The sequence below is a fragment of the Lactuca saligna genome, chromosome 3 (assembly GCF_052625555.1).
Source record: "Lactuca saligna cultivar CGN05327 chromosome 3, ASM5262555v1, whole genome shotgun sequence".
NCBI classification, from domain to species: Eukaryota; Viridiplantae; Streptophyta; class Magnoliopsida; order Asterales; family Asteraceae; genus Lactuca; species Lactuca saligna.
In genome coordinates this window covers 177,260,123-177,332,211 of record NC_136419.1, presented here as the reverse complement: position 1 = coordinate 177,332,211, position 72,089 = coordinate 177,260,123, and the positions used below count along the sequence as shown (strand labels likewise).

General features: G+C 37.2%; 1 protein-coding gene across 1 annotated transcript; it reads right to left on the bottom strand.

Annotated features, from left to right (window-relative positions):
* Positions 1-27,930: 27,930 nt before the first annotated feature.
* Positions 27,931-40,463, bottom strand: LOC145036200 (uncharacterized; the record flags this gene model as incomplete). The annotated part of the gene is made up of 4 exons (XM_078984664.1): positions 27,931-28,556; positions 28,635-29,071; positions 38,084-38,149; positions 39,878-40,463. Coding segments are annotated over 4 exons (1,710 nt in total), but the record flags the coding sequence as incomplete, so codon positions are not given.
* Positions 40,464-72,089: the final 31,626 nt, after the last annotated feature.

Below are 72,089 nucleotides of genomic sequence, written 5' to 3'. Positions count from 1 at the left end.
AGCTGGCCAAGGAGTTTCTTGACATGAGACAAAATACTGAGATGGTGGCGGAGATTACCACCAAGTTCCGAGAGAAGGACTTATTGGTGCCTCAGTACGTAGGGGGTGAGGAGATGCGAAAGACCCGCTACCACGATATATTGAGGGCTATCATTCAGAAATATGTCAGCTACTCGGCATGCCCCAAATTGGAGGACATGACTGCGAGGGCAAGGGAGAGGGAGATTGATATAGAGCACCTCAGGGATCCGACACTAGGTCAAAGGGCCAGCCGTGTCACACCCCAAAACCAGAATGGCGGAAATATTCGGGGGTGGATGACTTCACGTAGTATCACAACGATTGAATATTGTAAAGAAAGTAACACAACCATCATATATATAACAATGAAAACGTGTATTGTTGCGTTATACATGTTATCAAAAGAATATTACAATATGATGAATAAATGTTTAATGATAAAATCATCCTTTGTGTTCCTTCTTCCAAAAGCTGGTAGTTTACCTGTATCACTGATTCCCTGAGAAATACAAGTGGTTTTGAAAAGTGTCAACAATTAAGTTGGTGAGTTCATGAGTGCTCCGAGTTGAAAAGTATATTCCTTTTGGTAGTAATTTAGTAAACGAGGTTTTTAGAAAATCCGATATTTTCTTGTAAGAATGAAAGAGGTTCCAAGACTGGAAATGTATTAGTAACTTTTATAGACAACAATGACAATAATTTAGTATGAAATTATAATGTAAGAAAACTGCGATGCACATATGAATCTCGTAAATCAATCTTGTTTTATACTTTTTATGTGAGCTTTATAACCATACTATTGACACTGACGGCCTGTAACAACATTCTTCAAGTGTTGCAGTGTTATGACATTTGTCACCCCAGACCTGCCGGTCTAACTATAGCTAGTAGTTTAGGTGCGGGATTGTCAATCCCGTATAGATCTATACACAAGTATCACGCTCTCCCTCCAAGAGATTATGGTATATAATACAGGACTTGAAATGCGTACAAAAATGTACGTTGAAGTTTAAATGTCTCACATTTACCTAGTATAAATAGATTTACAATGAAATGACTTTACTCCTTTTTGAAAGTGTTTCGTTTTTCAAATTGTATAAAAATGTAGGATTGACTTGCTAACTATACCCATTATAGTTCTTCAGATAGTATGTTCCATTTCGTAGACATAACTTAGTGATATAATTGCCCTTGTATACATAAGATGTTTGTATCGATATTCGAAGTTAGAAATTGCATTTATGTTTAGAAAACGATACTTTTAACGTGTAATGTACTTGTATTTCCCCCCCTAAAACATGTAAAAGGATTTAAAAGTAGGGGTATGAACTCACTCGTTAAGTTTGAAGAGAGGGGCTAGAGTTGAGCAGAGTTTCGATCGCGGATAGTTGCGTCGTCGGGCTCTTCGGGAGCTTCTGCAACGTAAATCTTTCGTCGGGGCTCGAGTGCGGAAACCGAGGTGAGAAAAGGGTCTCTGGAGCTGGGAGAATGTCTGAGAAATGGTGAAGGTGTGCCAAAACCCGAGCCTTATGCCCTCTATTTATAGGGCTGAAAACCCCCGTACGCGGCGCGTCCTGCCGGAGTACGCGGGGCGTAGTCAGTACGCGGGGCGTACTTCGGTTACGCGGGGCGTAATAAGGCGTCATGGCTTACGACTCCTGGCTAGCTAGGCGTAGCTTGGGCGGGCCGATGGGACTCGACCCTGGGTCTAGTACGCGGGGCGTACTCCCAGATTACGCGGGGCGTAATCCCTGCTTCCAACTTCTAAATTCCGTAACTTTCGCGTACGAGCTCCGTTTTTCGCGTTCTTTATATCCACGCGTAGGTGAGATTATGCTCTACAACTTTCATTTAGACTCCGTCGGCTAGTTTTGACTTTATTTTTAATGATATAATTTTAATAGGCCGGGCCTCCTAAAGTTCGTTAAAATTTCATAGGTTCTTTATTCGATGTCGGCTTTCGTTTGTCTTTTTATTGTTTTATTACCACCGAGGAGATCTTCAACTTCCGTTTAGGTGGCGATAGCTAAATAATACTCGATCTTCAATCCGAGTTTTTAGCCCTTTACTACTGTTACGAAACTTTGAAAATTCGTAACTTCTTCATACGAGGTCCAAATTGGGCGATCTTTTTATGCACGCTCATCTTTCAACGAGATCTACGACTTTTGTTTAGATACTTTAAGGCTAAAATGTATTTTATTGAGATTTCACTTTTTTCATCAAATTATGTTTTAACGTCGTGTCGTAATTATACGAGTGGTTATAATTTCTTCAATATAACTCGGTTTTGAGTGTTCTTTATGTTTTTGGAAACCTGGGCATGATATCTAATATTCGATGTATCCCAACTTAGATACCTGAACACTTTATTTTCGAGGTTAATTTCGTTGTTTTTAGCTTTCGAGTGTTTACAATGCTTTTGGGAAAAATAGGGTTGTCACATCATCCCCCTATTAAGGGAATTTCGTCCCGAAATTTAATCTAAGATCAATATTACAAATTAGGAAAAAGATGCGGGTACTTTTGTTTCATTTGATCCTCTCGTTCCCAGGTGTATTCAGGTCCTCGCTTGGCGTTCCAGCGGACCTTCACGATAGGTATGCGGCTTTGTTTGGTCCTTTTGACTTCCCGATCCATGATCTCTACCGGTTCCTCTACAAATTGGAGGTTTTCGTTTATTGCGATTTCGTCTAGAGGGACGACAAGGGTCTCGTCGGATAAGCATTTCTTTAGGTTTGATACATGAAAGGTAGGGTGTACATTGTGGAGTTCCTGAGGTAGTCTAAGTTTGTAAGCCACTGGACCGATCCTCGCAAGGATCTCGAATGGTCCGATGTATCTGGGGTTCAGTTTCCCACGTTTTCCGAAGCGTATCAATCCTTTCCAAGGCGAGACTTTTAGTAGGACACGGTCTCCAACTTGGAATTCCAAGGGTTTTCGTCTCTTATCTGCATAACTCTTTTGTCTATCCCTTGATGCCTTTAGACGTTCTCGGATTTGAACAATCTTCTCCGTAGTTTCCCGTATGATTTCTGGCCCAGTAAGTGTGTTGTCAGTTGCTTGTCCTTTTGCTAGTTGTGTGTCTCCCACTTCGGCCCAGCATAAAGGTGACCTGCACTTGCGGCCATAGAGGGCTTCGAACGGGGCAGCTTTGATACTGGTGTGGTAGCTATTGTTGTACGAGAACTCGACCAAGGGTAGATGTGTGTCCCATGCTTTGCCGAAATCGATTACGCAGGCTCTCAGCATGTCTTCTAAGGTTTGTATGGTTCTCTCGCTCTGGCCGTCGGTTTGAGGGTGATAGGCGGTACTCATGTCTAGTCTTGTCCCCAAAGCTCTTTGTAGCGACTGCCAGAATCTTGAGGTGAATCTACTATCTCGGTCCGAGATAATGGATACGGGCACACCGTGCAGTCGTACAATTTCCCTGAGGTACGTCCTTGTTAACTTCTCCAATTTATCCGTCTCTTTGATCGGTAGGAAATGCGCTGATTTAGTTAACCTGTCGACAATTACCCAAATGGTGTCGAGTCCGTTTGTCGTTTTGGGTAACTTGGTTATGAAATCCATAGTTATCCGCTCCCACTTCCATTCGGGTATTTCTGGTTGTTGTAATAAACCTGAAGGTTTTTGGTATTCTATTTTGACCTTAGCGCACGTCAGACATTTACTCACGTAGGTAGCAATTTCGGCTTTCATGTTCGGCCACCAGTACAACTTCTTGAGGTCGAGATACATCTTGTCGGAGCCGGGGTGTATGGAGTATCGTGTTTTATGGGCTTCGTTCATGACGATTTCTCTGAATCCACCAAACTTTGGTGTCCATATTCGATCCATGAAATAACGAACTCCGTCGTTCTTGGTTTCAAGATTCTTATCCATTCCCCTTAGGGTTTCTCCTGCCACATTTTCAGCTTTCAAGGCTTCCATTTGGGCTTCCTTGATTTGCGTGGACAGGTGGGAATGGATCGTCATAGTTAGGGACTTCACTCGGCGACCTGAGTATTCCTTCCTACTGAGTGCATCCGCCACTACATTAGCCTTTCCGGGGTGATATCGAATTTCGCATTCGTAATCACTTAGTAGCTCTACCCACCGTCTTTGTCTCATGTTGAGTTCCTTCTGGTTGAGAATATGTTGAAGGCTTTTATGGTCAGTGAATATCGTGCATTTGGTGCCGTAAAGGTAGTGTCTCCATATCTTTAGAGCGAAAACGACTGCTCCTAGCTCAAGATCGTGCGTTGTGTAGTTCACTTCATGCGTCTTGAGTTGTCTTGAGGCATAGGCGATGACCTTCCCTCGTTGCATCAGGACACAACCGAGTCCTTGGTTTGATGCATCACAATAGACCACGAAGTCCTCTGTCCCTTCTGGCAGGGTTAGGATGGGTGCACTACATAATGCTCGTTTTAACGTTTGAAATGCGGCATCTTGTTTTTCTCCCCAGTCGAAGGTCACATTTTTCTGAGTCAGTGTGGTGAGTGGCTTGGCAATCTTGGAAAAATTCTGTATGAACCTTCGGTAATACCCGGCGAGTCCTAAATATTGTCGGATCTCTGTAGGGGTTCTTGGGATCGTCCAATTCTCTATTGCCTTGATCTTCGAGGGATCCACGTGTATTCCTTCCTTGCTTACTACGTGTCCTAGAAAATCCACCTCTCGAATCCAAAATTCGCACTTGGAAAATTTTGTATAAAGTTTCTCTGCCCTTAATGTTTCTAGAACTTGGCGGAGATGTTGGCTGTGTTCTTCCTGGTTTCTAGAATAGATGAGTATATCATCTATGAACACGATCACGAATTTGTCCAGGAAGGGGCGACATACTCGATTCATCAAATCCATGAACACTGCTGGCGCGTTTGTCAATCCGAAGGGCATCACTACAAACTCGTAGTGACCATATCGTGTTCGGAAAGCCGTTTTGGGGATGTCTCCTTCTAGTACTCGTAGCTGGTGATAACCGGATCTTAGGTCGATTTTCGAGAAGTAGCTCGCTCCTTGTAGTTGGTCAAAAAGATCGTCTATACGTGGAAGGGGATATCGGTTTTTGATTGTCAGTTTGTTCAGTTCTCGATAATCGATGCACATGCGAAAAGATCCGTCCTTCTTTTTCACGAACAGGACTGGTGCACCCCATGGTGAGAAACTTGGCCTAATGAATCCCTTGCTCAACAGCTCGTTCAATTGACTGGACAGTTCCTGCATCTCGGCTGGAGCTAAACGGTACGGTGACTTTGCTACTGGGGTGGCTCCGGGAATCAAGTCGATTCTGAATTCGACTTGACGTTCTGGTGGGATTCCTGGGAGATCTTCTGGGAAAATGTCTGGGAAGTTGCAGACTTCTGGAATATCTTTAATGTTCTTTGGTTCTTTCTTCTGGTCTACTACGTGGGCTAGAAAGGCATGGTATTCCTTGCGAAGATATTTTCGTGCTTTAATACAGGAGATGATTTGTAATTTTGCACTAGGTTTGTCTCCATATATGATGAGATTTTCGCCGTTGGGAAGATTGAGACGAACAGCCTTTTCATGGCAAAGAATGTCGGCATGGTGAAGACTCAGCCAGTCCATACCGATGATTATATCAAAACTTCTTATCGAAATGGGCATAAGGTCGATTGGAAATAAATGTTCGTTTAAATTTAATGTGCACCCGACGTACATATCACTTGTGCTTTATGTTTTTCCATTAGCCATTTCTACAGTGAATATTTTATTAAGTGGTTGGGGTCTCTAGTTAAGTAGATGTTTGAATTTATGGCTCACAAAACTTCTCTCCGCACCGCAATCAAATAGTATGCATGCATAAATGTTGTTGAGGAGAAACGTACCCGTAACTACTGTTGGATCAGTTATTGCTTCATTTTGACCTATCGCCAGCACTCTCCCAATACCACCAACACTCCTTGTCTTGGGGCAGTCCCTCTTGAAATGCCCGGTTTCTCCTCATCCATAACAGGCTTGACTTACCCCAGTACTAGGAACTTGAGAGAATGGCCGCGCTGGTGCCTTACAGAAACGGGCTGTGTGCCCTTTCCTGTCACAGTTCTTACAGTACATTTCGCGGCAATTACCGTGGTGATGGTAGTTGCATTTGCTGCACTTTGGCAAGTTCCCTGCATATTGTTTTGTTGGCGTCGTAGTTGTAGGAGTTGTGCTGGGAGTAGTAGCAGCATGAACTGCCACCATTTGTCTCTTTGAAGGTTCTTGCGAGGTTAGTCCCTTCCTCTTGTTCCAATACTTCTTCTTGCTGTTGTTATTGTTGTCATTGTTCCCTTTGGTTGGTTCAGTTGCGATAGTCGTGACTCCTTGGCAGACGCCATGATCCACAAGCGATTTCGCCAGTTCTTTGGCACTGTCGAAGGTCATGGGCTTTGAAGCTAGCACACTTCCTCGCAGTTGGGGTGATAATCCCCAGATGTATCTCTCCACTTTTTGGCTTTCTAGAATTAACATCCCAGGACAAAGCGTTATCAAATCGCTGAACCTATTGGTGTAGCCTGCGATGTCCGATCCTTTCATTGAAAGGTTCCACAATTCTTGTTCCAGCTTCTGAATTTCGCCCCTTGGGCAGTATTCCCGTAGGAGCATTCGCTTCAAATTCTCCCAACCCATGGAGTTTGCCACCACCAGGGTTAGTGTCTTGACGTGGCCGTTCCACCATGTCAAGGCGCGTTCAGAGAATGTACAGGCAGCAAATTTTACTTTGCTTTCTTCCGGGCATGCGCAAATTTCAAATACGGCTTCCGTCTTCTCTATCCATTGGGACAGAGCCAACACTCCTCCAGTTCCATAAAAGGGAATAGGTTTTCCATTAGTGAAGTCTTTGTAAGTGCAGATTCCAGTACGGCCTTGGCTTGGGCCGTTGGTAAAGCTATTTATTCCACCTCCCGACCCATTGTTGCTCATTTGAGCCATCGCCGCGGTTACAGCGGCCGTTACAGCAGTTTGGAACATAGCTGCATCCATAGTTGGAGGAGGTGGTGGAGGTGGTGCTGGAGTTGAGTTTCTGCGTGTTGTTCTACGAGGAGGCATGTTCTGGTAGAGAAAATAAGAATGAATACTATAAGTTTCTAATGTTTTGACAATCGTGTAATTGAGGGTTAGTCGTATCTTGTAATTTGTTTTGTCTTTAGTTTTTGGTTTCAATTTAGATATAACAATTTAATTAATTTCGAGAGGTATATAAAGAGGCACTGCATATATATATATATCACACCTACGGTGTGTTTCATTAGGCTTCTAGGAAAATTTGACCTATTTAAGAGGTCTCCGTTTTATAGATACAAAAGGAAATAAGAGAAAAACTTTATCCGCGGTCCTAGTCTATATCAAAATTTGTTGGAGCTTGAACAAACTCTACTTGTGGCGTTTGGAGCTGGATTCGGCATCTGGCCGTTTGACTCCCATCAGTCGCCTCTCAAATTCCGCTTGTTGTTCTTTCATCTCTCTTATGTCATCTAGTGCTGTTATCATTTGGTTCTGTAGTGTCCCCGTGTAGATTTGGAGATTCTCATGTAGTCCGTCCAAACGGCTGATGTCGGAGGCGTTACCTTGGGTAGCAGCATTGATTTCTCGAATTCTGGTTGCTTGTTGTTCTGCCTGGTAGTTCTGGTTAGCTATAGCGTTCACGACAACGGGAAGTGCCCGATCAGCGGAGCCTCCTCCACTGACGTTGTAAAAATCCCGACACATGCCAAATGGAGGACGCACGCCTTGCTGACGACTCCAGTAGTAAAGGTGGCTTCCCCATATGGGAATGGGTCCCGGTTGATGTGGCCTGATCACTGGAGGATGGGGGATGGGAGGGTCAATTACTTCTGGTTCGGAATCTGTTCCGCTAGAAATTTCCACGATCTCCTCGTCGACTTCGTATTCCTCTCCGACTTCGATTTCGAATTCTTCTTCGACCTCTTCTTCGATTTCTTCTTCGATTTCCTCTGGGTCTTCCTCCGGGTCTTCTTCTATCCAGCCGCCATTACCTTGATTTAGGTAGTAGGGGTCTCCCGGTAAAGGAAATCCGGCCATTTGTCTGTACTGGGATAGAGGTATGAGATTTTTATAAGAAAAGAATTTCTAATTAACGAATTCCTAAGCCTATTTATATCTTTACTGAGCGCAATGTTTTATCGTTTAATAATAGACTTATATTATTTCAATTTAGCGAATTTAGATTTTATAAGTTTTTGGCTTGTTGACTACTACGACCATTCCTCGACGTATATTGGTCAAATCTAGGATAAATATAGTTGATCAGGCTATATTTATTCTTGATTTGATTACATACCCCAAGGCTCAATCGTGGTATTGCAACTTGCCATACTACTTTTTAGAAAAACTTGTCATGACGCGAGACTGATATGTGCGGTAAAAATGTATATATTTAAAAGAAAATATATTTCTATGAAAATGTTGTTATCAGAGGGTTTTTGGTTCCCGTTGTATTTATAGTTTGTATATCTTATGTGGTTAGATATACTTAGTTCACTATAAACAATGCTCTGATACCAATCTGTCACACCCCCAAACCAGAATGGCGGAAACATTCGGGGGTGGATGACTTCACGTAGTATCACAACGATTGAATATTGTAAAGAAAGTAACACAACCATCATATATATAACAATGAAAACGTGTATTGTTGCGTTATACATGTTATCAAAAGAATATTACAATATGATGAATAAATGTTTAATGATAAAATCATCCTTTGTGTTCCTTCTTCCAAAAGCTGGTAGTTTACCTGTATCACTGATTCCCTGAGAAATACAAGTGGTTTTGAAAAGTGTCAACAATTAAGTTGGTGAGTTCATGAGTGCTCCGAGTTGAAAAGTATATTCCTTTTGGTAGTAATTTAGTAAACGAGGTTTTTAGAAAATCCGATATTTTCTTGTAAGAATGAAAGAGGTTCCAAGACTGGAAATGTATTAGTAACTTTTTATAGACAACAATGACAATAATTTAGTATGAAATTAGAATGCAAGAAAACTGCGATGCACATATGAATCTCGTAAATCAATCTTGTTTTATACTTTTTATGTGAGCTTTATAACCATACTATTGACACTGACGGCCTGTAACAACATTCTTCAAGTGTTGCAGTGTTATGACATTTGTCACCCCAGACCTGCCGGTCTAACTATAGCTAGTAGTTTAGGTGCGGGATTGTCAATCCCGTATAGATCTATACACAAGTATCACGCTCTCCCTCCAAGAGATTATGGTATATAATACAGGACTTGAAATGCGTACAAAAATGTACGTTGAAGTTTAAATGTCTCACATTTACCTAGTATAAATAGATTTACAATGAAATGACTTTACTCCTTTTTGAAAGTGTTTCGTTTTTCAAATTGTATAAAAATGTAGGATTGACTTGCTAACTATACCCATTATAGTTCTTCAGATAGTATGTTCCATTTCGTAGACATAACTTAGTGATATAATTGCCCTTGTATACATAAGATGTTTGTATCGATATTCGAAGTTAGAAATTGCATTTATGTTTAGAAAACGATACTTTTAACGTGTAATGTACTTGTATCCCCCCCCCCCTAAAACATGTAAAAGGATTTAAAAGTAGGGGTATGAACTCACTCGTTAAGTTTGAAGAGAGGGGCTAGAGTTGAGCAGAGTTTCGATCGCGGATAGTTGCGTCGTCGGGCTCTTCGGGAGCTTCTGCAACGTAAATCTTTCGTCGGGGCTCGAGTGCGGAAACCGAGGTGAGAAAAGGGTCTCTGGAGCTGGGAGAATGTCTGAGAAATGGTGAAGGTGTGCCAAAACCCGAGCCTTATGCCCTCTATTTATAGGGCTGAAAACCCCCGTACGCGGCGCGTCCTGCCGGAGTACGCGGGGCGTAGTCAGTACGCGGGGCGTACTTCGGTTACGCGGGGCGTAATAAGGCGTCATGGCTTACGACTCCTGGCTAGCTAGGCGTAGCTTGGGCGGGCCGATGGGACTCGACCCTGGGTCTAGTACGCGGGGCGTACTCCCAGATTACGCGGGGCGTAATCCCTGCTTCCAACTTCTAAATTCCGTAACTTTCGCGTACGAGCTCCGTTTTTCGCATTCTTTATATCCACGCGTAGGTGAGATTATGCTCTACAACTTTTATTTAGACTCCGTCGGCTAGTTTTGACTTTATTTTTAATGATATAATTTTAATAGGCCGGGCCTCCTAAAGTTCGTTAAAATTTCATAGGTTCTTTATTCGATGTCGGCTTTCGTTTGTCTTTTTATTGTTTTATTACCACCGAGGAGATCTTCAACTTCCGTTTAGGTGGCGATAGCTAAATAATACTCGATCTTCAATCCGAGTTTTTAGCCCTTTACTACTGTTACGAAACTTTGAAAATTCGTAACTTCTTCATACAAGGTCCAAATTGGGCGATCTTTTTATGCACGCTCATCTTTCAACGAGATCTACGACTTTTGTTTAGATACTTTAAGGCTAAAATGTATTTTATTGAGATTTCACTTTTTTCATCAAATTATGTTTTAACGTCGTGTCGTAATTATACGAGTGGTTATAATTTCTTCAATATAACTCGGTTTTGAGTGTTCTTTATGTTTTTGGAAACCTGGGCATGATATCTAATATTCGATGCATCCCAACTTAGATACCTGAACACTTTATTTTCGAGGTTAATTTCGTTGTTTTTAGCTTTCGAGTGTTTACAATGCTTTTGGGAAAAATAGGGTTGTCACAAGCCGGGCCAGAGCCGCTGTAGGACATGTGGCAAGCCGCGTGAGGCAGTTTGTAGATTGGGTTCATCGGGCTTCTACAAGTGCGGCAAGACTAAGGACTTTAGCAAGGATTGTACCGCCCCTACCCCTACGTTCCAAACATCAGACCTGATTTGATTTCATTGCAATCAGAAGGGCCATAAAAAGGCTGATTGCCTGAGACTAGTATCAATAGTACCAGTGGCAGCGCCAACTCCAACAAGCCTGCGGATTACAGATAGCCGGCAGGGCAAGACAGATGCTCCAGTGGTGAGGAGTCGGGCCTTCCAGTTGACCGCTGAGGAGGCACGTTCCGCACCCGATGTGGTGACGCGTATGTTTTCTTCTCCCTAACTTTTTATTACATGTCAGTTATGATATTTATGTATATGTTTTATGTGTTGTTTAGGATCGTTCCATGTGAACGGTATCCCAGTCCAGTTGTTATTTGATTCGGGGGCTACCCGATCGTTTTTCTCTCTTTTACTTAGCAAGAGGTTCCATGAGTCCTTGGGCATGTTAGATTTCCCTCTAGAGGTCGATATTGCTGACGAATGATCAGTACACGCTGTTGGAGTTTTTATACATTTTGATCTTGGGATGTGTTTTTATGGATTTGATATGTGATACATTGGGATATGAGATGTTTATGAATCAAAATTATAAATTTTAAAAGTGAAAAATTGCTTTGAAATTTACATTGTTACACTTGGGTTCATAACTTAAAAATTAATTAAATAGTTTTAATTTTGAATTTTAATAACCTAGATGCTTTGAATAGTTCAATTACACCTTATGGACTTTATGAAATTAATTAAAGTGCTTAATTAAAAGAGAATATTAATAAATCCATAATCATATGGTTTAAAGTTAATTAGATAAAAATTTTAATTTATTAATAGATTAAACCACCTAGTATTTTAAATGTTTAAAATACACTCTTATGCCATATAAATTAAAAAGTTTAATATATTATATGTATAAGTAAAACGTCAGTCTTACTGTTAGTAGACCTCATTCACGAAAGCGGTCAATAAGGGGGTATAAGGTTATTGCCTATAAAATGGTGGTTTAATTGGTGTCCACTCTCACCCACTGCTTCCTTGACTGGTGGAGGGTCGTTAGCTGAACGTGCAGGATAGGACATTAACTCTCATTAAAAGTATAATGAAATACCAAGTAACTAAACACTTTTATAAATTATGTATCTTAGTTACTTAGGAACAATGTGAATTTGATGTTAACCCATGAAATTGCACATTGCACCCTATTATTCATTACTAGAGCATGTGTGGTTAACCGACACACTAATCTGGGACTAATGAAGGATGTCAATGGGTAGCTCGATGTTAATCATGGATTAATGGAGCATGTGTGGTTAACCGACACATTGATTAGGTGATTTGTAACATTATGTGTACCAAGCTAACTTGCATGGTTATTCACACCTTGTGTTGTGATCCTTGGCATACCAGTCACAAACTTGAAGGGTATAATCGAGATTTAAGCATGCCATTAAAAAGTTCAATGAATCTCAAAGAATCTACGAATTTCAGTTCATTTAAAACCGAATATTCATTTTTGTTTTTCATGGTGGAAATTGGTAAATCGTCATTTACCTACGTTCAAATATTTCACAATTAGATTACGACATCCCTCTTCCGAATTGTAGAATATTGTATTGGGTCATAGCCTTAATATTTCATTTTGGGTGTTATATTAAGGACTTAAATCAACTAACTTGAATTTATCCCATTATAGATGTCTAGGTCAGACAACTATAGTCTTCCCAAATCTTTTGGAAAAATCTTTCCTTATCAATATGTGTCCCACGATTGGATCGTGGAAATGGAAATCATACTTTACTTCCTCCAATTCCTCCAATAATTCTCCCTAACCTACAAGTTTAAAGACTTGAAAAGTTCAAGGTCACTCAAGCCCTATTGGCAAGAAAACACCAAGATGGAAAGTATGTGTGTGCACATGTCTTGGAGATTAAGTCACACATTAAGATGTTGAGAATGTTAGGACTTGTGTCAAGGAAGTTGGCTGTTGACTTGGTTCTTCAGTCACTTCCCAAGTCATATAGTCATTTTGTTAAAGACTACTATAGACAAACAACGACGCGACCCTTATTGATTTTACATATTTGATAATTATTGCTGAATTTGCAATGATTTGGCGCACTGGTAATTTAAATTTGATTGGAAGATCTACTTCCCAAACATCCATGGACATTGACAATGGCGACATTGGAAGTCCAGAAAATATTTCTGCTTCCAAAGGAAAGGGAAAGGCTAAGTCTGTGATTGTCCCTTGTACCATTCAAGGAGAGTCTATTTGTTTCTATTGCCAAGAAAAGGGACATTAGAAGCGAAGTTGTCCTGACTACCTGAGAGATCTAAGAGATGATAGAATCAAATTGTGTTGTTTTACTTCAGGTAAGTTCATTATCTAACTCTATTAAAATCCCATTTATTGATTCTTATTACATGATGTAAAGTTACATTGTCATGTTTTGTAGGATCAAAGGAAGCTTAAAGGAAAAATATGATGAGTCTGATCGCGAGGAAATGGATTTCGATCGCATGGTTCGATGATCGGATTTTTGAGCTGATGTTAGGAGTAATGATAGATTGCTTAGGAATGTTTAGAAACATAGTTTTCATATTTACATGCATTGTAAGAAAATGATTTCCGCATGTTATAAATAAAGATTTAATTTTTGAAATTTATCTTGTTTTATATTTCCTTCAATGGCATTTATGGAAATTGATGTTTGTATGTTTCTATTGTTAGAAATGGTGAGAATGTATTTGATTTTTTTGTTTTTGGTAGTGTCAAAATTTACCAAATAAGGAAAGATTCTCATCACCAAGTTTCAATTAGACAGAAACATGGAATCATGCAATTTGTATTGTGTGATGTATGAGAACCTTCATTTTTGGGAAATTAAGAATAATTCGTTGTTCACATGTATATGTGAGTCAAGTGAAGGACTAGGGGATCAGGTACACTTGATTGTGAGTTGGTCAGGTCCACCACAAAGAACGATAAGACTATTTGTCATGATTTACTAAAGTTTAGTAAATATGGTTATACTTACAAGATTAAGTGTAATTCTGAACATTGAAAGAGTTTCATTGTATAGCGGAACGAATAAGAAAAATCCAATTAGGCAGAAAGATAAAATTTTATCCAATCTGAAGAGAAGGGAGAGTACTTGAGTATCGTGTTTTATGATCATCTTAGTGATTATGGAACCATATCACAATTTATCCTCTAAAGTGCACTTGTATGGCTAAGATGAGGAATCGTGAATTGTTGAAATGGTTAAATCAAAAAGGTGAATCATACTTCATTCCAAACTCAAGTCTTAAAGTCATACTCCAAGATTGTAACTTGAGTGACATAATCTTAAAAAAGATTTATAACACTTATCAAATATAAAGTAAAATGTTTTCTACTCTTGTACATTTGAAATTGGTAAGTTGTGCTATTTTGGATAAAACAAAGATCAACAAAGACCAATTGTTAGAAGTGTTTGTCTTGATCAGAAAGCGCACTAACTATTGAATATTTATATGTCAAGTAATGCTACATGACCAAGAGAGTCTTATATGTCAAAAGGTCAATGGGAGTCTTAAAGATCTTGAAAAGTTTCAAGAACTATTAAAGAATAAACTCTTTATTAATCACTAGCACACGACTTAAGGTTTGTAACCTATCATGTTGGCATATTCTTGTTTTTGTGCCCACTCCAGTTAAAGTTGTCTATGCATGTGAGTTCTATGAGTACTCAATTTTTTGCATAAGGCAAAGCACCTTGATCTGTGAATCTTTATTAATCGGTAAGGGTGAGCTGCTTAACAACTTGGAAGACATGGTAGGCCCTCGTGCTACTAAGTGGCAAGAAATTAAGATTGAACAAGTTCAGTCCATATGAGTTTGAATTTGTCATAGACCTTATCTTATGGTAATGGTTGGAAATGACAAATTCACATGGATAGGAACACATAAAAACACCATAAAAGTATAAGTGTCACAAGGTTTCTATCCAATTCATGAAAATGATTGAGAGGAAATGCTTTCACTAAGTAGATTTTAAAGTATTATCAATTGTCATATTTGCATTCTTAAATTCGATTATGACTATGACATCCGTCTTCATAGTTTAAATTATGAGAAATGGCAAATAGTTTGAACATTCGGAACTTATTGTTGTAAGTTCTGAATAGTTTAGACACACATATGGGCTTTCTAATAAAAGATGTATGAGCTTAAATAAAGGCTTATTGAAGCATCTCGTATCAGAAATCTAAACTTTGGTGAGAAAGTCAAGAAAGTATTGATTTCTAGATGTCCAGCTGATTTCTGGGTACATGTTAAAGCTAGTGGGAGCATAAGTGTTATGCTAGTAAAAAAAATAATTATTATGCTAGTGGGAGCATAATTATAATGGTAAGTGTTGCGAGTTAGCAATGTTAATTATAGAAAACAATGGTTACAATTCACAAAGTCGTAGGGTTTGAAAAGTTGTTATGCTATAATTAAGGGAGAGGAACTTATACTTAACTTCAAATCTAAAAGTTTAGATTGAGATTTTAATCAAATTTGGTAAACGACATATATAAATGTTATGTTGAAAAGATTCGACATTAGGAAATTCTATATGCAGAAATGTTATAGCAAGAGAATGGTGAAGTATCAGGTCTTTAAGTAAGGCATTATGAATCGTGTCCCATATGCTTTAGATATAGGATCGATTGAATATGCTATAATATTCTCTGGTTCTAATTTTCCAAATGCCTAGGGCATTAAGAGGGAAAAAGGAATACAACCAAATATGACTAAAGTTATTAAACAAGTGTCAAGTACGATCTGAGGTTCGCTAAGGATTGGTTACTTAAGGACAATTGGAAGTATAGTAATGAATGGACCATATTGATATGATTTTGACTAGACAGGATTCTATTAAGAATGGACAATCATATGGCAATTATGGAAAACTTTCCATAATGGGAGTTGGATATTAAGAATCTATGAGTAAGTTAGAAACTTTTATGCGAGAAGGATGTTCAAAGGAATGTGCTTTGAATATGAGACTTTGTATCTATGGAATTGTCTTTTAACAATCTCCAATGGAAAGTTTTGTAATTTGAAAAGTCTTTGTGACTTGTGTACATAGTCATTACAAAAGGATCAATACATATAAGCTTAGAATCTAACGGATTACAGTAAGTGGCAAGGACTTGGTATTCTTGTTGGATTAGGTGTCTAAGTCCATAACTATAATTGGTATATACTTGAACTGATAGTAACAATGTCCTTTTGGGTTGCCTTCAAACATGGCAATAGAATAGGATAATTGTTGGAGAGAGAAGAATGATTTATTAATTTATTACTTGGTTAATAAATTAATTTGAAATCAAGATAAATGATTTATTAATGTATTATGGATATAATATACTGATAAGAAATCATATTGTTTAATTAATATTTAATAACAAATTAATTTGGAATTAATTTTAGGATTAAAGGAATTAATTGAAACTGCAGGGACTAAAGGTGACAATGTTCAAAAGTTGAGCATTGAAGCATTCTAGAATATCCCGTAGAGGTGGGGAACGAAATCTAGATTGTCCTAGGGTTTCCTTGGGCTCTAAGGGTGCCTTGGAAGACTTAGGGAGGAAGTTAAGGGATTTGAGTTATCTAAGATACACCTGCCTTATCCTAAACCTTCCTTATCACCTATATAAACCCCTATAGGGTTGGATTTCATCTAAGGCACTCCAAGAGAGGCTTAGAGCCAAATTTTCCACTTCCCTTCTCTCTCCATAGTAATCATTGGTTGCTAGGTTTGTTTGTGAGCCATTACAGGCGTGACACTTGTGGCGCTTGCTACCAAAGTTCAAGATCTTCAAGGATTTGATTGTTATTACAATATAACAATCAAGGTATGTATCCTAACCCTAATTATATGTTAGTTTCGAAAACTACATGTGCCTCCTAGGGTTTCTAGTTTTTGTGTTCAATGCTTGTATGTCTAATAGTGAAAACATAGATCCTCAAATTAGGGTTGCATGCACACATATGATTGTTTGCTATGTATAAAACCCATCAGTGGTATCAAAGTCTTAGGTTTTTGTTTTTAATTAGATTTGATACATATGTATGAATATGACAATTAGGGTTTATGGCTAATAAACCGTGGAGGCTTGATTTTCGAAATTAGGGTTTCTAAACCCTAGATTTCAAAATTTTGGTAGGGTTTCCTAAACCCATTCCAGTGGCCCTAAGATTTCAATTTTAGGGTTGTCTAACCCTATAAATTCGAAATTTGCCTTGTCCCCTAGATAGGATTCCCAGATTTTAGGGATTTGGATAATGTTATATCTTGTAATTATCTTTGATTCCTTAAATAGATAATTAAAGATCTTATTCATTATCCAATTCCATAAATTTTCAAATCTTAGGAGACATGGGATTAGATTAAATTAATTGTTTAATTTAATAGATAATTCTACAAGATTTAATAATTTTAAATTAATTGTTTAATTTTGGATATGTATTAAATCAATATTTTAATAATTAAGACTTTAAAACTAAAAAGTTTTAATTTTCGAAAAAGTTAAATATGATTAAAACCCTAGTATTTTGAAATGTTTAAAATACACCCTTATACTATTATAAGATTAATATATATATATATATATATATATATATATATATATATATATATATATATATATATTAAGATTAAGTCAGACTTACCGTTAGTAGGCCTCATTCATGAAGCTGGTCTATAAGGGGTATTTAAGGAAATTGCCTATAAAATGGCGATCGAATGGGTATCCACTCTTACCCACTGCACTCTTGACTAGTGGAGGGTCGTTAGCCAAACAGGTAGGATAGGACGAAACCTTCCATTATAAGTATAATGAAGTACAAAGTAACTAAATGCTTTTACAAATTCCCAAATTCTAGTTACTTTAGGCAAAATGTGAAATTGTATGCTATTCCATGGAATTACACTTCGTACCCTTGTCAAACGTTAGTGGAGCATGTGTGGTTAACCGACACACTAATTTAGGTTTGACGTTGGTGGTGAAAGGTGGCTCGATGTTTATCATAGCTCAATGGAGCATGTGTGGCTAACCAGCACATTGATTAGGTGATAGTAGCATTGAGTGCACCATGTTGATTCACATGGTTATTCACACCTTGTTTGTGATCCTCGACATCCCAGTCGCAAACTTGAAGGGCATAATCTAGATTAAACATTCCATTGAAAAGTTCAATGAATCTCAAAGGGTCTAGGAGTTTTCAATACATTTAAAACTTAAATTTATTTTTCGTTTTTCATGGTGGAAATTGGTAAATCGTCATTTACCTACCTTTAAATATTCTGCAACTAGATTACGGCATCCCTATTCTAGGTTGTAGAGTATTGTGTTGGATCCTAGCCTTGATGTTTCATTTGGGTTGTTACATCAAGGATTCTTATCACTTGACTTGAATTTCCTCCCGTTTTATAGATGTCTAAATCTAACAATGGTCTTCCGAAATCCCTTGGAACAAGTTTTCCAAATGAAGATGACATTCCACGATACGATCAAGGAAATGAGAGTCATGTTTCACTTCCTCCACCTCCTCCTATTGTTCTCCCTAACCCACATGAACAAAGGCTTGAAAAGTTCAAGCTCAGTGAAGCCCTAATGGCAATGAAACATGAAGATGGAAAACCTGTGTGTACACACATCTTAAAGATGAAGTCACACATTGACAGGTTGAGGATGTTGGGTGTAGATTTCTTAGAGATGTTGGTTGTAGAATGCGTTCTTCAGTCACTTCCTGACTCATATATTGAGTTCGTAAGAGAGTACTATATGATGGAACACGACGTGACCCTCATGGATTTGACCTATTTGCTAATTGCGGCCGAATCAGTGATGATTTGGCGCACTGGTAAAGCAAACTTGATTGGTCAATCGAACTCCCAAACTTCATTGGACATTGGCAACATTAGAAGTCCAGAAAAGGCTGAGATTGTCCCATATGCTAAGCCAAAGGAGTCCATTTGCTTTTATTTCAAAAAGAAGGGGTATTGGAGATGAAGCTGCCCTGACTACCTGAGAGATCTAAGATATGTGAGAGTCAAAACGTATGACTCTAGTTCAGGTAAAATCCATTATCTAACTCTTTTAAGTTCCTATTCTAGATTCTTAATACATTACGTGATAGGATTACATTTTGATGTTTTGTAGGATCAAAGAAAAGAGAGGTAGCTTAAAGGGAGAAGTGAGCTGAGTCTAATCGTGAAGAAATGGATTTCGATCGCATTGCTTGAAGATTAGATTCTTGAGATACTACTTGGAGTTAGAATATATTCCTAAGAAATATGTAATAACATAGTTTTTCAATTGAATTGCATTGTAAGGACAAATTTTTTCCGCAATAAAATAAAATTTGATTTTATCTTATTTATTTATCCTTGCAATGGCGTGTATGAAAAAATTGATGCTTGATGGTTTCTATTATTAGCAATAATGGATTTGATTCTTAATTATGTTATTTGTGGAAATGTCAAGAATTTTCCAAATAGGGAGAGTTTCTCATCGCCCAAGTTTCAATTGGACAGAAACTTGGAATCGTACAACTTGATTTGTGTGATGAATGAGAAACTTTATATTTGAAAATTTAAGACTAATTCATTGATAAAGAGTCAAGTGAAGGACTAAGAGATCAAGTTCGCAATGTTGTGCAATGGTCTACACCACCACAAAGAAAAATAATAGATTCGTCATGATTTGCCAAAAGCTTGGTGAATATGGTTATGCTTACAAGTTTAAGTATAATTTTGCATCATTGGAAAGGTCTCAATGAAAGGCATGATGAATAAGAAGGATCAATAAGGTAGAAAGATAAAAGTTTCTCCATTCTAAGAAGAGGGGAGAGTACCTTTTATCATGTTTTATGATTGAATTAATGATTAAGAACCATAGCTCAATTGATCCTCTAAGTGAGTATTAGTGCATTTGTATGACTAAGAAGAGGAACTGTAATTGTTGAAATGGTTAAAATCGAAAAAGTTGATCATACTTCGTTCCAATATCGAGTCTTAGAGTTAAGATGGCGACATTCAGTGACACACTTTGTATGTTTATAACACTCAACAAATGTGGAATTGGAAAAGGTCTTCTTATTCCTATACATTTGAAATTGGTAAATTGTGTTGTCTTGGATAAGACAAAGACCAACTAGGACCAATTATGTGAAGTGTTTTGTCTTGATAAGAACTACACTAACTCTTGAATATTTGTTTTGTCTATGAAAGTTTCCTGACAAGAGAATCGTATATGTCAAGAGGTCAGTGGGAGTTTTAATGGTCTTGAAAAGGTTTCAAGAACAAATCAAGAATAAACCTTATCGATCATCACTAGCACACGACTTGAGGTTTACAACCTATCATGTTGACATTATGTTGTTTTTGTGCCATTCCAATTGAGTTAATTATGTATGTAAGTTCTATGAGTTCTCATTTGAATGCATAAAAACAAAACACCTTGATCGATGGAAAGTACATTGATATGAAAGGATAAGTTGCTAAACTACTTGGAAGACATGGTGGGCACTCATGTTACCGTAAGGCAAGAAATCAAGATTAAGAAAGTTCAGTCCATATGAGATTGGATTTGTCGCAAACTTTTGGCAAATTCACATGGATAGGAACTCATACACCATAAAATCTAAGTGTCATAAGATTCCCTCCTTCATGAAAATGACTATGAGGAAATGCTTTCATTAAGAGAGATTTAAGAAGATAGCAATTGTGAAAATTGTATTCTCAAATTCGATTATGGTTACGACATCCCTTTCCATAGTTCAAATGGTAAGATTTGGCAATCAGTCTAACATTTGGGACTTATTGATATAAGTTCTGAATTGTTTAGACACACATATGAGCTATCTAAGGCAAATGTGTATAAGTTTAAGAAGCCTAGATAAAGGCTTATCGAAGCATCTGGTATTAGAAATATGAACTTCAGAAATTCAATAGGCATTGTTTTCTGAATACATGTCAAAGCTAGTAGGAGCATTAGTGTTATGCTTATATGATAATAATCATCATGATAATGGGAGCATAAATGTTATGCTTGTATGATTATTATCGTAAGTATTGCAAGTTAGCAATATTAATTATAGAAAACAAAGATTCAGTTTGCAAAGTCGCAAGGGTTGAAAAGTTGTTTTGCTATAATTAAGGGAGAGAATATTATACTTCATTTCAAAATCTACAGCTTAGATTGAGAAATTTTAATAAATATAGTCAAAGGATACATAGTGTGTTCTCAAATTTTGATTATGATTACGACATCCCTCTTCATAGTTCGAATTGTGAGAACGTGACACATAAAATATTATAGCAGAAGATTGATAAAGTATCATGTCTTTATGAGAGACATTATGCATCATGTCCCATACGCTTCTGGTATAGGATCGATTGTATATGCTATAATATTTAACCGTTCTAAAATTTTCCAAATGCCTAGGGAATTAAGAGGGAAAAGGGACTAGAACCGGTTTTGACTAAAATAATTAAACAACTATCAAAGGACGATCCAAAGTTCGCTGAGGATTGGTCGCTTGTGAGTAGTTGGAAGTATAGTATTGGATGAACCATATCGACATTATAGATAAGATTCTATTTCGAATGAGTTATCATATGGCAAATATGGAAATGTTTCCATAATTGGGAGTTGGAAATTAAGAATTTATGTCTAGATTAGAAAATTTTATGCAAAAAGGATGTTCAAAGGAATGTACTTTGAGTGAGAGACATCACATCTAAAGAATTGTTTTGTAACAATTTCTGATAGAATACTTCGTAATTTCATTGGCCAAGTCTTGGTGACTTTGTGTTGTGACATTACGAAAGGATCATTGCATAAAATGTTAGAATTTGATATATTCTAAAAGTGGCAAGAATTTGGTATTCTTACACTAATGAAGAGGATTGGGGATTGCGAAATGAGTTTCATTGGAAAAAAATTCCAATTGATCTATTTCACAAATATGGTCCATAGGAAACCAAAGTGTGCATGCTTGGAGCATGGGACAATTGTGGTTATAATTCAAGTATAAAGTTGATTATCTGAAACATTAAACAATGAATAATGAGTAATAAATATGGTGATTAAATAAAGGTGTTTTATTTATACTCACAAGTTTGGGGTCATATAGGATTAAGTATTATCATTGTGTTTCTCTTTGCATGTTTTGACTTCCAGAATAACCGGGTTATTTGAACCTCCACAGTTGGTCATACGTTGGAAGTAGGTATGCAGGAAGACTGTCATGAATCTATCTGTAGATTGTCTAAAGTGTTTAGGCACATCGCAAGTTTGCTGCAGAGTTCATGAGTGTTTTGATAAGATTAGAGTATTAATTAAACCCACGCTCACTTGAATCACTTCATGGATTTATCACAGGTGATTAGTGAGACGATAACATTGTATATTCTTGAAACCGAGGTGTGTGAGTTGTTATTTGCTGGTCAGTTGCACATTGATAATAAGTAAACGCACCAGTAACTTGATGCTATAAAACTTATTGTTGTGTGTGATTCGATCAGTAGGTGCAAGCGAGCATTTGAGTCAAAGTTTATCCATTACTTTTTACCCAAAGTGGGATAAAAGTGATATATGTGGACCCCTAGATGATTTAGGGATGACACCTTAAAGTGCTTGGCCAAGCCAGGACTGATTTGATTTGTTCAATCAGTCATGGTCGTCATAAATCGGAAATCAGGAAACAGAACATAGACTGAGAGAATGATCAAAATCCATGTCTCATGTGTATACGATATCTAGAATGAAGGAATATATGATCCCTTATCTAAAGTACACGTCACTGATAAGATCAGAGTTCGACAGCGGCTTTTGGTAGCAAAATTTTGCTAGTCAATTTTTGAAGTTATACTTGCAACTATAGTTATTAGACTTATCCAAGTGTGAGACTTTTGGATTAGGTGTCTAAGCCCATAACTATAATTGGTATGTACTTGAATTGATAGTAGCAATGTCCTTTTGGGTTGCCTTCAAACCTGACAATGGAATAGGATAATTGTTGGAGAGAGAAGAATGATTTATTAATTTATTACTTGGTTAATAAATTAATTTGAAATCAAGATAAATGATTTACTAATGTATTATGGATATAATATATTGATTAGAAATCATATTTTTTAATTAATATTTAATAAGAAATTAATTTTAGGATTAAAGGAATTAATTGAAACAGTAGGGACTAAAGGGGACAATGTTTAAAAGTTGAGCATTGAAGTATTCTAGAATCTCCCTTAGAGGTGGGGAACGAAATCTAGATTGTCCTAGGGTTTCCTTGGGCTATAAGGATGCCTTGGAAGACTTAGGGAGGAAGTTAAGGGATTTGAGTTATCTAAGATACACCTGCCTTATCCTAAACCTTCCTTATCACCTATATAAACCCCTATAGGGTTGGATTTCGTCTAAGGCACTCCAAGAGAGGCTTAGAGCCGAATTTTCCACTTCCCTTCTGTCTCCATAGTAATCATTGGTTGCTAGGTTTGTTTGTGAGACATTATAGGCTCGAGACTTGTGGCGCTTGCTACCAAAGTTCAAGATCTTCAAGGATTTGATTGTTATTACAATATAAAAATCAAGGTATGTATCCTAACACTAATTATATGTTAATTTCGAAAATTACATGTGCCTCCTATGGTTTCTAGTTTTTGTGTTCAATGCTTGTATGTCTAATAATAGATCCTCAAATTAGGGTTGCATGCACACATATGATTGTTTGCTATGTATAAAACCCATCAATTCTTACACTTACGATAAGGATTTGGAATTGTGAAATGAGTGATAGTGGAAATGTTTACAATTGATCTATTTCGCAAAGTAAGAACCATAGGTAAACATAGTGTGCATGCTTGGAGCATGGGATAACTATTGTTTTTGATTTAAGTATTAAGTTGATAAATCAAAACATTATACAATGAATAATGTGTAATCAATATGGTGATTAAATAAAAGGTGTTTTATTTATATTCAAAAGTTTTGAGACCATATTGGATTCGATTATTCTTATGTTTCACTTTGCATGTTTTGACTTCACGAATAATAAGATTATTCAAACCATGCACAGTCTATCATAATTTGGAAGTAGGTAATTAGGCAAGACTGTCACGAATCCGTCTGTAGATTGTCTAAGCGTTAGACATAGCACAAGTTTGCTACATTATTCATGAGTACTCCTGTAATAAGATTTGAGTATTGGACTAAACCCACTCTCATCTGAATCACTTCATGGATTTTATCACGAGTGTTTGTGAGACGATAATATCTTATATTCTTGAAACCAAGACATGTGAGTTGTAGTTTACAAGTTGGTTGCACGTTAACATATGTAAACACACCAGTAACTTGGTGTTATAAAACATATTGTTGTGTGTGATTTGATGAGTAAGTGCTATCAAGCATTTGAGTCGAAGTTTCTCCGTTCCTTTTATCCTAAGAGGGATAAAAGCGATATATGTGGGCCCCTCAATGATTTAGTGATGAAAACCCTAAATTCTTGGCCAAGCCTGGACTGATTTGATTTGTTCGATTAGTCGGTCATCATAAATCGGAAATAAGGAAACAACACATGAACAGAGAGAATGATTATAATCTATGTCACAGCTCATATGATATTAAGATGGAGGAATATATAATCCCTTATCTCATGGACGCGTCATTGACTAGGTCAGAGTTCGACATCGGCTTTTGAGAGCTACGATTGCTAGTCAGGATTTTGGAGTCGTACTTGCAATAATAGTTATTAGACATATCCAAGTGGGAGACTGTTGGATTAGGTGTCTAAGCCCATAACTATAATTGGTATGTACTTGACCCGAGAGTAGCATGGTCGATTTGGGTTGCCTTCACCAGAACAATATGATAGGATAGATATTTGAGAAAGAGGTTATTTATGATTTATTAATATATTATCGGTATAATATATAATTGTGAAATCATATTATTTAATTGGTATTGATCAATAATTAGTTTGAAATTAATTTAGTGATCAAAAGAGACTAATTAAATTAACAGGGACTGATTATGTAAATATGTGATATATATATATATATATATATATATATATATATATATATATATATATATATATATATATATATATATATTGTTTGGGCTGTTGATCCATGTTGGGCTAAGTTTATGTAAGAGTTAGCCCATATGAGATATAGATCATAACCTAAGTGTATGGATTAGAGCTTACCCATGACCCTTGGAATCCTACACTATATAAATGTCATTCCTCAGCGAAAATCGGTTGCCTAAGTGTTCTTAGAAGAGAGAAAACCAATTTTAGAGCGCTTAGGGTGCGTTTGGTTGTCGAAAATTTTCCAATTTTCTAGGAAAATTTTCCAAGAAAAACGGAAATAATGAAAACACGTTTGGTTCGTTCAGTTTTCCAAAATTTTCTAGGAAAATGAAAATTTCCAGTTTTCCAAATTGTATGTAATTAGAAAAGTGATTTTTATAGTTTTCCAAAGTTTTCCAAATTTCTAAGATGGAAAATTAAAACTCCACCGGTTCCAACCAAACACGTTTTCATTGAAAATTGAAAATGAAAACTCAACCCTATTTTTTGAAAACATTTTCATAGAAAATGAAAACAGTTTTCCACAACCAAACGCACCCTTAACCTCTCTCTCAAAGTCCACCTTTATTTATGGTGCTTGTGAACCATTTGAGACATCACACTTGAGGTGCTAAGCTCATGAAAGGCCAAAACTACAAGCAACAATATAGAGGTATTCTTCTAATTTGATTTTATGATTCATGTACCAAAATTGTATGCTAGCTGTAGGCTTAATGCTTTGGAATTTTATTGCATGTATAACTAGAAAAAACTAAGATCCAAAGCTATTAGGGTTGTATATGTACCATAGGAGTGTTATAGTAGACAAAACCCAACAGGTCTTTCATACTTAATGCCAGGAACCACCTCCTGGTCTTTCATACATAATACCTAGAGCTAGCCCTCGGGTCTTCCAACAATACATAAACCAAATGGGCCGGCATTGGCGCCTTCGACCCATACAAATAGTGAGGAGACTCACCTCCCACTGGTAAAGTCTCACATATAAAACTCTAGTTGTTGGATGATAGATTCCCGAAATGTCAACATCAAAGCAACACCCAATAATACATAACCATAAGTCCATGTTTGGGGTAAAAAGACTACTTTACCCCCAACCAAGTTTGATCCCAGCCCAAGGCCAAAACATACAATCTAAAGGCCCAAAAGCCAAACCATGAACTAATGCCCAACATATAGCTCAATTTTCCAAACTGGGCCCAAACCCTTCACATGGACCTTACCCTAAAGCCCATCTAAATTTCCTAGTCCATATACTTATTATTAGAGGGCACATCCATAGTCCAAATATCTAAGCCCAACAGAAAAAGCCCAACACAATTAGGGTTTTCACATAAAATGACGATTATGGTTAATTAAAAATATTTAACCCACTAACGACTTAATCCATTAAGTCCACCATTCTACTAGGTGAATCATATAGTGTGGTCGGGCGTAATTCATAATTCAATTCCAATGGTCCAAAGTGCGGGTCCCGGCAACTCCAAAACTAACATATCCAAAATTAGGGTTTTCTAAACCCTAATTAGGGTTTCCAACCCAATCGCTTGCCAATTATTCCAATGGTTAAATTTTTAGGCTAATTAATGTTAAATAAGTCAGGCACCACCCACTACCACCTTGGGTAATAGTGGTCAACAGGGGTTTACGGCGGTAGCCACCACCTTACGGTGGCGCTGGTTATGATTTTAGGCCAAAACTATGATAATGCATTTCAAACATCCATCCAAACACATATATATACACACAACCAACCAAAGTCGCATCTGGTGGTGGCAGAATGGCAGCATGTGGTGGCAACCACCATGGTTGGCTGCAATGGTGGTCCTTACGATCTCCGACCAACAAATACACACACACACACAAACGCTGGCATAATTGGAAACACGCATCCAAACACACGAAATGACCCACACAACACCGCCACCCATACGGTGGCAGATGGAAACCGAAGGACGCAACAAAAGGAGCAGCCGCTCGGGCGACAGTGTCAACAAGACTCAAAGATATGGTAGAAAGAACGAAGGGGTGGAAGGGCTGGCCATTATCGGAGAAGAAGATGTAACATTGGCCACAAAATGTCGGTATTCACTATCGCCGACAACAACAACTTACGAGGTCGACTTCGGGGTTCCGACTTCGTCGACAGTGGGCGCAACGGCGCTGACTCTCGGCCGTTCAAGGCAACGTCAAGGGGGTGGTGGCGGCTGGACATTGGGGATACAAGGTGGCAGGTGCAATTAAGATTAGGGTTTGGGTTTGAGAGGGTATTGGGTGCTATATCGGATGAAGGGATGATATGAGTGACGGGTTTGATCTCCCGTCTCCAATTCCAAACTTAAATGTGCATTTGACACTTCCAGCCCCTCCAACCACTAACATTTTCAGATTAGACCCATTATTTACCAAACAACCATTGTTCATGAAATTCTTTACACTTCAAGTCCAAAAGATACAATTTATACTCCAAATTCTTGAAATTATAACATTTAACTCCCTTGGATAGCACTGATCAGTTATTACGGATTTAGAGCTAAAATAAAATAAAATATAAAATATATATCGAGGCTTTATTTATTATTATTATTATATTAATTTCAAACGGACTATTACATAGAGAGAAAAGAGGGGGCTCTAATACCATTATAATGAGTGTATTTCCCATAAAATGATATCAATACGATATACCAAAATACATACAATGAACCGTACTTACGAAAGAATGGCGATAAACTCTTGGATATACTATAACTAATAGATAAATAACTAACATATATATTGACAACTTACCGCTTTTGCAAGTCCTTGCATGCAAACAATGTTGAACATTGATATAATAATCGCTCATCCTGCTAGATTTGTATGGAAACCAATTGATCATATTACGTCATGAATCATCACTCAAATTTTCTCATAACCACATCATTGCATAGATTATCAAATTACGAAAGTACATGTCTTAGAACACACCATCTTTTTCATGACTTTTTCATCCTACGATCACTTTGGGTAACAAAGATTCCTTGACCATACGTTGAAGAAATCACACCAACAAGCAATGGTAGTTGTAATGTCACGAACGAAGCAATTGGCAGACATGTTAATGTGGCTATCGGGATCATTAACCATGCCTTTTCTTGTCCAAACATAAGATACAATGTTGCACTAAAAGCTACCATCATCGAGGTTACCGACAAGAACAACATCCCAAGGCCAAGTATTAATCTTGTAGGCAACTTATACAGAAAATCCTCCTCTCGATAACGTGTTGTGAGAATGGATAGAAACAACAACAACGAAGTGGTGGACGCAAATAATGATATTGCATCCGAAACTGCAAATACAACGAAACTGAGTTTTATTTCATAAATTGCTTTGCCAGTGTCACCATCATTTCCACCAGGCACAGTAATCTCTGCTGCAAAAACTATCGTAATTATAAGTGCAGCTACAATTGTGTATGAATCCGCTGTCTTCTTCATCCACTCTTCGCCTTCTTTTCTCAACTCCTTGTGTTCTTCTCTAAACACCATAATTGGTGTCTCTTCCTTTTTGGTTTTTTGATCCTTGTACTTCGGTTTCACAAAGTTTCCCACTTCCTATACGTTAACTAACATTAAAGAAAACAAAGATATATAAACTAAAAAAGTTCATCAATACACCAAAAATATGTTCACCTCAAACCATTGTAACTCCCTTTGCATTTGTAGAGCTGCTCCAGAAACCAGATTGAGTTTGTGTACTGGTGCCAATTTTGCAGCCAAGTGTAATAGATTATTATCATCTTTGTCTCGACGTTGTTGATGTGCATATTTGTCATAAGAGAGATGACATAGTAGAAAATTGTAAACCTTTTCAGAGCGGTTTCTTATTGCAACTTGAATAAGGCTATAACCATCGATCTTGGTCCAAATTGCGTATGGAAAAGATTTGATGATCTCTTCTATTACTTCTGGAGTATCATTATTCACTGCAAACTTCATTGCATCACAATACTGTTTGCAAATTTCACTTTCGGTAGTAATTGTACAAACTTCTTGACATATACGCTTCAGCACGACAAGAGCTTCATTATGTTTTGCTTTTTCCTCCAGGAGGTGCTTGATGTGTGGAACTGCAGTTAATTTGATGTAAACAAACCATTTAATTGTCAACTATGAATGAAATATTGGTAGGAAGAGAATAACTTGTCTTCTTATTTACTAGGTAACTTTTAAAGAAATTGGCAATGATGGTAGCTCGATTCTGAAAAGTAAATGCTTACAAGGCTGACGTTGTTTTACAAGATACATTATTGGAAGGATCATGATAACAATAGCAAAAAAGATTTCGAAGTAAAAGGACATGATGATAATGATATGTGTTCGGTGTAGATCGAATTTGAACTATGAAACTTTGCTAGAAGATAAAGATAAAAAGGTCTTTAAAGAAGATATACAAACAAACTGATCATATGGGCATACATCAGATGTTTTTAGTGAGTCGAATTAGAGAGATTACATTTGATATATACTTAAGGTTTTAGCAGTTCTCTCTCCAAGATGTTGGGGCCAAATATTACTACTTTGACATTTTATTAGTGAGCTTTATAGCAAAAAACATTTGTGAAGTTTGTCATGATCCTCCAGTAGTATTTTTAAACGAGATAAAATTAGACTTTGTAATTAAGCGAAATCGGGAATAATTGTAAGATTCAAAGTCTATAATTCTGCCGATTCTTTGACATTTAGAGGTTAATTATATATAATACATGATTCGACTAATGAGAGACAAGCAATTATCGTCTTTTTTGTAACCAATGTGGTGAAACTCTATTAGTACCTAACTCTGACAATAGTATAGGTTAGATTCTACTAATAATATGTTTGAAAGCATGTTACAACAAAAAATATGTTTACCGTAAATTTAAATATAGCCAAAACAAAAAAAAAATATTAGTTGAAAATTAAATATATTTTAAAAGTTATTTCACTGTTATACAACTAAATATGGTCAACCAAATCATTTAATAGTTGATCATATGAGGAGGGCATGGGAATATAGTAACCGTGATGCAAATTACAAAGAATATAATAGTTTAATGAAAGTTGCTAGTAGATGCCAACGAACTTCAACCTTGAGTAGCAAATTGAGAAATTATAACATCAAGTGTTAAGCCCGTTTTACCATCAAGGGATTTAAAATCCCTGATTTTATTTATTTATTTATTTATTTTTATTATTATTATTTTTTTGATGGAGACAAAAGGAGCCGTAATTTATGATTTCAACCTCCTTGCCCACTAGATTACTAGCCCTTCAAGCCTTTCGAATAACTTGAGAATCTGTTTTTCTCTTAGCGACAAGGTTACATCATAACGAAGATCAAGACTAAGCAATAAATATATGGAAATATATGTTTGTTTGTAGGATTTACTTGAACAACGTTGAAATGATACAAAATTATGTTTCACTAAAGTACCACTTTTACTATCCGTCAATGTGTATATCCAAGAAGAAAAAGTTTCAGAAGGGATATGATCTCCAACGACCAAAGTAGAGGGTAACACTAAAGAATTATTGGACTAGATAAATTCCAATTTCATATAACAACCAATTTCGCTACTACATTAACTTTTTTGTAGTTTACCACCAAATGTAATAGAAGCGTTCATTTGGTTGGAGTTAAATTTGAATCTTAAAAAAAGCTATTTTTATAGGATATACCGAAACAATTTTTTAACGAACAAATCATACCCTAAAACCGTTATACCGATTATCCTTCTCCTACGAAAAAATGTGGTCTGGTTAAATCCGAAATTCGATCCCATAACAACTTATCCCAACCCAACCGAATTTAGGGATATTTAGCTGATTTTACCCAATGTTTGTGCACCTCCACTCATGGGTGGCACCTCTTATACTATAGTGATCAATGATCTCAATCAACTCCATCGTATAGTTGAAAACTATAAAACTATGAAAAAGCTCATCGTTTTTATTGTTGTGGTTTCAACATTTTAGTTTCAGAATTAAAAAAGGACGACCAATACATCCCATCCATCTACCCCATCCACCACCACCATTATCTACCACCACCACCATATATGATTTTGGAAACCTAGCTTTGTCGGCATCAAATTATCCAGAGGATTGTTTTCCATATATATATATATATATATATATATATATATATATATATATATATATATATATATATATATATATATATATATATATATATATATATACCACGATTACAAAATTAATTAAATTTTCATAAAAAAAAATTATAATTATTAATCAATTATTTTAAATAAATTTTTAATTAAAAGATATATCTAATTTTGTTGTTATTCTATCTTCAAATTTAACATATAATTAGAAAATGTAAGTTTAAATTTTAAACTGAGTTGTCTGATATATCTACATTACACATGACATAATATTAATAAGGAGTTGTATTAGAGTGACACTTGGCAAAAGAAAATTAAAACTATTCTTTTATTTAAATAGGGATATATATATATATATATATATATATATATATATATATATATATACACACATACACACATACATACATACACACACACACAGACACGATAAGCGATGTTTTTCGGGTAATAGTTGGTTTTATGATGAGCTAAACCTCATCGTGGGTGTAACACCCTCTCTTTTTTCTTTTGAAAATCTTAAATTTTTACTTATAAAATAAATAAATAAATAAAGTGACTAGGTTAATATTATTAAATTAGTCACATTTGAAATATTAAAGAAAAGATATGAAAGTTGATAACTTATTAGACTTATAATAGAAATTTTGAATTAAGGACTAGAAATGTCAAATAAACCAAACTTTTCATAACAAGCTTTGACCTAGTTAAGTACTTAAATGTTATAGAGTTGGTAGAGTATGGAAAAATTATAAAAAAAAAAAAATGGAAGTTTAGTTAGAGTTTTAACAAATGGTGTTAACTTTTAGAAGCTAGAAACTACAAGAATTTATTTTGCCAATTAGATGTAGATTAATAATAACTAGCTTATCACTTCTTTATTTGAGTTGAGATAAAAGATGGAAGGAAAATTATTCCATGGAAATTTGAGAGAATCGTGGAGAGGTTGTAGTGGTACTTGAATGTGATTGCATAAAGAGAGTCATGGAGTGAGTTGTGGTGCTTATAAATGTATTATATCTTCTATTACATCTATAAATTTCTAGTTAGGGTTTCGTATACATACTTAATCCGAATTTTTACGTATACTCAATGATTTATATGTGTGTTTGATGCTAGAAATTATTTTTAGAACATCAAGCAATCACCATCTCATCCTAGAAATGGTTGATCTCAACTTAAATGATGAATTTGTGTTTTAGAACCCTACCTTGATGGAAAAGTGACACTCACCATTATCTCATATATTAAACTATTTTATGATAATAAGATCAAATCTTTGTAATCTTGGTAAACCAATGGTGTGATTTTCATAATTGAATTCAAAATGTGATTTCATGTGTCTTTTAGATGTTTGTGAATGAAATTAATGATTCTACTTGTCATTTACCAGTAGAATCAAAACGTGAAGTTTAAAAATAAAACATATTTCAAAATGATTTGGAAAATGTTTAATGAAATCAAATAACTAAAATTTATATACGTTGAGAGTTTTCAATGTAATAAAGGATTTTGTTAAGTTCATAACGTCTAAAGTTTAATTTAAGCTTCTCAATCCCATGTATGAGCTTTGAATGACATTTTTTGGAATGGAATCATGAATCACTAGAGTAATTATGGTGTGTAAATTATATATAGTGGCATCCTAATTGATCATCAAGACTTGAGAAAAATGATCTAGATGTGTCATTGAGATGGTGCTGACTTAATTGTTAAGTAGGTTTTTGTTGCCTTCCTCTACACTTTTGAACTCATGGATACATTAGTTTATTACTTGGTTATGATATTAATGTTATGAAAAATAAAGGAGTTTTAAATGAAAGGAGTTAGAGTTATATAATCAATAATAACTATTTATTGAGTTTATGAAGAATTGGAAGTCATTAGAGAAAAGTACATAGCCTAATGAGAAATTTAGCTAATATGTGTGTAGAGTGTGTACTGATTTTTTCAGCTTCTAACTAGTGTTTGGCTCACTTTTTTTTTTTTTTAACTTCTAATCGCTTCCATTACTTCTATATACGTGTTTTGTGTTGTTTTTGTTCTAAATGATTTATATGAGTAGGTAAGTGTATATGCATACACAAATGAACGATTTTTTTTTTGGCAACCTCTTCCAACGATTCTTTTAGACACTAGAAGAGGCTCTCAATGGCCACGTATAAAAACACAAATGCATATTTATATGGATACGTGCATATAAACATTCGTTGTACGCATATAAAGAAAAAAGTTTGAATCTTATACACACACCATAAGGTAAATTTTTGTGTGTTTTTTTTAACTCAACTCTCTATATACACACATATATTTTTTAGTTTGTTCTTGTTTGTGTTTTGAGAGATTTTACTTATTTGAGAAGCATTTTTGTTTTGCAAACTATTTGACATCCTAACTGTATGTAGGATGAGAGACCTTGGTTGTCATTCATTAATCCACATTAGATTCAACTTTGTAGTTGAATGGTTAAATTTCTTGACAATCATAAACACGTGCAAGTGAGGCTCATTATCCTTTGTGTGGTGTATTTATTATTCTTAGCATGTCACCTAGTTGATAGTTATTAGGCATTGATATGGTTTCAGTTGAGATATTCTTCTATATTTAGTAATGATTCCACTATGCATAATTCGATGCAACCATGTTTGTCCCTTTTTAACCATCAGTGTGTTTTGGACCATTCATAGTGACTTGATGATGTGGGTCCTAGTGTGGAGGATCGGGCCCTTTTGTTCCTAGAGGCTCATGAGCGCGTGATTAAAGGGGCTTCACAGAAATGATCATAACTTTGGCTACAGGGCTCCAATAGGGACTTACCCACTTTTGAGTATGAAATTCACTTTCTAAATGGAGTTATAGACACTTTTGTGCTTTTTTTTCATAATTTCTGGGTTTCGTTTTTTGGTTTGTATATGACCCATGGTTGTTTTGATGCCTATTTTAAATATGCTCCTTATTTATGTATGACTGATGTAATTTGGATGATCATTTAACAGTTTTATGAACTTCCAATTTTCTGCTAAAATTATGTGTGTTGAACCAAATTTGAAGCCAAAATCATGATATTCGTAAAATCAACGTGGTTTGAAAGAGATTTTAATGGGTATTCTATTAGAACCAACATGTTCACTCTTATTTATCTTTGTTCCATTTTGCACACGACATCACTTGATTATTGGAATAAATGCATATTGCATTATTATTATTATTATTATTATTATTATTATTATTATTATTATTATTATTGTTAATGTTGTTGTTGTTGTTTTTGTTGTTGTTGTTGTTGTTGTTATTATTATTATTATTATTATTATTATTATTATTATTATTATTATTATTATTATTATTATTATTATTATTATTACATGTTGTTAGATTTATTTCAATTTGCTACATTGAATATGTTAGAAGTTTGTTGGTCTTATTTAGCTAACGATTGTTGGATTAGTTGTTCATGTTGGATTTTATTTAGTTTTGGATTAATAAACCCTTTGTTATTGCGTTTTGGGTTCATATACCCTTTGTTTTGAATTTGGTTCTATAGTACCCTTCATTTTGGTTTATTAAAACCTTTGGTAGTTTTGTTAGGTTTAAATTGATTTTGAAGATCTAATTCCACCGAGTGATTTCTATCATCACTTACTAAAAAATAAATCAACTAATTGTATTCTCACTAGACATTCTATTTCCTAACTTGTTTTGACATACGATCAAATTGAAGACTTAGAGATCATGAGTAGAACTGAGAGAGGAAACGAAGAAGGCCATGTTTTGGGTTGTTTCACTTAACCGAGTATGTGTTAATTGATCATTATTCTCTATTTTAAACTAACTTAAATATTTTTTCAAATTAGGACCATTTACTTTCCATATTTTAAAACTATGAATCTATTTTGACCTAAAATCAAATGATTTTAAAAGGTACTTTTAAATTACCCTAGCGAGGGGCGTTTAAATTGATATCATAACATGAGTTTAAGTCAACTATGTATAACATGGTTCTTAAAATTAAACAGTAGTGCTCTTGGAAGATTCAGAAGTTTAAGTACTTGGCCTTTGGATGTGATATCTTACTGTATAAGTTTCTCAAAAATGGTAAAAACTAGGAGTTGTGCCCTAATGGTGGAGGAGAATGAAGTTGCTGAAATTGTTGAATTACAATCCAACCAAACTACATAGGCCAAAATTCTGAAATTGATGGTTGGGATGCTAAATAAGCTAGAAAAGAAAATGGTTGGGAAGTTTCAAGAGATGTCGGAAGGACTATAGATTCAATTCTAAAGTGAACTGCAAAGAATGATTGGTGAACACCATACCAATGTGGTTTGTGCAACCAGCCAAGATGTAGTGAGACGATGAGTATACAAAAATAGGATGAAATATAATAGATTTTGGTTTTTGTCAAACCCCATAACATAGTAGCAAAATGGATCAAGTCGCGACATTAATTCCTACTAGGTGTATGAAATAAATATAAACGAATGTGGAGATCAAAAAGTGTAATGAAAGCTGGTTACGAAGGGATTCCTACGAATGGAGGTTGTTGACTTTTATAATATTTTTTCACCTATTGCAAAATTGGTAATAGTTAGAACACTTATTGTTGTCGTAACTAAGAATGACCAAATTGTGCATCAACTTGATACTACTAATGCATTTTCACATGATGTCATTCAGGAAGATGTTTTACACGAAAATTCCAAATGTTTTTTCAAGAAAAGGAGAAAGCTTGTTTGCAGGTTACAAAAATCCCTATATGGAGTACGTCCGACATTTCACAAATGGTATCAGAAATTTACTTTAGCACTTAGAAGCTATTTAAAAAAACACATGTTTATGCATCCTTGTTCATATTTAAGAATAGGGATGTCTTCATTGCTTCTTTAATAAATGTTGATGATGTGATTATTGCTGGTAATAATGCTTCTAAATTATAAGAAGTCAAGTCATTTCTCGATCATCAGTTCAATATTAAAGATCTATGTGCTTTGAAATATTTGTTGTGCATATAAGTAGCACGGAGACTCGATGGAATTGTCCTTAATCAACGCAAATACATACTTTACATTCTAGAAGAGAGTGGCTTAAAGGTATGTCGTTCAAGCTCGTTTGTAATGGAACAAAACTTACAATTAAATTAAAGTACCGACAAAGCTAAAGTACATGCAATTCAATATTGACATATTGTTGGAATGTTACATTATCTTCAGGCCACTAGACTAGACATTACACAGTCAATTCAACATGTTGTTTGAAATAAATGTCCAATGTCATAACTAAATTGATATAACTTTGGGAATAATGACAACGTCCTTTTTGTATTGCCCTTAAATGCTAAAATATCTATAATGGATTAAGGATATTGAGATAATTAGTTAATTGATTTATTAAATGTTAATAAATTAATTAGAATTGATTAATATTTAATTAGAATTACTTAGGAATTAATTAGAATTAATCAGGAATTGATTAAAGGTGTAGACTAAATGTTAATTGTCCAAAAGTTGACCAAGATGAGCATTCTAGAAACCCTAAAGAGGGTGGATGATTTGGCGCTTCTAGGTGGCCTCTAGAATCAATCTTGTAATCAGATAAGAAACTGATTTGAATCTAGATTAAATCTGGTTATGTAATTGATTCAAATCTACTTTGCCTGCAAGTTACCTCAATTATATAAGGAACCCTCTGGTTTTTAAGATTATCGATCGAACCTTCCCCAAGGTTGAAAATTTTACATTTCTCTTTCCTCTCTCATCTCTCCTAAATATTTTAGGGTTTTAGTCTTTTGGGTGTAAGCCATTAGAGACACTCTGCTTTGGGTGCTAGACCTTCCAAGTGATTGCATGGAATTCGAGATATACAAAGTAGTCAATAGGAAATACGATTTTGTCATAAAGGTTAGTAATCATTTCCCTTTTTGCTAGTTCAAATGTTAGTTTTAAAAGTACGTTGCTATAACGTACAAACTTAGATCCTAGGGTACATGTACATTTAGGATGATTTTTGAATGTTTCCGCTGCCATAATCTAGTGTATAGTTGTATAGAAAACTCAACACATGCTTAGTCGGTTTGTAAAGAATCCATGACAACCTCATACGGAAGCCGGAGTTCGGGTTCTGCATTATCTAAAGGCTACCCGAGGACAAGGAATCTTAATTTTGAAGGAAGGGGGTCTTAATCTTATAGCCTATTGTGATGTTGCCTGGCCTAGGTGTGCATATTCATGAAATTCTCATTCATGATATTTACTTCTTTTTGGTGAAGCACCTATTTCATCGAAAACCAAGAAACAAATGGTTTCCTTAAGATCCTCAACTGAAGCGGACAAAACATTTCGAGATGTATTGTTATTTTGTTCGTGAACATGTTGAATCACAAGAAATAAAGCCTTTTGACGTTGATACGAAAGTACAATTGGCTAACATGTTTACTAAGGCATTAGGCTGGATCGCCTGTAGAAGCTACTTGACAAGTTGGGCACTCAGATTTACATGCTCCAACTTGAGGGGATCAAATGATTTTAGTCATTATCCTACTTTCTTTTTTCGTTAGTATTCATATCTAGCTATTTGTATTAATTTGGTTGTTATCTGTTTTTTGCTAAACCTAGTTAAACTTAGTTTGCTTAATGAAGGATTCAAGTTATCGATCCACAAAAGTTTATAAATTTCGTGACACCACTACAATATAAATTGGAAATAATACTTAAGAAGAGTGAACATATATACACAATGCAGACACAGATTTCACGAATTAATCATTATGCATCTTATCTATGCGGACCCTATCTCTAACACCATTTTCAGGTGGTGCCATGATGTGTTTTGCTGTAGACATGAGACGATAAGGGTACCCGAGAATGGAACTAATCTTTCAAAAAACTCTTCACATTTGCCTTTGTGAAAGACATTAATACTCAGAAATGAAGAAACTAATGCGCTTATTTAAGTGGAAACTAAAGAAAACCTTACCACGCAGTATTGCAGCTTTCCACATTTTGACATAAATCCTCATGATCACTACACATGAAAACAGAACTGGTTGTATATATGAAGTTAAATGGAGAAAAACTCAAGTAAACAAATAATGATAATTACGGCTGATTACTATTCATTTATTTTAAATAAACACTCAACCTCATTGGAATGTAAAGGTGGAATCCATATTAACGCTTAATTTATTTCAACTGAGATATGTTCGAAATGGTTCTAGTTTCATCCCAATTAATTGTGAATAGAAAAATAATGTATCTTCATTCCAAGAAGATAAAACTTCATTCAAAGAAGACAAATCAAAAGGTATTGTGCGCAAGTCTTAACAAGCCAAGATAGCATATCATGTTTGCTGAAACTTAATTTACAATATTTTACATTAGTTGATATTGGTTAATTTATATGGAGGTTTAATCACTTTTTCAGATAATTATGTCAAAATCATCTTAGATTGTCACCTGACACTTGTAATAAAAGAATGCCAGCATGTTGTTCTTGAAACATGATCATGTCAAAACGACTATTGTGTAAATCATATATATATATATATATATATATATATATATATATATATATATATATATATATATATATATATATATATATATATATATATATATATATATATATATATATATATATAATTAGACTTCCAAATCACAAACCAGAGTAGAAGCGGCTCTTCGTGTTTTTGGGATTCGTACTACAAGTCTCTTGGTTCTCAATATCTTGGATCATACTTTTATCATGTAAACAATTTTCCTCCCTTGGCAGATCTTCAAAACAAAGATTATTAGTTAGATGATGATCAATACTCATATAAAATAACCAATTCAATCCCGACCCACTTGCATGTTAAATAGATGATCCACAAATTTGATTGAATCTTAGACTTTACAAATAATCACTATCTATTTCATTGTATAACTCATTCACAACCACAAATCCAATCGACTCCTAATTCCACCTATGTCCCACATAGGATTTAGGATTTGAATCATCGGCCTAAAGGAGGGAGGACGCCTTTGGTATATGTCATAACTGATGCATCATAAATTACGACCAATATGACGCATGCATGTACACCAAATAAATGAATCAAGTATAAGTGAAGAAACATACAAGAATAAACAAGTCTTTGGTAGAAGTTATATCTGGTTCCACTATAATATAAGTCCCACTTTTTCCCAATAGACGTCAGTGGGAAAGTATCCTTGCTCTTTGTTCTGGCCATGTGTGGGTACTCCGTGATCAATTCATGTGAAACATCTGCAAGTAGAATTTTCAAGGCAAATAGAGATACATATATAAAAGAGGTGTGTATGAGGATATTCTAAGTTTCTTAATACTTGATTATAAGGAAAATGATTTACAAGCCAACGAAGTTTCCAAACTGTTCAAAAAAAACCCAACGAACTTAACATTTTATCTAAAAAGCCCAACTAAGTTACACTTTTCTGAAAGTCAAATAAGAGAAATAGATGACGTGACTTATTACCGTATCGGGAAAATGACTTACACCAACAACATTTCCAAAACGTTTAAAAAACTCAAATCATGTTTTGACTGTTCAAAAAAAACCCAATGAACTTAAACAAAACAAAATTGGGATTTTTTGGACGGTTTGGAACTTTGTTGGAGTTTTTAGACAAAAAGTTAAATTCACTGGATTTTTTTGAACAGACAAAACATGATCCGGATTTTTTGAATAGTTTGGAAACTCTCTTGGGCTTTTATATATGGGAAGAGGATATGTTTCTTCACAAAACTCACCCAAAAACCCTGAATCAATAGCATTAGTGAGAAGACGGGCACCATGTACCCCCTCAAAGGGACTGTGATATCCATCTTTTTGGGAGATCTCAATATATTGTTTGCATGCATCAAGCAAATATAGGAAAGTGGTTTTGTGAGAGTTAATGATTGCTTTATGAATTGGTAAGGAAGTAACATCCAAAATGAATAACAAATCTGGATTTTTCTTGGCCAACATCTTCGCAACCATGGTGTTATCAATCTTTGCAGCACGATGCAGTGGGTTGACTCTTTTGTTATTCACCATTTCTGGAAGCGACTCCGGGGTTATCTCCTTCAAGAGGTTCTCAACAAACTGTATATTTTCCGCCTTGTCCATTGCAATGTGGAGTGCGCTATCGCCATTAGAATTGAGTTTAGCAGTAAGTGCATCTCTGTCCTCCTTGAATATTTCTTCGGCTTTTCTCCAGTTGTTCTTGAATATTTCTTCGGCTTTTCTCCAGTTTATGAAGAAATTAGCAGGAATCAAAAAAGAATTTCGAACAATCTTCCCGACTTGAAGATTAATATTGGTGGCAAACCCTTTTTGATGGTGGTTCTGGTGTTAGTGATGCTATTGCTGGTGGTAGTGGTGGTGTTTCTGCTTGAAGAAGCCATTAGAGTGGAAACTAGCACTCGTTACACCTGCGTCAAGATGAGCTTATATATCACTTTAGACCTGAAAATACTTCTTTTGTCAAATTGTACTATAAATTAGGATGGGTCTTACGTAATGGATATTAAACTTATTATGTTGACATCACGTACGCCAACATGCGATTTTTCAATACCAAGAGGGCCAACTAATCCCATATGCAATAGCATTCTATACTCTTATTCATGAATTCACAATCTGAATCAGTGTAAAAATATTTAAATACGATGAGATTTAAGTTGTTTGTAATTGATAAATATTAAGTAATAGTAGTTAAATATAGAAGTTGAAATTGTTTTTGTCGTGATCTATGCCCACATGAGTTTATTCAATGACTGATCACTAAGGTCTACTAATCATATTCAATAGCATATTCCTACTTGACTAAAAAATATTATAATATATTTTTTTGGCTTACATTGTTTGCAAAAAATGCGACATTTTATTGATATGTATAATTTTCTATACAAAGGGATTGATGGTAATTCACAAAATAAAAAATGGAACCGACAAATTTCATGATTTAGAACTAGCAAGTTGTTTGATATATGAGAGATTACATAGGAGTTTAGCTAGATTTTATTAATCTACATTAATCCGTTGGATATTTGATGTAGCCCACTTATAGCCCAATTATATATATATATATATATATATATATATATATATATATATATATATATATATATATATATATATATATATATATATATATATATATATATATATATATATATATATATATATATATATATATATATATATAGGGAAAAGTGAATATACCCTTAAGGGTATATAAGCTTAGGTACCCAAACACACCATAATACATCATTTTGTTTGATATATTCATTATAATGTTCTTGAACTTCAATGTTAACTTGATTTACTTTTAAGATATTCAAAATTTCACTACTATATTTCTCTTACATCACATCTTTTTGCTAAACACATACTAGGCTATATATATTGTAGTTGAAAATGAAATTATGTAAGAGGAAGATAAATGTGTAATTTATAAAATTTTTGGAAGTAAATCAAGTTAGAAGTTAAAATATAAGTGGGGGAGATTTGTAGCACCTGGTTCTTGGTACATATTCTTTGTAATTAATCTTTAAATATTTGCATTTTTGGCCTTGGACTCGGCGAGTTGAAGAACCAACTCGCCGAGTAGAAGAGGGATAAGACGCGGGACTTAATTGATGGACTCAGCGAGTCGGGTCCCGGACTCGGCGAGTAGGTACTGTTCGGATAAAAACCCTAATTCGAGGGTTTGCACCCCATTTAAGCAATGTTATGATGGTCATATTGTCCTTTATGCTCCCCAAAACACTTCTCATTGAAACCCTAGCCATTTGTGCTTTGTTGAGGCCATTTTGGTGTTCTTGTGTGGTTGTTAAGCTTGGAAAGAAGGAAGGAGCTTGGAACTTGAATTGGGACCAGTAGATCCAAGGATTTTACTTCATTTTCAGCAGCTTCAAGGTATAATGCCCCTGTCTTGAATCATCTATGCATTTATTCATATTTAACTTGGGATCTCTTTGGATTTCTAAGTCATATTTCGGATTTGGAAGTGTTGAGTGGGTTTTGACTTCAGATCTGGACCTTAAGAGGGGTCTTATGGAATAAAGGTGCCAACTTTAGGGCCATGAGAGCTCCATGCACATTGTAGGATACTTTATATGGATTGTTGAGCTAAAAAAACCCCATGCATGTGCATCAAGTTTGGAACTTTACGTATAAAGTGAAAATTACGAGGCCAGATCTATGGTTTTGATGTGTTAGATCTCATTTAAATCGACTGCATGGATTTGGTCAAGATTGGACTCAGCGAGTCCGTTCTTGGGACTCGGCGAGTCCAAGGCATAAAGTGCCATATCTGTTAAGGGTCTAAAGAACTTAACTGGGTGTTAGAAGGACTAAAGAAGGTCAGAAAGGGTGACCCAATGTTCTGGACTAAGCCATTGTTCTGGATATTCATGGGACTCGGCAAGTGCATGATCAGACTCGGCAAGTCCAAGACAATCTTCTTGTGGATAAAGATGAACTCGAAGAGTTGTTCATACATCTCGGCGAGTCAAGTACAGGACATGTTTATCAGTTGACGATGAACTTGACGAGTTGTTCATACAACTCGGCGAGTCGGATGAAGATTCAGTTGATGTCCATTTAGAAGCAAAACTCATTGAGTCATCGCCTAACTCGACGAGTAGAGACGAGTGTAAGAACAAATGGAAGGATAGGGACTCAGCGAGTTGGCGAGTCAGGTCAACTGGTAGTTGACTTTGACTTTGACTTGGTGGGGGTAAAATGGTCATTTTACCCTAAGGACAGTTAGCAGTGTTTGGTGGACTATTTTTGGGGAATTACAGCCGGAGGATTTTCGGAGTAGCAGTAGCAGATAGACAGTTCCCGCGCAGATCAGCAGCTACTTCGAGGTGAGTGACCTTCCAGTAGTGGTGGGTCTACGACCACAATGCCGGCCCATTAGTAGGAGTTGTATGATTAGATGATTGTCTATGTTATGTTCATCTAGGTTTGCTACTACCTGATATGTTTACGTGCTAGTATGATATGATGCTATGTGCTAGTGACAGTAGGGGAGATAGTCCCCAGTATCCGGTCGAGAAGACCGAAGGGGAGACCAGCACCCAGATATGCTAGTCAGCATCCGGTTGAGAGGACCGAAGGGGGGACCAGCAACCAGATATGCTAGTCAGCATCCGGTCGAGAGGACCGAAGGGGTAGGTCGGGCACCTAGATATGCCTGACAATATATGTGTGTTATGTGGTTGTATGGTATGTGCTACGATGGGGGAACTCACCAAGCTTCGTGCTTACAGTTTTCAGTTTTCCGCTTTCAGGTACCTCTTCATCGAAGGGGAAGGAGATGGCGCGGTAGCGGCACATCACTCGTCCTCTCTACATGAGGACCGCCCCTAGACTTGTGATAGATGCATCACAGAATACCATAAAATGTTCAACCCCCTCTGGGAGTGTCAAGACTGGTGCCTCACACAAACGCTGACAGAGGGTCTCAAATGCCCTCTGCTGCTCGGGGCCCCACCGAAAATGCACCCCTTTCCTCGTCAGATGAGTAAGGGGTACTGCAATCTTGGAGAAATCTCGAATAAATCTCCGGTAGTATCCTGCTAATCCCAGGGAGCTCCTAATATCCGAGGGTGATTTCAAAACCTCCCACTGCATAACCGCCTCAATTTTGGCCGGATCGACCAAAATCCCCTCCTGGTTAACGAGATGTCTGAGGAACTGGACCTCTCGTAACCAAAACTCACACTTCGAGAACTTGGCATATAGTCGTTCCCGCTGCAGTACTCCCAGCAGCTCTCGTAAATGCTCCTCATGCTGCTCTCGGGTCTTGGAATACACCAAGATATCATCTATAAACACTATGACCGAGCGGTCAAGCATCGGTCTACAGACCCGATTCACCAGATCCATAAATACTGCTGGCGCGTTGGTGAGCCCAAATGGCATCACCACGAACTTGTAATGTCCATAACGAGTTCGGAACGCGGTCTTCTCCACGTCTTCCTCTCTGACCCTGACCTGGTGATACCCAGATCTCAAATCTATCTTGGAAAACCAAGATGCACCCTGCAACTGATTGAAGAGATCGTCTATCCTTGGGAGTGGGTAAAAGTTCTTTACCGTTAGCTTGTTCAACACCCGGTAATCAATGCACATCCGGTGCGAACTGTCCTTCTTCCGGACAAAGAGATCGATGCTCCCCATGGAGAACTGCTAGGTTGGATGAATTGTATGCCCAACAGTTCCTGCAGCTGTGACGACAGCTCCTGCGTCTCTGGTGGCGCTAACCGGTACGGCGCCTTAGCGATAGGGGCCGCACCTAGCATCAGGTGGATCCTGAACTCGACCTGCCTCTCCGGAGGTATCCCTGGAAACTCCTTCGGAAACACATCTGCAAATTCCATGACCACTGGTACATCGGAAACCAATTTTTGGTCCCTGACTCGCGTATCTACCACGTACGCTAGATAACTCGTACATCCATGTTGAATGTACTACCGAGCCCTGGTAGCTGAACATAAACCCGGGCCTACTCCGGTGCCCTCACCATATATAATCAATTCTCCCCCACTTGGGGTTTGAACTACCACTCGTTGGCCCTCGCAATCAATCATAGCATCGAACTTACTGAGCCAATCCATGCCCACAATCATGCACACCTCCCTCATGGGAATCAGAATTAAGTCTATCGAAAAGAGACCCCAAAAATCTCCAAGTCACATCCTCGATAAACTCAAGAAGCAGAAACCCCGTTTTCGTTGGCGATAGATAATCGTAACAGACACTCCAACTCGCCCACCAGTATACTGAACTCCCTACTAAAAGACCAAGACACGAAGGACCAACTCGTCCCCGAGTCAAATAAGACCAAAGCGGACAAAGAGTTCAACAAAAACGTACCTAATCACAGGTACAACAGATAAGCATATAACAGATAAATAAAACAATATGAGGATAGAAACATATCAGCAACCACATCTGGTGCTGCTCTGGCCTCCTCAGCCGTAAGCTGGAAAGCATGGCCCTGAGCCTTCGGAGGCTCTGTCCTGACTGGTCACCCATCTGTGATCCTCAAGGTAGTCAGTGCTGCAGCCTGCACCGGCTTGGCGGAAACTAGTGGACAGTTGGCCTTCATGTGGCCGACCTGGTTGCAGTGATAACATAACCTCATACCCTAAACTGGGGCAGCCTGGCAACAATCCTTCGCGTAATGCCCCTCCTTGCCACACTTGTGGCACCCACTACTAGCCCGACATACACCAGAATGTCCCTTGCCACACTTCCCACAAGTGTGTCCCTGTTGACCCCCAGTCCTAGCATCGACAGTCTTAGGCCGCTTCGACGCCGGCTGTGACAGTACCGGGGTCGACCGCTGCTCCCTTAGTTGCAGCTCAATCTCTAACTCCCGCCGCCTGGCAGCCTCCTGCAACTCCAGAAGAATATCACATCGCTAGGTAGCAACAAACTACCAGATATCGGTTTTGAGCATACTCAGATAAAGGGTCATCTGAGATTGCTCGGAAGCAAACTCTGGGCAAAACATCGCCCGCTCAGTGAACATACGAGTAATCTCCGTCACCAACTCTCCATCCTGCCTCAAACTTAGAAACTCCTGTGCCAACCGTCCCGCTCGACTCTCGAAATGTAACGAGCGCGGAACATATCCCTGAACTGCTCCGAAGTAATAGCAGCTCTCTGATCATCAGTATAGGCCCCAGTCGCAAGTCTCCACCAGTCCTTGGCTCCAGCCCTAAGAAAGTTCAGAGCACACTTGACCTTTTGGTCAGTAGGACACGAGCAGGTGAAGAAACACCCCTCCACATCGGAAATCCATCTCATAGCCTTGATGGGATCCTATGTCCCATCAAAAGTAGGGGGCTTCCTGTTGTCGAAGTCCTCGTACTGAAAACCCCTACCAACTCCTCCTCCTTCCGTAGATACAACTGATGCAGCTGCTGTGGCGGATGTCTCTACGAGGGTTGCGTAGCGCTCATCAAAATACTCCACCATTGTGGTCTTAATCGACCCGAACATCTCTGGCAACTCGACCCGGAACAACGCAGCAACCTCATCATGCAGGATCGCTCGGATCCTGTCATCAATCTCATCTGGCCTCATCTGGCCAATTGTCTCGGGTGTTGTCAGCTCCCCCTGTTCGCCCTCTCCTGATCCTGATCCCGAACCGGATCCAGTCACAAAGCGCCTGGTTACCACCATTCTGAAAAATAACACAAGGCATCAGATAACTCATACAAATAACTAGGGACCAACCCCTGATAAAACCTTAGGGTTTGTGACTTCCATGTTACGCATATGGGTCATGTGCTTTCAGTAGTACGGGCCCATACTACTGTAGCACATGTTTCTTGGTACGTATTTTTTGTAATTAACTCTTTAAATATTTGCATTTTTGGCCTTGGACTCGACGAGTTGAATGACTAACTCGCCGAGTAGAAATGGGATAAGACGCGGGACTTAAGTGATGGACTCAGCGAGTCGGGTCCCGGACTCGGCGAGTAGGTACTGTTCGGACAAAAACCCTAATTCGAGGGTTTGCATCCTATTTAAGCAATGTTATGACGACCATATTGTCCCTTATGCTCCCCAAAACACTTCTCATTGAAACCCTAGCCGTTTGTGCTTTCTTGAGGCCATTTTTGGTGTTCTTGTGTGGTTGTTAAGCTTGGAAGGAAGGAAGAAGCTTGGAACTTGAGTTGGGACCAGTAGATCCAGGGATTTTATATCATTTTCAGCAGCTTCAAGGTATAATGCCCCTATCTTGAATCATCTATGTGTTTATTCATCTATAACTTGGGATCTCTTTGGATTTCTAAGTCATATTTCGGATTTGGAAGTGTTGAGTGGGTTTTAACTTCAGATCTGGACCTTAAGAGGGGTCTCATGGCATAAAGGTGCCAACTTTAGGGCCATGAGAGCTCCATGTACATTGTAGGACACTTTATATGGATTGTTGAGCTAAAAAAACCCATGCATGTGCATCAAGTTTGGAACTTTACGTATAAAGTGAACATTAGGAGGCCAGATCTATGGTTTTGATGTGTTAGATCTCATTAAATCGACTGCATGGAATTGGTCAAGATTGCACTCGGCGAGTCCGTTCTTGGGACTCGGCGAGTCCAAGGCATAAAGTCCCATATCTGTTAAGGGTCTAAAGAACTTAGTTGGGTGTTAGAAGGACTGAAGAAGGTCAGAAAGGGTGACCCAATGTTCTGAACTAAGCCATTGTTCTGGATATTCATGGGACTTGACGAGTGCATGAGCAGACTCGGTGAGTCCAAGGCAATCTTCTTGTGGATGAAGATGAACTCGACGAGTTGTTCATACAACTCGGCGAGTCAAGGACAGGACATGTTTATCAGTTGAAGATGAACTCGACAAGTTGTTCATACAACTCGGAGAGTCGGATGAAGATTCAATCGATGTCCATTTAGAAGGAAAACTCATCAAGTCATCGCCTAACTCGACGAGTAGAGACGATTCTAAGAACAAATGGAAGGATAGGGACTCGACAAGTTGGCGAGCCAACTCGGCGAGTCAGGTCAACTGGTAGTTGACTTTGACTTTGTCGGGGGTAAAATGGTCATTTTACCCTAAGGACAGTTAGTAGTGTTTGATTAACTGTTTTGTGGGAATTACAGCCGGAGGATTTCCGGAGCAGCAGCAGCAGATAGACAGTTCCCACGCAGATCAGCAACTACTTCGAGGTGAGTTACCTTCCAGTAGCGGTGGGTCTATGGCCACAATGCCGACCCATTAGTAGGAGTTGTATGATTAGATGATTGTATATATGATATTCATCTAGGTTTTCTACTACCTGATATGTTTACGTGCTAGTATGATATGATGCAATGTGCTAGTGACAGTAGGGGAGATAGTCCCCAGTATCCAGTCGAGATGATTGTATGGTATGTGGTACGATGGGGGAACTCATTAAGTTTCATGCTTACAGTTTTTAGTTTTGGTTTCAAGTACCTCTTCATCGAATGGGAAGGAGCTGGCCCGGTAGCGGTATATCATACATACACACTGTTTTCCGCTTTACGAACTTGTTCTGGGATTTGCACTCTAATGTTTGGTTGTTTTCATATTTTGGTTTCAGATACGATGTATGCTATGAAATGGCTTGATCAGACAATGTTTTATTTACAAATGTTTTCCAAAGTACTGATTTAAAAACGAAATTTTTGGACGTGAAATTTGGGTCGTTACAACTACCTTCCGTACCTACCCATATTTGTCCCAAGTATCATTAGAAAGCCCTAACGACACACATAATCACATCGAGTACTCAAACTTCACCCCTAAAAGAAGGCTAAGTGCCTCGAAGTTGGCGGACACCTCCCAAACAGCCTATCCATCCGTGAAACTTCCACCAACCCTGCAACACTACTGTATGCTAGCCATACATAACGCTCGACCCTATAGACTGTCAAATATTCAGTCCTACCCTAAGCTCCCAATCAAACAAGAACAGAACATAAGGCCAAATCATTCATTCTCAGGCTATAAGATCTTAGTTATGTATAACCGTGATGCCTACACTAGATAACTACAGTAATGATGTCGATTTCATATAAGAGAAACCCTAGGCTAACAGGCATCATGTAATCAGGAAATTTTACCAAGCAATTTTTGAAGATCCCTAGCCTAGTACTAGCATGTTGTTCTAACATATCACATAATCAAATAACTGTATGGTATTTTGGAGTCTACTTACTGGCTCTGGCTGATCAGACACTTCGCATCCTCATTTAATTATTTTGAAAATCATTTGAAAACCATTTTGAAAATCTTACCTTGATTTGAGACTAGATTCACACGAATATTCCTCCAATTCACTCAAACCAAGGCTCTGATACCAACTTGTTACACCTAAAAATTTCAAATCAATTTAAAGTTTTTATACATGTCAAGTTCATCAAACATTACAACTTTGTTTTCAAAATATTGGTTATCAGAGTTTTTCCCATAAACATAAATATAATAGGAGGAGCAGTACGATCACGCCTTCGCCTTGTCGCGATCCTTTGATGTACCTGAAACAATAAACTGAAACTGTAAGCCCGAAAGCTTAGTGAGTTACCCCCAAATATTGATACACATACAGTCCACATAGTAATATCAACATTTGTTGGATAAGGTGTCTAAGTCCATAACTATTTCTGGTATGTACTTGACCCGACCCGGCATGGTCCATTTGGGTTGCATGGCACCATGCAATTGGATAGACTAAATGAGAGAAATAACGCTTGGAGATTATTAATATATTAAAAGTTCTAATATATTAATAATAATATTATTTGATTAGTTTGATCAAGAATTAATTTAGAATTAATTAAGTGATCAAAAGATAACTAATTAAATATATGGGTTGATTAAGTAAATCATCCATATCTTGTATAGTGGGCTAAAAGGCTCCATGGATCATCAAGTTGGGTTCCACCCATAGGATGCTCCATGGATGCTCCATGGGAGTTACAAACCCATGGGTCATGGAAATGAAGAGTCATGACACATTAGGGTTTAACCCTAGATGTGTCAACACTATATAAGTAATATGATCTCCTCCCAAATCGGTTACACACTAAAGAAATAGAGGGCTTGGCCGTTTTTGTGAAGTAAGTATTCTCTCATAAGTTCTTCCAAGAGCATTTGGTGTTGTGTGAAGCATTTGAGGCATCACACTTGGGCTGCTAGGCTCACAAGGTTTCAAGGAACACAAGCAACAACAAGGTAAGTTATTCTATCTATACTTTATGTTAAAATTGTTCCCCATGTATGCTAGATAGGAATATAACCTTGGAAATCAACTTTGCATGACAAATTAGACAAACATAAATCCAAGGTTATTAGGGTTGCATGTACACTTAGGAAGTGTTAGAATGCTCAAAACCCATCAGTGGTATCAGAGCCTAGGCTTGTTTGTTCTTATTTGTGCTTAAAAGTTGAAAACAGAATCGAAAATTTGTTGTCTGCGAATGGACTCGTCGAGTCTATTGGGGGGACTCGTCGAGTCCATGTGTATCTTCAACCAACTCGGCGAGTCATGTTCATGCACTCGGCGAGTAGGGTCGAATGAGTGCAGAATTTCGATTAAGTTGCTGGAAAATGAATTAGAAACATTACCCTAAACTGTTTTAGTAAATGTAAACTTGTTTTTGGTGGTGTAATGTCTTGCTAATTCATTTACAACAACTAGTTATCAAAAATTACAAAGTTTTATGTAATTTTTGATTGTGTTCATATTCATGTTCTTGTTCTTATGATGTTTTAGATGATCATAGGAATTATTTGTAACCTATTTGGTAGCTTAATTCTTGATCATAATGTGTTTTAATGGAGTCCATAACTTATCCTTAAGTTATGGAAAACCAAGAGTCACACTTGAGTTAAAACCATTAAGAAAACACAAGAGTTATAAAAATGAAGAGTCTTCATTTTATGACTCTATTAAACTCATAAGTTACAAGAAATGAAAAGTTTTGAAAGTTACAAAACTTGCCCTCAAGTTTTGGAACAAGTAAAGTTAAGTTAAAACTTTAGTTCCAACCCCTAGAATTTTAAAAGTTAAAATTCAACCCTTATACTTATATTATGATAATTTAATAATTATATATATATATATATATATATATATATATATATATATATATATATATATGTATAAGAATAAAGCCGTCTTACCGCTAGTACGCCTCATTCACGAAGCCGGTCTATAAGGTGGGTATAAGGTTGTTGCCTATAAAATGGTGACTTAATGGGTGAATATTCTCACCCATCGCTTGCTTGACTGGTGGAGGGTCGTTAGCCGAACGGGTAAGACAAGTACTCATAAATTCTCATTCAAAGTATGATGAATATAATAAAGTAACTAAATGTTTATTAAATTCCCAATCTTAGTTACTTTAGGAAAAATGTGAATAAGGTGCTAATCCATGAAATTACACTTTACACTTTGTCTGAGTCGTTGGTGGAGCGTGTGTGGTTAACCGGCACACTAACTTGGACTTAACAAGGTAGGTAAAGGGTGACTTAAGGTTTATTATAGTATCGGTGGAGCGTGTGTGGTTTACCGGCACATCGATTGAGTGATAAACTTTAAGGATACCAAGTGATTTGCATGGTTACTTCACACCTCGTTTTGTGATCCTCGGCATCCCAGTCACAAAACCTAGAGGGCACTCCCGAGATTGAAACATCCCTTTGAAAAGTTCATTGGATCTCAAAGAATCTAGGAATTTCTAAAACCAATAAAAACTAAATATTTAATGTTTCGGTTTTCGTGGTGGAAATTGGTGAATCGCCATTCACCTACCTTTCAAATATGGTATAGCTTAGATTACGGCATACCTCTTCTAAGTTATATTATATTGTGATTGGATCCTAGCCTTAATATTACATTTGGGTGTTTTATTAAGGACTCTCTTAAATCTAAACTAAACTTGTTCTTCTTTTTCAGATGTCTTCAACTAATGCTTCTGGCTCGAATCCTAATGGCTCCTTTACTCTTATGAGTCTATGTGGGAAAGTCACCTTTGATGGATCCAACTTCAACAAATGGATCAGAAACATCAGGATGATTACCCGCTACAAGGACAAAGAATATGTCCTTGACAAGGAGCTTAAGGAAATTGACGAGTCCACTGCAACTCCCCAGGAGATCGCTGCATTTCATACTCATGAGAGAGATGCAACCAAGGTGGCTTGCATCATGTTAGCCACCATGACAGCTGAACTCCAAAAGTCTTATGAAGACTTCTACCCTTATGAAATGCACCAAGATTTGATGGAAAGATACCATCAAAGTGCACGACAAGAGAGGTACGAAGTCATCTGCTCCATGATAACAACCATGATGAAGGACGGAGAGTCCGTCACGAGCCACATGCAGAAAATGCAAAGGTATGTGGATCGTTTGCTGAAGCTCAATGTGAACTTCCCTGAGGAGCTTGCAATAGATATCATTTTGCACTCCTTACCATCGTGCTATGATCAATTCCACATGACATATCACATGAACAAGGAAGAGGTCACCCTCAGCAAACTTCAGGGACTTCTCAAGACCGCAGAAACAGGTCTTAAGGGGAAGTCGGTTGCTATCACTCCTACTCCAGACTCAACTCCGGTCTTGGCAATCGGGCAAAGTCGAGGGAGGAAGAGAAAGAGATCTTCAAAGGGTACCAAGGCTCGGACCCTTGATGGCTCTTCTTCAAGTGGAACCAAGAAAGGTTTCATTACTCCTTCTTCTGACCCAAAAGAGGCTGAATGCTTCTATTGCCATGAAAAAGCTCATTGGAAGCGGAACTGCCCAAAGTACCAGCAAGATGTGAAGGATGGGAAAGTCAAACCCAACCATGCAGGTATTTACACTATCATTTCTAATAACTCACCCCATTCGAAATCTTGGGTCCTTGATACCGGTTGCGGTATTCATATTTGTTGTGACTTGCAGGGACTAGGAAGAAGTGAGAATGTGGAGCAAGGAAGAATAAACTTAATCATGGGGAATAGGAAAGTTACACCTGTCACCAAGATTGGAGTTTATACTTTATCGCTAAGTAGTGGGTTAAATTTAGATTTGAATAAATGTTGTTATTCGCCAGAAATGGCAAGAAATATTATTTCCTTTCATGCATTGTACAAACAAGGGTTCACCTTTTCGTTTGATAATGAAGTTGGTTCGATTAATGCTTTCTTTAATAATGTTCTTTATTTTAAAGCATTACCTTGTGATGGTGTGTATGAAGCTGTATCTATTGTAGATAACTTAGGAAATAATGTTTTGTGTATTGATTCTACTAATAATAATAACTTGGATAAAGCATCATTATGGCATTGTCGTCTTGGACATATAAGCAAGAAACGCATAGGCCAACTCCAAAAGGATGGAGTCTTGGAGTCGTTTGACCTAAAGTCAAATGATAGTTGCGAATCATGCTTACTTGGAAAAATGACAAAGTCACCCTTCACAGGCTCGTGTGAAAGGGGTGAAGGTTTGTTGGACCTTATACACACGGATGTGTGTGAACCATTCAAACATGCCACAAGGGATGCTAATCGTTATTATTTGACTTTTACCGATGATTACAGTAGATATGGATATGTCTACTTAATCAAGCATAAGTCAGAGACTTTCGAGAAGTTTAAGGAATTTAAACAGGAAGTCGAGAATCAATTGGGCAGGAACATTAAGATGCTTCGATCCGATCGAGGTGGTGAGTATCTTAGTTCAGAGTTCCTCAACTATCTAAAGGAATGTGGGATTGTCTCACAATTGACACCTCCCAGGACACCGCAGTTGAATGGTGTGGCTGAGAGGCGTAATCGAACCTTGTTGGACATGGTTCGTTCCATGATGAGTCGAGCTTTGCTACCAATCTCATTCTGGGGGTATGCCTTAGAGACTGCCGTCCATATCCTCAATCTAGTCCCTACAAAGAAAGTTGCCAAAACTCCTCACGAGATGTGGACTGGTAAAGTACCTAAACTAGACCACATCAAGATTTGGGGCTGCAAGGCTTTCGTGAGACACGAGACTCATGATAAGCTCGAACCCCGAAGCGAGAGGTGTATTTTCATCGGCTACCCACAACAATCCTTTGGTTACCTCTTCTACAGACCTAGTGACAATGTGGTCTTTGTAGCAAGAAGAGGAGTCTTTCGAGAAAGAGAGTTTATAAGCCAAGGAGACAGTGGGAGGCAAGTTGATCTTGAAGAAATTCAAGAGTCAAGTGGTGAAGGAACTTCAAACTCTAGCCCTCAACTTGAGGAGGAAACTCCTGTTGAGCCAATTGACGAATCTGTACCTCTGAGGCGTTCCACGAGAGTTAGGAGTGCACCTGAGCATTACTATGGATTCCATATTACTGCAGAAGGTGAGACACTTATTAGTGATGAGACACTAGTAAGTCAAGATGACCCTAACAGCTACGAGGAAGCCATGGCAGGCCCCGAGTCTGCCAAATGGAAAGAGGCTATGGATAGCGAGATACAATCCATGTATGACAATCAAGTTTGGAACTTGGTTGAGAATGTACCAGGTCGAAAGACTGTAGGGTGCAAATGGGTTTTCAAGAAGAAGACCGACATGGATGGTAAAGTACACACTTATAAGGCTAGACTGGTTGCAAAGGGCTTCTCTCAAATTCCTGGAGTGGATTATGATGAGACCTTTTCTCCGGTAGCCAAGATTAAGTCTATTCGGGTTCTGTTAGCCATAGCCGCATTTCATGACTATGAAATTTGGCAAATGGATGTCAAAACCGCTTTCCTTAATGGGAAGTTGGCTGAAGATGTTTACATGAGTCAGCCAGAGGGTTTTGTCAGTAACGAGTACCCTAATAGAGTGTGTAAGCTTGAGAAATCCATTTATGGATTAAAGCAAGCACCTCGCAGATGGAATCTTTGCTTTGATGAAAAGGTCAAGGAATTTGGCTTTTCTAAGAGTGAAGATGAGTCTTGTGTATATGTCAAGGCTAGTGGGAGTATAGTTAGCTTTTTGGTATTGTATGTGGATGACATACTACTCATAGGAAACGACATTCCAACCCTGCAGGAAGTAAAGTCCTGGCTTGGAAAGTGTTTCGCTATGAAGGACCTTGGTGAAGCTGCCTATATTTTGGGGATAAGAATCTTGAGAGATCGGAGTAAAAGACTAATTGGACTTAGTCAAAGTACCTACTTGGAGAAGATTCTGAAGAGATTCAGAATGCAAGACTCCAAGAAAGGAGAGTTGCCCATCCAGAGTAACGCCAAACTGAGTAAGACACAAAGCCCTAGCTCTAAGGCTGAGATAGCAAAAATGAGTCGAATACCTTATGCTTCGGCTGTAGGTTCGATCATGTATGCTATGACGTGTACTCGACCTGATGTAGCCTTTGCCTTGAGCATGGTTAGCAGGTTTCAGGGGAACCCTGGCAAGGCACACTGGACTGCGGTAAAGACTATTCTCAAGTACCTACGAAGGACTAAGGACTGGGTCCTTACCCTCGGTGGGAGTGATGACTTGAGAGTTGTAGGGTATAGTGATGCTAGCTTCCATACTGATAGGGATAACTTCCGCTCTCAGTCGGGCTGGGTCTTTACCCTAAATGGAGGAGCAATTTCTTGGAAGAGTTCCAAGCAAGAGACAGTGGCAGATTCTACTTGTGAATCAGAGTATATTGCAGCTAGCGAAGCAGCAAAGGAGGCGTTATGGCTGAGGAACTTCATTGGAGACCTTGGAGTTGTACCAGCTATTAAAGAGCCGATGGAAATTTTCTGTGATAGTGAAAGTGCTGTTGCCTTAGCCAAGGAACCAAGGGATCACGGGAGATCCAGACACATCGACAGAAAATACCATTTCATCAGACATCGGATCGAAGAAGGACTCCTCGTGGCAAAGAGGGTATCATCGGATGAGAACCCAGCAGATCCCCTCACGAAGGGACTGACTCGGGTTAAGCATCTCCAGCATGCTCGGAGCATAGGGCTGAAGGATGATATTAGATTTAGTAGTTAGATAATATCGAAATTTGTAAAGTGTAATTGACATTTGATGATGAATAAAAGTGTTTTATTTATGAGTAAAGTGTTACTATCTCTTGTCGATCGTTTACTATATTTCTTTGCATGTTTTGACTTCCAGAATAATTTTGTTTGGTATAACATATTATTCAAACCTCCACAGTCGGTCATATGTCGGAAGTAGGTATGAATCAAGACGGTCATGTTTGGTTGTAGAGGTCTGGGACAAGGCTACAACAATCATGAGTGCTCATAAGTTCTGAGCATTGGACTCAACCCACGCTCACTGGAATCACTTCATGGAATTCTATCTCGAGTGATCGTGAGACGGTAATATCATATAAGTCTTTAAACCTAGAGATATGATTTGTTACTTACGAGTTGGTTATGCATTGATTGTACGAAAAACGCATTGGTAACTCGATGTTATAAAATCGTGCTCTTGTGTGTAATTCAATGAGTAGTAGAACAAACATATGAGTCGAAGTTTATCTGTTCCTTCTTGGATTAGAAGCTGATATCTGGGCCCCTCGATGATTTTGTTTTGACCTATGTACCGGGCCCGGTCAGAACTGAATTGATGTGTTCAAAGAAGTTCTTTGTCAAACAAATCGGAAATCGGGAAACAAATGTTGGACAATAAGTAAGACATTGTTCCATGTATTTGTCCGACTGATATCTAGAACAGAGGATTATATGATCACTTATCTTAAATGGCGTACCATCGTCTTCTCAAGTTTCGAGAAACCTTGTAAAGAGCTACGATTGCCGATCGGTTCCTGAAGTCATACTTGCAGTAATAGTTACTAGACTTATCCAAGTGGGAGACTGTTGGATAAGGTGTCTAAGTCCATAACTATTTCTGGTATGTACTTGACCCGACCCGGCATGGTCCATTTGGGTTGCATGGCACCATGCAATTGGATAGACTAAATGAGAGAAATAACGCTTGGAGATTATTAATATATTATAAGTTCTAATATATTAATAATAATATTATTTGATTAGTTTGATCAAGAATTAATTAAGTGATCAAAAGATAACTAATTAAATATATGGGTTGATTAAGTAAATCATCCATATCTTGTATAGTGGGCTAAAAGGCTCCATGGATCATCAAGTTGGGTTCCACCCATAGGATGCTCCATGGATGCTCCATGGGAGTTACAAACCCATGGGTCATGGAAATGAAGAGTCATGACACATTAGGGTTTAACCCTAGATGTGTCAACGCTATATAAGTAATATGATCTCCTCCCAAATCGGTTACACACTAAAGAAATAGAGGGCTTGGCCGTTTTTGTGAAGTAAGTATTCTCTCATAAGTTCTTCCAAGAGCATTTGGTGTTGTGTGAAGCATTTGAGGCATCACACTTGGGGTGCTAGGCTCACAAGGTTTCAAGGAACACAAGCAACAACAAGGTAAGTTATTCTATCTATACTTTATGTTAAAATTGTTCCCCATGTATGCTAGATAGGAATATAACCTTGGAAATCAACTTCGCATGACAAATTAGACAAACATAGATCCAAGGTTATTAGGGTTGCATGTACACTTAGGAAGTGTTAGAATGCTCAAAACCCATCAACATTAGCATGTCATATCAATAAAACAGAACAACATGCACTGGCCCCACAACGTTACAAGCTGGATTACCCCGTAGGCCCTCAGTACGAGTCTGAAATGCCTATTGCGCCCTCAGCTCATATCTGGAATGCCAAAGAGCACTCAGTGCGAGTCTGGAATGCCTACTGGGCCCTCAGCTCGTATATGCAATGCTCCTGAGTCCTCATTATGAGTCTGGAATGCCTACCGGGCCCTCAGCTCATATCCAGAATACTCTCGGGTTTCTTGGCTACCACATGGAGCAGTACAACCTCAACCCACCCCACATAACATGTCGACATGTAACAGATAAATGCACATATAGATAATCAATCAGTGTTAAAGGCAGTCCTACAGATCTACCCGACTAGCATATCAACTCGCATACATTACTAACTCAACTTATCATATCAATAACTACTGGGATATCAAATCCAATGGGCTAGTCTTGGTGTCTTAGACCCCTTAGTATAATGAGGATACCTCACCTCGAAGATGTCAGCTCGGTAATTAATCAAAGCTCTTCGATCACTTGTCACATACTCCACCACCTATTACCATAATATGACATGCTCATAAGTCCTTCACCTTATAAGGTGCTCCATGAACCACTAATCAACACCTGGTCATAGTCAAAGTCCCCAATCAAGGTCAACAGTCCATGTTGACCTTAACTCGTCGAGTACACTTGGGTACTCGCCGAGTTCTCTAAAGCACATTCCAACTCGCTGAGTCATCGGAGTGAATCGTCGAGTTCCTTCGAATCTTCCATCAACGCTTAAGGCCACTCGTCGAGTTCCCTCCTTGAACTCGACGGACATACATGCAAACGTGTCCTAGTTAAAACTCATTCGAATCGCTGAGTTGTTCTTCAACTCGTCGAGTCTTATGGCAATCTTCATCGGACTCGCCGAGTTGTTCTTCCAACTCGTCGAGTTCATGGCCATCTTCATATGACTCGCCGAGTCAACTGTGCGACTCACCGAGTTCATTCAGTCATTTTATCATCCAGACAACTTTTAAGCCATGGCAAGGCCCCAAATTGTAGATTCAACCTCCTTAGGCCTGCTTATCACATAAAGTTGCAAACTTTACGTGCATGAAAGGCTCCAATGTCTCAAAAAGCCCAAACTATGCTTGAAATGGGGTTTTACACATAGGGAGGGGGTCAAACTTGCCAAAACTAATAACTTTATTGTCCTTTAATCCTCAGAGAGTTCAGATCTGAAGTTACAACTTCAGATCTTCGCTTATACTATAGAAATGACTTTATAATCCAACCAAGAACCATAATCTCCAACCAAGTAGGTCTAGAACGAAATAGAAGGATGATAATAGCTTGATAACTTCCCAAGAGATGACAAATGGAGTAGATCCAGGTTTCCCCCAAGCTCCTTGCTTCAACCACTTGCTTCCCAATCTCTTTTCACCAAAATCCCCTTCCAAGGCTTCAAACACACAATGCACACACACACACACATATATATTAGGGTTTGATAAGAGACTGCAAAGACGCTGAAAGAGGTTTGTGTTCCCTTAAATAAGGTGCACAACCCGGGATTTAGGGTTTCAGTTGCCAGATCCTACTCGCCGAGTCCCAATATGGACTCGTCGAGTAGGTCACTTAACCCGCGATCCTTCCCACTGCTACTCGACGAGTAGATCAACTAACTCGTCAAGTAGGGCTTAACCCAAAACTCATATTTAGACAGTACCTGAGAATCGGGGCGTTACAGTTTTGGGTCGAATGACATGTATGGTCAAATGGTTTATACATGGTATTACCTTGTGATATGCGATATATCTATCATAAGACAAGATAAACATAAAGAGACTAAACAAATGCTTACATAAGCCATTGAATCCTACAAAGATCTAAGAGTTCCATAGAGATTGAATTTCTTAAAGGGTTTGACTTATCTAAATAACTTATTATTGTGATTAAGACATACCTTTTCACAATTAGAAGTTAAATATGGTCGTTAGCCTTCTAGAAAATAACATTTTGGGTAATTAATATTATAAAGGATATAATTAAATCACTAGTAAATCTTCATAATTTTATATATGTTCTCAAACTCAAACTTCTCACTGGTAAGTAATATTTTATATGATAAATTGAATAACTCAAACTATCTTGACAAGTATCGTGTCCTTTTGTAACACCGCATTTTCTTCTTACAGTATTAATGACCAATTACGTAAATAGACATTTTTGATAGAGGAAACATTAGGATAAATAATCTTGACAAAAGTCATAGTACTCGTAAAAGCAAGAGCACGCATATAGAGAACATCCAAATCTGACTTCATATAAGGAAGTCATGATTTTTAGAAGTTTCAGTGCAGCGGTGTGTGACAGAAACCGAAATTTAGATCGGTTGACTGTTAGGAAAAACAATCCAAATGAGGGTTGAAGATCTCATCAATACATATACATCGATATTAAAACAATCAAGAATGAATATCGTATAGGGGAGTTATGGTTTTTATACGGACTTTAATAGTCTAAGCCCATTAAAAACATAGATTTAAAAATAAATTGAGAATTAGACGATGAAGTCTAAATGAAAGCTGTAGATCTTGTCGGTAGCTATGTGTGTATATCAAGAACATTGAAAACAGAGCTCGTGTGAAGAGGATATAATCTTTTGAATAAATTAATAAAATTGCACGTGCTTGGGCACGCACCGTATGAAGATGATATTCATAGATGTTGTTATGAATGTATAAATAAGTTTTATATGTAATTCTGGTTATAATAATGATTAATCTACTTACGGGAGAAATGTATAGAATGGTCATCTTGGCTTGGTTGTTGGATTTTAGAAAAGTTATATGCCGAAATGGTCATGCCTCCCAACTATCATGCTCGATTGGTCCTTATTTGATAGAACACACATTATTCATTGGGATTTGTGAAATATATAGCTTTCATTACCAGATTGTCATAGAAGCACTGCCCGCCAGTTGAATCGTTATAGTATTAAAGGTTAATACTTAATAGAAGCGCTACCTACCAGTTGAATCGTCAGAAGATTCCCTATTAATCATATGAGTAACTGCCCAGGTGAGTTACCTTACTATAGTATCTATTACAATATATATATATATATATATATATATATATATATATATATATATATATATATATCCATATATGATTAGGATATAAGGCCTAGTATAGTAGAGCAGATGGTACAGTTCCAACATGCCTAATGTCATTGTACTAAAGTTATTGGGATGTAGTTAGGATGGGGTATGCTATGAGGTTGTGATTTGCTATAAGACTGGTAAACTTGTTAGGTCATCCCTTTTAATGCTATATGTTATATGATCGGTTAAGGGATTGAGGTATTCCCACATTCTGCAGAATGCCAAGATGCGGGCATACCAGCTTTATGCTGAATGCCAAGTGTGAGTTGATGGAAATAGCAACTTAAGTGATCTTGATCCTATTAATAATAGCAACGTAATTGATTTTGAGCCTAATTAGTGCCAATAGAGACTTAAGCAATTGGGAGCCTAGATACTCGATGTATGCATGCATATGTATCGTAGTATATGGTATTTTGTCCAATTTACTAAGCTTCATGCTTACCCATGTCATACCCCTGAGCCAGACGGCGGAAACGTCCGAGGGCTCGTGTAACTTAAATTTAAAATCATCACAATGAATATGCATGAATCATAACATAAACATCACCATGCATCAATACATTACAACTGACATGGTTCACATCAAGTACATTGTTTAAACATTACATATCCATAGCATAAATTGTTTGATAGTTTTCCAAAAACATAATACCCTAACATACTTGGTATTACTCCTCAGCTTACCTGTTACCTGAGAATACAAGGTATTTTGAAAAACGTCAACATATGGAATGTTCGTGAATTCTAAAGCATGGTTGTTATGAAAATGATTTGTGTAGTTTATAAAACCCGGAAAATCCGATATTTTCTGAAAAAGACAATTGTTTATACCAAAGTGTGAAGATCCATAGGTTTATGCATGAATGATTTCAAAGCGTGTATAAATGAAAAGTTTTGCATTATAGTTATTGAAAAGTACAAACGAATGGTGTTGATTTCCTCGAAAAACCTTATGTTTTCCGATCAGAAATATAATTGTTTCAAATTGTTATACCATCACAACGAATGATTATGATTTTTCCTTGATTACTCGGATAGTATTAGATTTGTTTATGCGAGTCGTTATAATCATGCATGATAATGACTAGTTCGTCTGTCTTGGCATTCTAATGAACGTCGGAATTGATCTTATGAATTTGTCACCCTAGACTGGCCGAATCTAACTATAGCGAACACCTGAGGTGTGGGGGAGTCACCCCCGTATAGATCTATACACAAACTCTCGCTCTCCCTCTAGGAGACTTTGATTATAACTATAGCCTACAGACGACCCATGGAGGTGCCGCCCGCTATTACTCACCGAATCTAACATGAATTTGATTACCATTGATTAACGACATGTATATGTTTACTGAATTGAAGGTAGGCCTAATAAACGAGAAGAGGATTACAAAGTCCTACTAATCCCGCGTATTATTTATGGCTATTGGGTATACGAAGGGCACGTTGGCCCATTTTGAATTTTATTTACTTTGACCTTACTAAAAATGCTAACGCGCCACTAAGGCCCAATAGCACTTGAAAGCTATTGAGGATCCCTTAAATATGAAATTGGGTCATAGAAGGCCCAATAACATTTACTATTATCCTTTGGGCCCAAAAGTCATGTTAATGGGTCACAAAGGCCCAACAAGCATGATTGAAACTTTCAAGCCCAAAGATTTGAATATTTATTTGTTTTGGGTATTGTATAATTGTCAGCAAAATTGATTTTTAGATTCGTAACGGCACGAGGCCGATCGGTTGTTTATAACGATATTTAGAATTATATGTATATTCGTGTTTCTATCTTTGTAAGTTGTAAATTGGTGTTTTTGACTCAATATCTTAAAAATAAAGTATTTGACTCAAAAATACTGATTTGAACCCCTTTCAGCCCTTCTTTAGTAAAAATGATAATTTTAGTCCTTTATAAAAGAAAAGGTATTTTAAGCTCTTAAACCATTTTCTTGACACTTTTGACCCATAGACTTGTTCAAGTGATATTTTTAGCTCAAAATTTATTCTTTGGCAGTTTCAGCTCTTCCAGAAAAGTGTTTTTCGGTTAAAGCCCAAACTTTTTGCAACTTTCACAATTTTGGCCCAAAATTCAAAAACTTTACATTTTTTATCCTTGTGTGGAAAAATATCATTTTAACCCCTAAATTATTTTTGTTTACCCTTTTTCCCTTGTTTTGAGAATCTTACCATTTCAACCCCTTGAAAAAACACCTTTTTCGTAATTTTGGGCCTAAAGGCCGCAAAGCCCAAGGTTTAGCCCATTAGGCTAAAATTTACACTTTTAGTCCTTTAAAAATCAAGATTGTTATAATAACTCATATTTTAACTGATTTGACCTTTTTGACCCTTATAAAACCGTAAATGATGTTTATTTCCCATCTTTTGCTTATTTGTCAAAATGGTTCATAATTTGGATTTGTGTTTTGTTTTGTTTATTTTGAACTTGTATAATACTTTGGTCTTGATAATAACATGTTTTAAGATGCCTTAGAACATATATATCCTAATCATGGTTAAGGATCTCGGATAGATCATGATTTTTCACACATATTTATCAAATAAATTCAAGAAATCACACATATCATACAAAAACACATAGATCTACACATTTTACTTTTATTCTCTCCCATAAATCTTGTAAAAACCGAAAATAGAGGGGTATGAACTCACCTTTTCTTGTGGATCTTGGTTTTGAAGAAGAAATGAAAGAAAATGGTGAGATCTTTCGGCCTAGCAAGCTTCTTGGAAGATCTTTGGCTTAGATGTGTTCAAGGATTAGTGATATTAGGAAAATATCTTCTTGTAGCCCTTGTGATTCTTGAAATTTTGGAGGAAAAGTGAAGGAGTTCTAGAGAGAGTTTGAGGAAACTTTGAAATGGTGATGGGGTGTATGTGTGTTTTGGCCGAAATAAAAGGAGGAGGGAGAGAAGAGAGTGAGTTGAGTTGACATGCATGGGAAAATGAGAAGAGAGCATGGATATCCCATGTATAATTGTGAGGTAGAACCATTAATTCAACTCTTTCCCCCCCCCCCTCCCTTTTTTTGTAGTTAAGTCGAGAGAGGGAGAAGAAAGAAAAGAATTTGGGCCTTTTGTGCTTAAGTCCATATTATGGCCCATTTTGATGATTTTTCGGCCCAATAGGTCTTTGGAGACGGTTCACGGCCCAAAATAAATTAAAGTATGAGTTTCATGGCCCATTTGGGCTAGTTAGACTTGTTATGGCCCAATAAGGCCCATTAGAGATATACTAGTCCATTTTAGATCTATTATGGTCCAAAATGTTAAGTTTCATGAATTTGGGTCCAATTAAGGCCCATTTAAGATTTCTAAGTCCAAAATAGTCAAATTGGAAGCTTAATGGCCCATTAGGCCCAATAAGGAAATCCTAGTCCATAATGGACCTAAACCGGGATTTCTAGGGTTTCTAATTCTTTGTTGACTATTTGAAGTGTTTGTATAGAGTGTTTGATGAAGTTTTGTTATCATTGAATAATCATCATACATGCTTTCAAGTTTTAATCACCATGTTATCATTGTTCAATGTTTACAAAGCATCAAAATTCCTAGTTGTGACAACCCAGTTGGTCATAAATGTTTTTTCAGAAGCTTTAGTGATTTGTGGAAAGGGAAAGGTTCAACTATATATATGCGCATTCGCAACATGTTTTCGTATAATGTAATAATAATATGAAATAGTTGAATAAAAAAAATTGATATTTTTTGGTTGAAAATGGGGATGTAACAAGTTGGTATCAGAGTCTTGGTTTGAGAGAACTGGATAAACACTCGTGTGATTACAATCTCAAACTAAGGATCTGAGTAATTCGTAAATCTTTTTATAAAAAGACTAATATAATGAATATGATGCGTACAGTCAGCCAGAGCTCAGACAGGAAAGTGATTCCCAAAATATTCATAATTTTATGTCTGTTAATATGTGAACTCGTAGAAATGCATGCTAGTATGTAGGCTACAGATCTTTTCAGGAAATGCATGATTGAATTGCCTGATACTTAGGATGCCCTATAGCCTAGGAATTTATTTTCTATTTGTTTCTTAGAACCTATATTGATATTAATTAGATATTTGACAAATACATTGTGTTGCATGCCCCCAGAATTAAATAGTTTTAGATTCCTTGATTTGATACTATTGCGCAACTCTCATATGAGTCTAACCATTGTAATGTCATATCTTTCAGTCGACAGACTGTTTCATTTTAGTGGCATGCAATTATGTTTGTCAGATAATTAATTAATTAATGTTGGTAGAAGTTCTTCCTCTCTTAATAGTAAAGATAAATGGAAAGGAATCCTAGAAAGAGAGTCTAGGAAGTTTAATATGTGATTTATAGGTCATATATATGTATGTTAGGGCATCGGTATAAATGTAAGATCCTATTGGAATCTAGGAAAATTTGTTATATGTGCTTGTTAGGACACATACATAGATTTTTAGTAGTCATCATTTGTAGTATTGGAAGTAACATGGAAACTACAAGGCAAGTCTTGGGACAGGTATGAGTATATGTGAAAGGTAGTAGATGCCTATACTACTCGAAGTAGAGGACTCACAATTAGATCAGGAAGGGTCACAATGTTGCTAAGGCACTAGTAGTTAGGTACATAGTGGGGCTAAACACTATGAATATGTTTTGCATCATTTCCATCATTACTTGTAGTATGGTGTGACTCTAAGTTTGGGCCCAATTGGCCATAAAAGATCGAGTCCAAATAAAGTGGAATTACACAAGTGAGTTAGGTTCTAAGAACCTCGTTCGATATAGTAATGACTTTAGTCGCAAGAAGTAAGAACACGACAAGGTGATTATCCCGAAGAAAGGAAAAGGAGGGAGTGGATCCAGCAATCATTGTTGTTGCTAGTAGTTCGACTATGTTAGTAATACCCATTTATACCATTTAGAAATGTGTGTATTGGTATGTTTCTAGACAACGTTGTGCTTGTCACATCCTATTTTGGACGGTATATGCAAGGAGATCACCGCGGTAGACACAAGTAGTAGTATGGTGATCGGAAAGTCGAAAGTCACTGGATATGACAAAAATGAGTTTCTTCAAAAGTCAAAAGGAACTACATGTCACATAGGCAAGGCAAACTTGGAAACCAGCTAGTTACGGGAGGCAGCAAATAATGGGTCGAACCCAAATGGGGGAGAACCGACCCTTTAATAGAAAGTGTGAAATGTAGTTTGACTTTCGATTTCGATGCCAATGTCTTGAAGAGTTGCATCTTGAGTTGTGACAACCGTCAAAATTTAAGACAGTTCTAGATTTGAATAAACTAAGTTGCACATATAGGCACAACACATACTAGACTTTATAACTAGGAGCTATGTTATAACATTCTAGAAACTTGGAAACAATTAGAAACTATGGATAGTGTACTTAGATTTCACATCAATACGTGACTTCTATAGTAAGTTTAACTATAACACCTATCCAAATGTGGGTCATTCATTGACTTGAACACCTTTTCATGAATCATATACACACATAATGCACTTGACCTAGAAGTAGAAATTAGGTAAGAGTCTCATAGTATCTTAAGTCAAAATTGAAAACTAGGACTAGTATACTTGATTCCTCAATTTCGCTTGAATCTTGGAACCACTACATAGAAATGCCAATAAACCGATAAAAAAGGAATTACAAAAATTATTTAAAACTATAAAAGAGTTATAAGACTCAAGAATAATTTGATACCTCCAAAATTCAATCTATCTTGATATCTAAAGTTTAGCAAAATCCAAAAAACCCTAAAAGCCCTAAAATCTCAAAGTTATAAACTTTAACACCTAAAACTCCATAAAATTGTTATGAACCTTATTTAAAATAACTAAATTTAGGAAAATATAATCAAGGAAAATAAAAATTAAATCATTAACATTTATCCTTAATTTATAAGTCAAAAATTAGTGTTTCATGAATAAAAACTAGGTTAGGGTGTATATTTTATAAAAAGTTCAATATTTTTATAAAAGAATTGAATTTTTTATAAAAGTAAAAGAGAGGGAGGGCATTATACCCTCAAAAGTCATCCACCCCCTCTCCAATACACTCTTCCCCAAGACAATAAACATTTTATCCTCCTACACACTTCTTTCTCTTTCACTCTTCACTCTCTCTCACACTCCACCACCATTTTCTATCCTCCCTCCAAACTCACGAAATTTTTCTAGAAAGATGAGTCTCAAGACACCAAAAATCATCTTCTTCAAGTCTTCTTCTTAAGGTAATCACAAAAACCAAGCATTATCTCTTCATTTACACTCATAATTTCACCATTTCATGCACATTTGTAACGACCCAAATTTTAAAGAAATTTTTCACTTTTAATTAATAAAACATAATTGCATAAACCATAAAATTCCAACATAATTGTTTTCAAATCAACGATTCATTACAACTTATTCAAATCATCAGAGTGTCCCCAAACTCTAGCAGTGAAAGAGAGAGAGAGAGAGAGAGAGAAAGAGAGAGAGAGATGGGGAGAGAGAGAGAGAGAGTGTGTGTGTGTGTACGCCGCGCCATCACACCTTGCCCTTGCCCTTGCCCTTGCGCTCAGATGTACCTGAAACAAATCAACAACCTGTAAGAGAAATGCTTAATAAGTTCCCCAGAGCACACCACACACTACACATACACATAACATGTTAGCTAATTAAAGCTACACACATATCGCATAAGCTATGCATACATAAAACCTATAATAGTGTCATAGGCGACCCCACATGGTCTTTACCTAGGACTGCCACGGGCTACCCCACATGATCTTACATCTAATTCCATGGGGTACCCCACATGGTCATACATCTAATGCCACGGACTCCCCCTATGGTCTTCCATGTAAACACCCAAACACATATCATTTCAAATTGCAGAATGACTAACACATATATCATAATCACGTAATCACATGATGGTCCAGTCTTGGTGCCTTAGACCCATGGGTATGGTGAGAAGACTCACCTTAGTCTGCTGAATACAAAAGTTGGTCTCCTAACCGTCCGAAATCGCCCGAGCTGAATAATAATATTAATCAGCGTTAGGACCTTAGATTAATCAAAGGAAAAACCTAAACTCCAAACCCATCCATGAGGCCCAATTATCCTTCCCTTGATAATGGGCCCAAAATCCAAGTCTAAAATTATTAATGGGCCTCTTGGCCCAATAAGGGCCAACCAAAGTATCCATGGCCCATAACAGATTAAATAGCCCATAATTCACAGAGTAAAACCAATCCAATAACTAAAAGGAAGCCTAAAAGCTCAAAGGCCCAAAATAGATTCTGCCCAATCTGTAGCACGTACGCTCGGCGTACCATTTTGGTACGCGCAGCGTACTGGGGTCTTAAGGAATACACGCAACGTACATTGAGTACGCCCAACGTTCTTCCAGATTAAGAACTTTCTCCATTAAGTGCTTAATACTCGATTCCTTTACGTCCAAAATCCAGACCTGAGTTGTTTAATACGTCCTAAGGCATAAAGTTGCCAACTTTATGCCTTTTCATGCCTCACATACACCCAAAACCTTCATTAAGACCTTTCCAAGGTCTTTAACCCATGCATGAGACTAATACTTCCACCAAGACTCCATTTTTATGCTTCAAAACGACCAAGGGACCTCAGATCTGCCATTCTCCTCCCATAGAGTTGCTTAACTCGCCAAAAGAGGTCCAAAATCCAACAAAAGGAACAAAGCTAGAAAACCCTAGCTAGATATAAAGATTTAAATGGAAAGGTGTAAGCATTTTATGTCCAAAAGCTTTGCAAGATGACCATAATGTAGATTCTTGAGGCACCAAACTGATCCAAGCTTGCTTAACAACTCTCCTTCTTGAAAGATCTCCAAAATGGCCACCAAAACCTTCTTCTTAGGCTCAAACTCTCACTCATACACTAACTCAGTTGTAGGAAGATGAAATGGGGCTAAAGAGGCTGATAGGGTTTGGTCCAAGAGGCTAAGAGACGTTTAAATAGGGGACAAGTCTGGGATTTAGGTTTTTGACCCTCTGATGCATACACCCAGTGTACCCTCACGTACGCCCAACGTATGTGAGGCTCCTTCGCGATCATTCATGCAGAATACGCTAAGTGTACTCATAGGTACGCCCAACGTACTCAAGGGACCAATTATGCTAAAACTTAGATTCTTGAGGGTTTTAAGACGTACCATGTTTAGCGTGTTACAACTCTCCCCCACTTGAACTAGACTTCGTCCTCGAAGACTATAGCTGTAAATAGATCGGGATAATGCTCCCACATCTCCTCCTCCGGCTCCCAAGTCCATTCGTAGCCCTTCCGGTGCTACCATTGTACCTTTACCAACTTCACTCCCTCGTTGCAAAGACCCTTCGTCTTCCTATCTAAGATGTAGATTGGATTCTCGACATAATTCAGGCTCCCATCCACCTGAATATCATCCAAGGAAACAACTGCGGACTCACTAGCAACACACTTCCAAAGCTGAGACACATGGAAGGTGTTGTGAATCTGACTAAGCTCCTCTGGAAGCTCTAAACAATATGCCACTTTTCCCACTCGGGCCATGATTCTGAACGGGCCTATGAACCGGTGCCCTAACTTGCCCCTCTTTTGAACCCTGATAATCCCTTTCCATGGCGATACCTTTAGCAATACAAAATCCCCCACCCGAAACTGGAGGTCCCAACGCCGCCGGTCAGCATAACTTTCTGACGGCTCTGCGCAACCCGCAACCAGTCACGCACCTGCCGAATCAATTTAGTGGTCTTAAGCACGACCTCGGTGCTCCCCATGACCTGATGCCCAACCTCGTCCCAACACACTGGGGTCCTACACCTCCATCCATACAACATCTCGAATGGAGCCCGTTCGATACTTGCATGATAACTGTTATTATACGAAAACTCTACTAATGGGAGGTACTTATCCCAACTCCCTCCAAAGTCCAGCATGCATGCTCTAAGCATGTCCTCCAGCGTCTGGATCATCCTCTCACTCTAACCTTCAGTCTGAGGGTGGTATGCCGTACTGAAATGCAGTTGAGTGCCCAGTTCCTCGTGGAACTTCTTCCAAAACCTAGAAGTAAACCGGACATCTCTGTTGGAGACTACAGACACGAGCACCCCGTGTCTAGCCACCACCTCCCGAACATAAATATATGTCAACTTCTCCGTGTATATACTCTCGAAGATTGAAATAAAGTGGGCGCTCTTTGTTAGTCTGTCTACGAGCACCCATATAGCATCCACTCCCCTCGTCGTTCTAGTCAACTTCGTAATGAAGTCCATGGTGATTTCCTCCCATTTACACACGGGGATGGGTAGTGGCTGAACCTTTCCATGAGGCCGTAGATGCTCGGCCTTGACCTTCCTATAGGTCAAGCACCGCTCTATGTTGGGCTAAGTTTATGTAAGTACCATGAAGAGTTACTACACATGAGATATGGATCATAACCTAAGTGTATGGATTAGGGTTTACCCATGACCCTTGGAATCCTACACTATATAAATGTCACCCCTTAGCCAAAATCGGTTCACCTAAAGAGTTCTATGAGAACCCTAGCCAAGTTTGGTGGTGCTTAACCTCTCTCTCAAAGTCATCCTTTGTTCATGGTGCTTGTGAACCATTTGAGGCATCACACTTAAGGTGCTAAGCTCTTGAAAGGCCAAAACTACAAGCTACAATAAAGAGGTATTCTTCTAATTTGATTTTATGATTCATGTACCAAAATTGTATGCTAGTTGTAGGCTTCATGCTTTAGAATTTTATTACATGTATAACTAGAGAAAACTTAGATCCAAAGCTATTAGGGTTGTATGTGCACCGTAGGAGTGTTATAGTACACAAAACTCAACATTTTTAATCTTCCCAGTCTTGTAAAATGATCTTTAGTGGGTTAAAATGATTTTAGTTTATTCAAACAAAATGCTTTTATTGTTAATTACGTCGAATTTTATCATTAGAATTGGACTATTTTTGAATAAAAACTCAACAAAATTGTCAATGATATCATTTACGACAAGTAAGATATAAAATATTAGTATAAAATCATGAATTCATGTCATTTTTAGTCGTTGAACTTTTAAGCTGACATTAGTGTCGAGCTTGTTTTCTTTTTGAAAAGTGATTCGTACACAACAATTTTTATCCATCCACAACAATTCATGCTTTATACAGTTGTACAATACAATACTTTAATGCATAAATTGTTGTGTATGGAAAAAAATTATTGTGTATGAATCAGTTCCTTTTTGTTTTTAGTCACCCCGATTGGTAATACAGTGTTATAATTAGTAATTCAATATTTCATAACGTTTTATTTTAGTCAAATATACTTTTTCTTTTGTTTAATTAGTTACTAAACTTATTTAAAAGAAATTTTGATGAACAATTAAGCTTATTAATGAGTTAGGGACCCCCACAACCCCCAACCCCCCCCCCCCCCTAGACCTGGCAATGGGGCGGGTTTGGAGCAAATCAACCTTGATCCAAACCCTTTTAACAAATTCCAAAACCCGATCCAAACCTTCTCCATAACCCGCAGGGTTTTGAATAATCAAACTCATACCCTTATCCATCGAATCAACAGATATCCAAACCCGCCCCGTAACCCGTAGGTTTTTTTTGAATAATCAAACGCATTTTAATTAAATCATAAAATCACATTTGCTAAATTAAACAAATGTTGATTTAGAAAACGCATTATGTACTCGAAGACTTTCAATTGGAATTAAAATCATTATTGTAGTTACTTCCAATTGGTTTTTGACCCTCGATTGCATTAATAGAGAATAACAATTACAAAATTTATTCCAGTTGATAAATGAATTTGGTGATTACATGATGAAATATAAATGAAATGACATCATAATTCCTGGAAGAAGACTGGAAGTCTAGAAGTTGAGTCCCCGAGTCCTATGTATAAATAGTTTAGTCTTTGGCCTTTTCTCTTTGGACTTTCGATTGAAATTTAAAGTAAAATTTAGGGAGTATAAAATGTAAATGTATAATTCTAAAATTTATATGGGGCGGGTTATAAATGGAGCGGATCGGTGATGATCCATACCCGACCATTTTAATAAAAAGGTTAGCGGGTACGGGTCGTTAACGGGTAAACGGATCAAAAACTATGCTCCAAACCCGTATAATTGTTAAGGGTTTGGATCGGATCAGGGTCAAAACCCGCTCCATTGCCAGGCCTACCCCCCCCCCCCCCCCCCCCAAAAAAAAAAAAAAAAAAATCCCTAGGCTTGGTACATCCGCCCCCAATCCCACTAGGTTTTTCATCTTCTCCTACTCATTTAAATGATTTAAATGATGACATGTGTAACATTAATATACTAAAATATCATTAAATGAGTATTAAATGTTACACATATCATCATTTAATTGAATATGATTATTTGTATGAGAAAAAGGTGGATATTTAATTTCTCAAACATGTTTATTCATCTTCTTAACTCCTACACCTTTGAGTTTTCCATACTGATTTTATATTTATATCATCCAACTCAAATCCTTTTATGTTTTCCTACTAAATCTTTATTTCTTTATAAATAAAGATCTTACATGTGTGTTTGATATATTGATAAGAATAAAACATTCTCTCGACTATCGTTATCTATAAGACTTTATTTGTTATGCAATATTTTTCAATTTTTTTCTCTTACTTTTCATCAATACTACTA